General features: G+C 28.6%; 6 protein-coding genes across 7 annotated transcripts in view; 3 read left to right on the top strand and 3 right to left on the bottom strand.

Moving 5' to 3' along the window:
* LOC106777014 (probable glycosyltransferase At3g07620) overlaps positions 1-3,219 on the top strand; it is a 3,258-nt gene extending 39 nt beyond the window's left edge. Inside the window, exons 1-4 of the mRNA XM_014664551.2 lie at positions 1-979; positions 1,068-1,198; positions 1,498-1,831; positions 2,340-3,219. The exon at positions 1-979 is cut by the window's left edge and continues 39 nt beyond it. Of these exons, the coding sequence (XP_014520037.1) occupies positions 296-979; positions 1,068-1,198; positions 1,498-1,831; positions 2,340-3,008 (1,818 nt within the window). The 5' untranslated portion in view covers positions 1-295 and the 3' untranslated portion in view covers positions 3,009-3,219. The remainder of the gene's footprint in view (positions 980-1,067; positions 1,199-1,497; positions 1,832-2,339) is intronic.
* An 8,114-nt stretch (positions 3,220-11,333) lies between these two features.
* LOC106767392 (ethylene-responsive transcription factor TINY) lies at positions 11,334-12,695 on the top strand. Its single transcript, XM_014652275.2, has one exon. The coding sequence runs from the start codon at positions 11,708-11,710 to the stop codon at positions 12,377-12,379; it is 672 nt and encodes a 223-aa protein (XP_014507761.1). The 5' UTR covers positions 11,334-11,707; the 3' UTR covers positions 12,380-12,695.
* A 25,776-nt stretch (positions 12,696-38,471) lies between these two features.
* LOC106771672 lies at positions 38,472-43,881 on the top strand. Of its 2 annotated transcripts, none has more exons than XM_014657676.2 (5): positions 38,472-39,170; positions 40,598-41,464; positions 41,648-42,103; positions 42,215-42,404; positions 42,493-43,881. In XM_014657676.2, exons 1-5 carry the CDS (start codon positions 38,760-38,762, stop codon positions 43,422-43,424), a joined length of 2,856 nt encoding a protein of 951 aa, XP_014513162.1. In that variant the 5' UTR covers positions 38,472-38,759; the 3' UTR covers positions 43,425-43,881. The 2 variants fall into 2 exon arrangements, with proteins under 2 accessions (XP_014513162.1, XP_022638509.1); XM_022782788.1 differs by having other exon boundaries at positions 39,057-39,170; positions 40,579-41,464.
* Positions 43,882-44,242: 361 nt separating this feature from the next.
* Positions 44,243-53,335, bottom strand: LOC106772853 (dolichyl-diphosphooligosaccharide--protein glycosyltransferase subunit STT3A). Its single transcript, XM_014659469.2, has 23 exons — positions 53,085-53,335; positions 52,308-52,370; positions 52,061-52,116; positions 51,870-51,941; positions 51,616-51,721; positions 51,484-51,534; positions 51,095-51,190; positions 50,812-50,871; positions 50,613-50,726; positions 50,104-50,190; positions 49,143-49,246; positions 48,957-49,052; positions 48,599-48,719; positions 48,430-48,510; positions 48,222-48,347; positions 47,888-48,115; positions 47,073-47,216; positions 46,158-46,344; positions 45,988-46,085; positions 45,770-45,849; positions 45,595-45,682; positions 44,615-44,704; positions 44,243-44,515 (listed from the first exon to the last, which is right to left on the bottom strand). Exons 1-23 carry the CDS (start codon positions 53,202-53,204, stop codon positions 44,459-44,461), a joined length of 2,325 nt encoding a protein of 774 aa, XP_014514955.1. The 5' UTR covers positions 53,205-53,335; the 3' UTR covers positions 44,243-44,458.
* Positions 53,336-58,952: 5,617 nt separating this feature from the next.
* Positions 58,953-59,597, bottom strand: LOC106768489 (lachrymatory-factor synthase). The gene has a single exon (XM_014653671.2). The coding sequence runs from the start codon at positions 59,517-59,519 to the stop codon at positions 58,995-58,997; it is 525 nt and encodes a 174-aa protein (XP_014509157.1). The 5' UTR covers positions 59,520-59,597; the 3' UTR covers positions 58,953-58,994.
* Positions 59,598-70,327: 10,730 nt separating this feature from the next.
* Positions 70,328-72,089, bottom strand: part of LOC106774590 — a 2,181-nt gene continuing 419 nt past the window's right edge. Inside the window, exons 1-3 of the mRNA XM_014661665.2 lie at positions 71,867-72,089; positions 70,815-71,699; positions 70,328-70,729 (exon numbers count right to left, since the gene is read on the bottom strand). The exon at positions 71,867-72,089 is cut by the window's right edge and continues 419 nt beyond it. Coding sequence (XP_014517151.1) covers positions 71,553-71,699; positions 71,867-72,089 — 370 coding nt within the window. The 3' untranslated portion in view covers positions 70,328-70,729; positions 70,815-71,552. The remainder of the gene's footprint in view (positions 70,730-70,814; positions 71,700-71,866) is intronic.

Here is a 72,089-nt window from a genome sequence, read left to right as displayed (position 1 = left end):
TGTTCTTTTCTTCTAAAAATCAACTCTTGTTTTCAAGACAAAAGGTTTTCTATATTTTCGGCAATGACAAAACGACGTCATTCTTTCGTTTGGACACTGAAATGGTATGCTAGATTTTCCTTTTTCCAGTGTTTTATGTTTAAAGGGTGTTTGGTTAAGTTTGCAAAGTTGAAGTCTTTGTAACTAGTACGGAAGATTTCTTCGAAATATGTTGCTGCTGTGCTTGCATTTGATTCAGTTTCTAGGGAAGTTACCCTCTTGAGTTTTCCATGAAGTGGGTTTCTCTGTTGTAGCTATGAAGTTGCGTCTTGCGACAATTAGAAGGTTGTTAATTGTTGGGGTGTTCGTTGTTGCGATAGTTGTTTTCCAATGTTGTTGGACAACGTATAAATCTCTGTTGGATGCTGATGGGAGCTCAGTGGCATTCCCAGTTGCAGTTTCCATTTCTGAGAATTCAGAAAACGAGGGTGTGTATAGATCCACAGCAAACAATGTCATGGTCAATCTCACTTTTGCCTCTCGTTCAGAAGAATATGCTTCTGAGAAAGAAGCTGATTTGGGCCATGAATTGGAATCTAATAGGGGGAAAAATTCAAGAGAGGGACACCTCCCCAATAAGGGTTTCAAAGTGGGAAGTCATGAGGATGCAATTGAAGGTTTCACTCAAAAAAGACCTAAGTATGCACTTGTGGATAACAACCACAATATTCAACATAATGTGCAGTTTGCATCACAAGAGATTCCTTCTGAGGACATTAAAATTCAAGATGCTGGTTTTGACATGTCTGATGAGTTTCTTGTAGGAAAAGAACATTCCAATGCCAGTAGAATAGAGAGTGTGGAAATGGAACCACAGCTGTTGAAATCTCCTTTATCCATGTGGAAGATGGATGCCTCATCAAACAGGAGTAAGTTGGTGTGGCCAACTTCAATGAAAGATATGAGCTCATTGCTTCAGAGTTTTAATTCTGCTTCTATGGTATGGATTTCAGCTTTTTGGTTCCAATTTGAGCCACCGTGGAATCTTTATGGATCCTAATTTTCATGTGTTATGTTATTGATGACAGAGGCCAAGGTGGTCTTCTAGACCGGACAGGGAACTGTTTTCTGCAAAACTAGAGATTGAAAATGCCCGTGTCATATCAAATTCTTCAGAACTATATGCACCTGTTTTCCTAAATGTTTCCAAGTTTTCAAGGTATCCTTGCAATTCTTTTATGTTAAATGTTGAGCATTGTGTTGTCTTTTACTTTTGTTCTTGTGTTCTAATTTCACCCTCTCGCTCTTTTTTTCTCTGTTATTGGTAGAATTTTAAGTCTGAGTCTAACTCCTATATTAAGTAGAAAAGAGAAAGGAAAATATCATGTAAAGTTGAAGATCTATTAACTTATTATCTTAAGATTTTGGATAAAAAGAGGTATCAATCTCCCTTATGTGATTGGATTCAAATCTCATTGATGTTGTATATTGAACCACATTTATGAATTTGTTGTTCAGGAGTTACACTTTGATGGAGCGCAAGCTCAAAGTTTTTGTCTATAGGGAGGGAGCAAAACCTATATTTCATCAACCTAAGATGAGAGGAATTTATGCCTCAGAGGGTTGGTTTATGAAATTGATGGAAGGAAATAAAAGGTTCAGTGTGAAGGATCCCCGAAAAGCTCATTTGTTTTACCTACCATTCAGTTCACAAATACTAAGAGCTACTCTTCCTAACCAGAAGCAGATGGAGCAATACCTTGAGAAATATGTGGAGTTAATTGCAGGAAAATATCGTTTCTGGAATAGAACTGATGGAGCTGACCATTTTCTTGTTGCTTGTCATGATTGGGTGAGCTTTTAATGCATCACTTTTATCAGTATCATTGTAACATTTTTACACCATAGTGCTGGTACAATTCTCTTTTAAGATTGACATCCTTTTAGAAAAATTCTTAAGCAAACGATAATATAAAGTGAGGTTTTTTTGAAGTCATTGAGGAGATTTGATACCAATGAGTCGTGTTCTGAACTCTGATACCACAGTAAGGTTTTGTGAAGGATAGCATCTTAAACCTTATGGCAATAGGATAATGCTAATGCACATGGTTGTTGAATACTTGTTCTGCTAAGTCATGGAAGAACTTTCTCATGCTAGAAAACCTATAACATAGTATATTGCACCACATGTTTTACACAATAAATTTTGTTGTTTGAAAATGATCTACAAAGGGCTTATGTATCTAGTGAAAAGAGACAATGTCCCCATGTTATTATATTTCTTCATGTTGCTGAACTTGGATATATGATGCAGCTTGAATTTTCTGCAATGTTAACATACTGTGATGAACACAATGCAGGCCTCCCAAATCACAAGGCAACCAATGAAAGGTTGTATAAGGTCTCTCTGTAATTCCAATGCTGCTAAAGGCTTCCAAATAGGGAAGGACACTACTCTACCTGTCACCTACATACACTCTGTGATGAATCCACTAAGAGAATTTGTGGGAAAAGCTCCTTCAGAAAGGTCTATTCTGGCATTTTTTGCAGGAAACATGCATGGTTATCTCCGTCCAATCCTGCTAAAACACTGGAAGAATAAAGAACCTGACATGAAAATTTTTGGTCCAATGCCACGTGATTTGGAAGGTAAAAAATTGTATATGGAATACATGAATAGCAGCAAGTACTGCATATGTGCTAGAGGTCATGAGGTTCACACACCAAGAATCATTGAGGCTATTTTTTCTGAGTGTGTGCCTGTCATCATATCAGATAACTATGTGCCTCCTTTCTTTGAGGTATTGAATTGGGAAGCTTTTTCTGTGTTTGTTCTTGAGAGGGATATTCCTAGTCTCAGAAACATGCTTCTCTCAATCTCAGAAGAGAAGTACCTTGCACTGCATTTGGGAGTGAAGAAGGTTAGGCAGCATTTTCTGTGGCACAAAGTTCCTGTTAAGTATGACTTGTTTCACATGATTCTTCACGCAGTATGGAACAATAGGCTTTCTCAGATCAGACCCAGGTGATGATATCATTGATGTGAACAAGTTGTAGAAATCAGCTTGAAAAACTGTAGAAATCAGCTTGAAAAACTATAGAAATCAGCTTGAAAAACTGTAGAAATGATGGACTGAATAGAGTAATTGCAGAAAGGTATTTCTGATGTTTTCATTATGTCATTAAGACTTGCTGCACTATGCATTGAAAAGTTAATAATATTAAAATATCTGTATAATATTAACATACAAATATTTGTAACAAGGTATTATTATCAAATTTTTAATAATTTCTCGAATCTTATTTCAAACACATAAAATATGTAGGAAATTGATTATACATCATAATAAAAAATAAAGTTAAATAATATTATATTGTATTTTTTTTTTTAAATAATGTAGAATGACCTTTTATTCTCAAGATTATTTAACCTCAAATAGGTGGTGCAACGTGGGAAGAGGGCAATTGCGTTATTAAATTGAAATAATGTCTGATTCAGTAAAATTAAGAAAATTCGTGATAAAATAAAAAGAAAATATTATAACAAAATAGTTTTTCTGTGCGTAAGGATCTTGTTAACAGTCATGTGCATCACTGGGCTGGGCCTTCAATTGAATTTTGCATGGGCTTTTTATTTATCACCCATATTATTACTAACTGCATTTTATATTAGTAGAAAAAAAAAACTTAAATACTCTACTCACTGCAGCACATAGTGCTTCTTGAAATTACGGGGTGCAGGAAGAAAAAGGCTTTTCTTGACATGCAGAAAGTCCAACACAAGGCTTTTTTGTGACCAGAGCAAACATTGATGGCAAAAATAAATAGATTATACAGCCTGGTTGGTTCAGATACCTAAAATTATATTTTGTCGTTTCAATTTGATTTTTGAAAAATATTGAAATGATATAAATATATTTTTATATAAAAAGAAAATAGGGTTCGAAATAATGTGTGGGTTGTACTATAGTACGTACAGTGTACATTCTAAGGAATTGTATTTGACAAGACTAATTCCATAAATGCCCTGTTTGCATTAATTACTAACTGTACTACATGTTTTTTTGGCCCATAGAACCCTCACATTTTAAAATATAAAATTAAATTTTTATCATTAAAAATATCTTAATAAAATTTATTGTTTATTGATCCATCGTATTATTTATCATCAGACTCTTTATTAATATTTAATCTTATATTTAAGATCTATATATCTTATACAGAAGAATATGTATTAAAGATCACGTATTTATTAAAATAAGACAAATTTATGAAATATAAACCTCATTTTATACATTGACTTTTTAAAAATAGTTTTAAAATTTATTTATTAACGTAGCAAAGTCAAATAATAATAAATAAAAAATAAGAAAGTAAAAAACAAGAGTAAATTTTTTAATTATTTAGAAGACTAAAAAAGAGTGAAAAATAAAAATTATTCAAATAATATTACCCTTTCAACATCAAAAAAGACATAAATATTTGAGGAAGAATGAAGGATGTGTATTTAATGCAAAAAAAGGGAACAGGTTCATTAACATTTATAAATGTACAATATTCAATTCGATTCACCAGTTCATATGTATGCAGTTATTGAACTTCAGAATTTAGTTTATAGAGTTTCATCATCTAGAAAAAATAAAATAAAAAAAAAATCCTCATTTTGATTCAAATGAAAAGAGAAAAATCATGAATAATCTGTAAAGAGATGGAAAATGGCTTATAATTGAATGAGTGTGAAGAAATTCGTCTAAATGAGGAAAAAATAAGTTCTTTTTTTGGACTCCTATTGACTGAATTTTTATTTTATTATTTTTTAACAATTGTTTTGACAATTTTTTTATAACTATTTATATGATATAAATGGTTCTTTTTAAATAAACAAATCAATAAAACAATGACATCTAATTTATTGTTATAAAATTATTTTTTATTTTTGTGTTTATAATTATGTTATTTTATTTTTGTTCATTTCTTTTATTTTCTCTCTGTCAAATAAATAATTAGTTTTGGAAGGTTGACAACCTTGTTTTTCTTCTGACGCTGGATAGATGCCAATGACTTATCTATATAAATATTTAAAAAATTGAATAACATAATTAGATAGTTTTTTTTTTACATAAATTATTCATTAAAAAAATTATAAACATTTTATCTATGCCTGTATATAAAAATATATTTTTACAAATATTTTGTATAATTTTAAACGAGAATACTTTATTATTTATAAAGTCAAAATAGTTTTGTCATCGGATCAAGATTAATGATCATTCTACTTCGGATTTAGAACTTTTACTGAGATTTTAATATTATCAATAATGTATCTGATTTTAATATATTATAAAAGTAATATAATTTAAAATGTCAATTTTGAATTTATATTACAAGCCAACACAAAAAAAAAAAATCCAACCTAATAAAGAAACCAAATTCATCGTCATTCTACTTAAAAGTAACGTATAACCTTATTTCAAAAAACATATTTTTCTCGCAATATTAAATCTTTATATTTAATTTGTCGATCCAAAAGAAACTTTATATTATTTTAACTTAATAATTTATTTTGTATATTTAGTAACATAATTCATTTTATTTTTATAATGTTTTTTATTCAATTAAGTGTAATATGTTTTAAATCGAATTGATTTGATATACTACGTTAAATTGATATTAACATTATCTATTATCGGAAAGGTATTATATATCAAAATATAGACTATTTTTTATATTAAGACCTATCTTATTCAATATATTATACTTTCCAAATTTTTAAACATCATTTTTTAAATAGTTTGACAATGGACAACTTTCAAACATCATTAAATTTAACATGTATAAATAGATTTAATTTAGACCATACGGTTAAATTGACATCAATCGCATTTAAAAGATGGTACGTGTCAAAATCTAAATCATCTTTTAGTTTAGGATTCACTTAGTTTGATACACTATTTTTTATAGATTTTGACACGTAATATTTTTTAAATATTTTTAATGTCAATTTAATAAAAATGATAAAATTGATTTTATTTATAGAAACAAAATTATTAACTAAATCTATTATCTTTGAAGTTGTTGTTACTATTAAGAAACACATATACCTAAAGGGATGATTCACATTGTTTTAATGTTTTAAGAATTGATTGTTTAATAAAAGAGGGTATTAATTAGAGTGAAGAAAGTTTCCATTTTTGTAAAAGTTGAAAGAAGATGATAGAAGAAATGGCATGACTATAAGTAGAATGTAGTTGTACTAAGAGGAAGCATTGTAGATGAAGTTGCATGTGAATGGCAATGGCATCTATACAAAATCAAATTAAGAGGAAAAGGAAAGCCAATAACCAAATGGCTCCACTCATTTATGAGATTAAATTTTTGGGTCCTTCTTAGTACATTTCCTTTCTCTTTCTTCCATCTCACTTTCAAACCACTAATTATTTTCAACATTTAAATAATATTAATTTTAAATCAAATTTCTTAATATATAAATAAATATAAAATATAATACATATATTTTTGAAAAATAAATTTACTATGTACATATATGTATATACTAAATTAAAGCACATTTCCTTAATCCTCTTTAATAAAGTGTGTATTTGATTACAATTTTAAATATTTAATATATTGTTAGTATATGTTTTGAACTCCGTTCAAGTTAATTATATCCGTTTCTTTCATATTATATTAAATATTTAAAAATATATTTTAATTTTGTATTTTATCAAAATATTAATTTAAAATTCAATCTTATAATTTTTTTGTAAGCTATTTAGAATATCATGATTGCATGAACTACGTGTTGAGACATAACATTAAGATAGTTTTATGAAACCATCGTATTGTATACGATGATACAGAATAAAATAACAAGACATATTGATTCAGGAATTTACATGTTTAAATTACAAGAAAAATAATAAAGAAATATATCACTTTATTTGTGACAGATTTTACAAAGAATTATTCTATAACTTAATTAAAATTATACTTGAACTATTGTTTGTTTTTTTGAATACGTGCTTAGAAATCTTGAAATAATTAATTATATTATAACATAGTTTATTATACAATAAATATGTGAAAACTAGGTTTGTTGATATTAATTGATTAAATGTGTATCTTTAAAAAGCATTTTTTGAATAAAGATAATTGATTATTCTTATTACAATCTATGATTTCATAACAATATTTAAAAAGTACTAAATTTAGCTTCATAATTTATTCATGAAACAATATTTCAACTGAAAATCATTATAAAGGAATTCAAATATTACAATTTTGTACTACTATGTGAAGAAACTTTACGAATGTTACAAGAACATAATAAACAAAATGCACATGCCTTTCGGCTTTTAACTTTTTGTTTTGCAAACAAAAGTAACACAGTTTCAACTTTTTAAATTTATTGCTTGAACAATAATAAAAAAAACTCTAATTTTCTTTTATCACATTGAATTATTATAAATAACATAATTCATAAGTACACAGTATATTTATATTTATTTACAAGAAATTATATATATATATATATATATCCACATCATTACCATCACCATCACCATTGGAACATCGTTATTTCTTTCTTTTTCATATCAAATATCCACACATAAAATAAAATAGTAACCTAATGGTTACATGAAACCTAACATTCAACATTACAACAAAAATCATCAATTATTCACTATATTCCAACATTTAAAGTCAAATCTCATATAATCAACATTATGAAATCTATTTATAATTAAATTATTTAAAAATAAAATAATTCAATGTCATTAAATATTACTTTCAAACTATTTTATACATTTTTACATAATCAAACGTCAAATATTATAATTTTTTAAAACCGATAAAACATACCATTATTTCAAATATGTTAAATCTATAATTTAGGTCACTTTTTTCGAAAATGTCACGGACGGGAAAAGGAAATAATTGGCTTCATAAACTAAAAGTAAATATTAAATAATTTAATATAAAGGAATTTCTGTAATAAGTTTTGCATAAATTAATCTCCACTTACGTGTCAAGAAATTTATCTAAATATAATGTAATTAATCACTCAATTAGAAAATGATAATAAGACAAATATAACAAAACTTTTCTGTAATAGTCACTCAATTATTGATCTAAATGTACTTAAAAGGTAAAACCTACGTATTTAGGAAACTGAACTATAATAATAAAATATATACTAAAATAATATGTTAGAAAAAACTATATTGTAATAAGAGCATGCATTAATAGGTTTTCAACTACAAAAGTACTACAGTAGATATTCCATCATTAAGGCTTACTCCATTAGAGATTCGTTAAATTTGGAAACATATATAAAATTTCCAATCATATATACATTGCAATAATAAGGTTAGTTAATATATATAAAAGAGGGATTTATATATTTAATAGAAGAGACAGGTTCAATTTAGGGGTGTTGTAATATATTACATGTTTTAATCATGTTGTTATATATATTTTCTTAAAATAACCAATCTTATGTAATTTTAAATTAACTACACTTATTAATTTTTTTATTAAAAAAATCATCAAAGTTTATTTTGAATTAATTTTAACTAATTAATTTATTTTTTCTTAATTTTAATCATAAGGAAAAATATATAATTTTATCACTTATTATTTTTTTTACTTCTTGTATCTATTAAAATTATTCACAAAATTTTATAAATGTTATCTTCAAATATTGCATTTCATTTTTCAAATTCCTTAAAAGAACAACATTCTGTTACTATTTTACCTCATCAATATATATTTCTTATAAAACAAAAACAACATTGTTATTATTCTTGCAAAAGTTGAAATACCATAAAGTTTTGGAGATAAAAAAATATAGATTAAACAGCCAGAAAGTAAAGTAAAGCAACAATCATATTTAGGTAAACCAATTAAAATTGTGTTTATTTTTGCTATATCCACCAAGTAAAAAATAGAATTGAGAGAGAGTAATACAATAGTTCACAATTCAAGTAATATCACCAAATCAAATCAATATATTAGAAAGTCAAGTGAGAAATCACGATCCAAGAATTACAAAATGTGATAAATGCATTGAAATAAAACTAATCTAAATTATTACCACTTGACCTTAATTAAATTATTAAAAAGAAATTATATAAATTAGACTTTATATTATAGGTCAATTCGGCCAATCAGTCAATTAATCACTTTTATGTTATATTATTTAAAAAAATACACATATACAATAATATTATATTCACAATTTAAATTTAAATTATTAATTATGATAAAATAATTTAAGAAGTAAAAATAATAATTATTGTAATTTATTAGTTAAGCATATTAAATAATTAAAAATTTATATATACAGATTTTAAGAATACAATATAAAAAAGTTAAACTGAAAAGCAACAAGTTGGAAGAATGAAGGTTGAATTGGAGGATGAAGGGGCACTTCTTTCTGCACCCCACATTCTTCCCCTACACCTCCAAACTTTCTTCTATTCCAAAAGGTACCCCTATCACCTTTCAGACTTTTATTTTGATTAGGGTTTATAACCTGCACTTCTTTTATCTCATTTGTGTCTCGTATTTGCACCTCCTTCTTCCTCTTCTCATTTTCCTTCATCCAAGATCAACAACAAAATTTAGAATCAAATTTCGAAATTTCAAAAAAAGATTTCTAAATTCAGATTTCGAAAATTTCAGATACAGATTTCAAAATTCAGAATTGAATTTCTAAATTCGAAAAATTACAAAATCCTATATACATATTTAACTCAAGGAAAATTTTAACATAAAAAATTAATCCATATTTTTATTATAACTAAAGTATTATTTTTTTTAATCGTTGCAATACAAATTTATGTGTGCCAAATTAGTACACGTCTCTTTTTCTCTGTAAAAATCTCTTGTTTGAGGAGACTTCTACTTTATTCATTTCTTTAAAAATAATGACATATAATATAATACATCTCTTCTTTCCTATACAATTATATTAGGGTTAAATATGTTTTTCGTCCCCAACTATTGGTCATTTTTTTGTTTAGTCCCTTTTCTAAAGAATGGTACAATTTAGTCCTTCAACTTTAGAAAACTCTGGTATTAGTGTTTTTTACCAAATTTTTTTAACTTTATTTGCTGTTTCAAACGCGTTTCTCAGTTAACATTGAAGCAAAAATGTGTCAAAATGTATAAACAATCCAAATGCTATAATGTAACATGTTTGAAACAGCAAATAAAGTTAAAAAAATTTGGTAAAAAAAAAGACTAAAACCATAGTTTTCTAAAGTTGAAGGACTAAATTGTATCATACTTTGAAAGAGGGACTAAACATAAAAACGACAAATAGTTGAGAGACGAAAAACATATTTAACCCATTATATTATTATATTGCATTTTGGCTAATATAAAATTCAATTGAGGTACGACTATTATTGCTGGGTCATATATACATAGATACAAAAACACAATGCATATATATATATATATATATATATATATATATATATATATATATATATATATATATATATATATATATATATATATATATATATATCCATACACTGTCAGTTTTATTATAAATAAAGCTACCTTTAATGGACAAAAGTATATTTTTATGCACATAATTATCCTTTCTGCTAAATCATGCTTCTGGTTTCCGTCGTTAACTTTCGTTCAATTGGAAAAACTTCAAAACAAGAAGTAAAATTGGTAAAATTTTATAAAATCTAAGTTTAATTTTGTCTATAATATTATAACATGTATTCAGCACAAAAAAAATTAATCTAGCAAAGAATTCAAATTCAGAATTTCCATTCACATGAACAAAATACAGGAACAAAATCAAACTCCAAATTTACTTTCATTTTGTTCATCTTCTACGTATCGGTTCTATAACACTCCATAACAGTTCCTTATAGTTCTTAAAATCTCTCTCCATCCCCACCCTTATATATATATATATATATATATATATATATATATATATATAATCAACAGTAACGTCACCGACATACTTTACATTATATTACTTTAATAACATGACATAATCCTAACTAATTCTGCAATTTAATCTAATTCCACCACCACACTAACAATTGCTAGGGGACAAAAGAAGTGGCTACATAGGATCGTCTTCGTGTATAACAATAATAATGTGTAACGTGTCAATAACAGTAGTAAAAGAAAGAAAGAAAAAAACATAGAATGGGACAAGAACAGTATATATCCCTATACCACGAAAGGGAAACGCAAAAAACAAAACAAGATAAGTAATATTTAACGTTAATTTTTGTTTGAGTGAATTTTACTGTCCCAAGATATATAGAGACAAGAGAAAAAAGAGATTATAGATATAAATATGAGGCATGGGATGGAAAAAGTGCCAGGCTGTGTGGTGAGCTTCCTCCATCCTTCGGGAGCTGCAAAGAAATTAAGTATAAAAATGTAAGGAGTAAGCATAGTTATGGAAGTAGGATGTTTATGTTTGATGATGGGGTTTTGAAAGCAGAGCCATTCGTGTGGGTCTCTGGAGGGACCTTGCTTACGTACATAACACCCCCACGTTTTCTTTTCTCTTCCCAATTAATTTTCCTTCTACTAAAACCCCTCCTTTCTCTCAAACTCTCTTCATCACTCTTTCATCACACTGTGTCACTGTCACAGGGACATTGTTACACATCAACCAAACAACAACAACAACCAACGAAGAACCAAGAACCAAGAACGTTCTATTCCTTAAACAATGGTCGACCCGGCACCATCCTCAGAATCAGAGACAAGAAACGCCGTCAGTTCTGCTTCTTCGCCGTCGTCGTCGTCGTCGACTTCTAAGAAACGAGGAAGACCCAACGACAGCAATGGTAGTAGTAGTAGTAGTAACGACAGCAAGCATTCGGTGTACAGAGGAGTCAGAATGCGGACGTGGGGGAAATGGGTGTCGGAAATCCGCGAGCCGCGAAAAAAGAACCGAATCTGGCTCGGCACCTTCGCCACCGCCGAGATGGCGGCGCGTGCGCACGACGTGGCGGCGCTTACCATAAAGGGCTCCTCGGCCATCCTTAACTTCCCCGAACTCGCCGCCTCGCTGCCGCGCCCCGCTTCCAACTCCCCCCGCGACGTGCAGGCTGCGGCGGCCAAGGCCGCCTCCATGGAGGCGCCGCCTCCTCGGACCCCTCCCTCCCCGACCGCAGCGCCGGAGGACGACCTCGGCGAGATTGTGGAGCTGCCGCCTCTGGGGTCCATCTTCGACTCGCCCGACCCGAATACGGAGTTCGTGTTCCTCGACCCGGATGAAGGGTGGCCCTATCCTCAACCGTGGTTTCACGGCATTTATGACGGTGGGTACTTCATCGGTGACATGAACATGGTTTCAATGCAAGAGTCAGAAAGCATGGTTCTTTCCTTGTGGCCTTGAACTCCGGCGAACAAATTATTACACTAATGCTACCCATTGAAGTATGGTTTTTTTTTTCTTCATATTTTTGTGTGTGGTATTTAGTTCATGATCGTGTTTTTTTCTCTTAAGTATTATTTGGTAAAAAAAATTCGATTTTTCAGGCTCATGTATATTGAATAGAAAAATAATATCTATTGACCTGCCAAAATCGATACAATATATCGAGAAATTATACCATAATTCTCGATTAGGAACTTTAGGTTCAACAATTTTCATTATTTTTGTATTTTTTTTTTCCTGAATTGCATAGTACTTATATGGGCCCTTCGGCAAATTTTTCCTTTCAAGGGTCATAATATATGAATTTTTTTTTTTGGTTGTAATTGCTTTGTTTATTCTTTCTTCTTCTTTTGGTTTGGTACGAGCTTCATACACGATACAATGGTGGTAGGTGATTGGTGTTGTGGTTTTTCATTATGACGATGATGATAATGACGATGGAAATGCAGCGAAAGATACGTGTAGAAAGTTGTTCTAAGCTTACATTATATAGTTCTGCTTTTAGAGGACAAGAATAAAGGTTAAAGGGAGATTCTCCATTGGATTTTTATTTCTATTTTTTTACAGCTCATTCTTCCTCTTTTCATCGTTTTCTCGGTTTCTCTGTTTCCAGAAAATGACCCTCTTGACGGTAACAAAATTACAAGTCTACATCGTATGTGTGATTGAATAAAACAACCATAATAATGATTAATGTACTGCATGCATTTTTTATTTAATATTTAATATACTTTTACAAAGAGTATGAAGCTTCGAACACAAATTCAGCTCATTGAGTCATGGTACACAAACATACAGCTAGCAACGGTTCGACATACGCAACCTTAAATTTCATGTTTTTCATTTTCCTTATTGCTGGGATATTTTGTGTTATTTAATGTGATGGGATGATTTGGAAGAAAGACTTATTTATATATTTATACATTATAAATATGTTGATAGCAGGTAGGAGGAATTTAATTAATACTTAATGGTATCACTGTTTGACTAAAAGTATTATTATTGCATTATTATTATATGGAACTGTTTGAACTAACGTATATTCCATTTTAATTGCTACTTTAGCCTTAACACTGTGGTGGCTAGTTACTTCTAGATGCAATAATTTAGGGGCATGATACATGTGATTTTCTGATTATATAATAATAAGAAGTATTATTTATTTTATATTTTGTGATAAATAAAAAAGGAAATCTAAAGAAAAAATTGAAAAGAAAAGTAAAAACAGTACTTTTTCCCCTTTTCTACATCATTTATATATGCACCTGACTTTAGTGGCTTTGTGGGGTTGTAATAGCTCTTTCTAGTGACAGTTTATTTTGATAGCATTGTTGTGACGCGTGTGGACGTATGCTTATCATGTCTACACTTTACAATATGGTCAAACACACACAAATTCCAGCTTCAATCATAAACTAACACCGATAGCTGCAATCAAAAGTTTTATTACATACACATAAATAAATAATATATATATATATATAGACAATGTATTTTTGACAATATTTAAATATCATCTACGTGTTATTCTATGATTGATCTATAGTGATATTTATGATTATTAGTATTAAATGTACAATAATATAGAACTGATAACAGAATGACACATAAATAAATGATGTTCATGTCAAATTATGTTAGTATCATTGTCTATATAATAATAATAATAATAATAATAATAATAATAATAATAATAATAATAATAATAATAATATCGGTGGTGGATCACCACCTTTTATTTTTTTTATTTTTTCTTTTCCATGGTTGCATGTATGGTTCTCAATGAGCCAGAGTAATGTCTGATCAAGTGTCAGTGTGACTGATGTTTCTTGTAAAGTCATAAAAATGAGAAGAATAATTCTTTAACATGATATATTTTCTATAATTGTTGGAATTTGTTAAAACCTATAAGTTAAATATCAGTACAACTTGTTAAAATTAAAGTGATTATTGTATTTTTTTTAATAAATTTCTATGGCGGTTGAAAATATGAAATTACATGATCATATATAGAGTATAATGTGTTAATTTTTTTTATCACATTTTATTAAAAAATGTCCCATATTTTAATAATACTAAGTTATATTATATAAATATGTATAAATCTAATTTTATAAATAAATTTTATAAGATTGAATTAAATTTAAAATTTTAAGATGATATTAAAATTATTTACAATTTATTTATTTAATATATATATATATATATATATATATATATATATATTTGATCTATAAGTTAATTTTAATGTTTATCTTTAAAATTATTGTTATCATTATTATTTTTCTTTTTATGATGATAGTTTTTTTTTTTACTATCAACTATTAAAGTCTTTTCCTTCTCTTCAATCTCTTAGTTGGAACAAAAATCTATACACATATTCATTATGCAAGTATACAGAAAATTTTATGATCTCTGGTTGAATCTGAAAAATTAGGTTTGGTTATCTAAGGCATATAGCAAACGGTAAACATCATATATTTTGTAGTACACTTTGGTCGTGAATTTAAATTTAGATAGTTATTGTCAAAGGATACGAGTTTATAGTTAGGAATTATAAGTATTCCAACCTAAATCACAGAAGACCACTGCACAAGTACAAGTACATTTGATTCCATAATATAATCCTTGTTCTTTCCATTTCAAATATGTAATTATCATAAATTTAATATTTTTTATTTTAAAGTGTTAAACTTTATTATGATTTAGTCTTGTTTCAAAACATAAAACAAAAAAAAAACTTATTTAAATAGTATGAGATCAACACGAGACAGGCTTTTCGGTGTTCTTTGTCTTTACTCACACACTTTTCGAAAAAACTTTCCGGAAGGTCACTCATCCCATATTACTCTAGACTAAGCACGTTTAACCATTGAGTTCTTATGAGTTAGGCTACCGAAAAGCAAATGCATTTGTTGATATAAGTAGTCAAATCAATTCTTTAAGCTATCCTTCAATTATATAGTTCCATACCTATACAATCTCCAGATCTCTCTTATTTCGGTGTATGTTCGATTCGTCCATGTACCTCTTCCACTCGAAGCCTGTCAGGAGTCGCTCTTTGTCCGTGTCCCCTGCACCATACTTCTTGTACCGGCGATCACTCCCCGTCCTCGTCAGTGTCCGGATGTCACATATAGTATAATCGTCTATTCAGTCATAAGATATATTTTTACCAATTAGACCATAATTAGATCAAATATTAATTAGAAATTCATTTAATATCAATAAATATAGACTTTTAGAACTATGATAGATTGATTTTACATTCATTACATATTTATTGTTAAAATTGTTCGACTTCATCATAATATATTCTACAAGTGACATCCTAGTTTAATCCAACGGTGACAAAAACGAAGTAGAGAAAAAACCTATACTTGAAGTTTAGAGTACCTTGTTTTTTCCAGCCTAACGTGTGAAGAGAGGCATTCCCTTAATTTTTGCAAATTTTTTAATGCTGAAAATGTTGTGTTCAGACCACTCGGTCTTAGACTAACATGTGTGCATGTTACTTCTGGGATAAGAACACGATGATCTTACGTTCAAATGTTACACGAAACTGTGATTTTTTTCATGAGTATAAAAAAAAAAAAACTTTATTAAGAATAATAACAAATTCCCAGATCTTAAAATAAAGAATTATCCTTGGTTTGAATTATGAAAAGAAAATAAAATTAAGTATATTTGAGTACATACAGTTGGTGGCAAAAAAGTTAGTAGCAATTATCACTTGTTTTGGTAAGACTTTGATAATTTTCATCTACTATTTACTACAATAAATAGAAATGCAATTTATGATGTGGTGGTCTACTGGTAGAATCTTTGTGCTCATGAATATTGTGAATACAGTAAGTTTTGGGAACCCTGAAAATTTAAAACTATGCTATGAATTGATCAAAACTATTTTGCTTTACAGAGCCACATTTATTATGTAACGCCCTGTTTTGGGTGTTATTTATTTCTTCAATAAATTTTGTAAATTTTAAAAATATTTATTGTAAATTTCATTTCACCATCCACGAATAATCCGAACAAATTTTCTTATTTATTTACTTAAATAGTTAAAAAGTAAAATAAAAAATATTATCCAAAATATTAGATCAAAATATATGATTTTGAAATAAATTTTATTTTAATTAATTTCAAATAAATAAATAAATATTATTTTTCAAACCAAACTAAAAACTTCTTACTTTTGTACATCACATTCACATCTTCAACAAAATTCACTCTTTATATATATATATATATATATATATATATATATATATATATAAAGAAGATCATGATGTTAACTCCATCCACGGTTAACAACTATATTTACAATTTATTTCTTTACAAAAAATCATAAAAAATAAATGTCATGATCAATGTGTACAAACTATAAACATAACAAAAACAAAATCAATTAGTCACTTGAAAATTCAAAACATAATTACTTTAGTTTTACTATTCATATAATTAAACTATAAACTTCGTGATTTATCGTGATTTTATTCATATTTTAAATAGATACAATCTTATATACAAACTCATTCATATCTCAAATAGATACAATCTTATATACAAACTTATTCATATCTCAAATAATCTTAAACACAATCATAGTCACAAATTTATTCATATTTCTAATAATTATAGTCACAACTATAAACACAAACTCATTCATGTACTAATTAATCATAGACATAACTTTTGTAAAATTGGTGTATAAACTAGTACCAAGAAATCATGCATCTACCCTTTATAAATTTGTTTTGCACACATAAGTCATAAAAAATATATACAGAATGCATGTGATCCACATTTCAATTACTTCTCCACAGTCATAACCAATATATATATATAGATTGCATCTGATTCACATTAAATGGTAGGGAAATTCAAATCCCTCTGAGAATGGTTGTTACCCCTTGTTTATAGTCGATATAAAACCTCTAATACATTATGCTTAGGCCAAGTTCTATACATTACTCTGCTATCAACAAATCTTATTAGGATAAACTTTAATTCATAACTTTGAAACCATGTTAAAAAGTTAATTTTAAGCTTAATTCAGTGTTACGAAAATGAATTTTAAGATGAGATTTACATCCCTTTATATATTTTAAACTTGTTTTATCTTCAGTCAATATAAAACCTCTAACAATCATGTTATTATAATCAATTATCGCATTCGAAGCATTATCCATTTTAAAATTTGAAACTATCACAATTTTTATAATTACAAGACATCTCAAGATTCAAGAAGAAAATACATTTAAATTATTCTTAATCTTAACTCATAAGCACAGTCTAATAAAGAAAAACACACAAAAAAACATAAGGAAGAGAAAAAAATCAACAATTATATGTGTGGAAACCGTATTTGATTATGATTTTTTTAGCACATCATTAAACATAGCTGCCAAAAGTGGTTTAAAACAACTTTTGGTGATGCTGCTCTTACCTCTAACACAGCATTATTGGAAGAAAACGAAGGGTAGGCGCACTCAATTACAAATAGTGACTTTTTCTTCAATAATTGAGTTGTAGCCTTGCACCATTTCTTACACATGTTTGAACATTGCAAGATTGTTTTCCCCACCAACGAAGGAACTCATTTCAAAAATGGTGTATGTTCATGACCCCATCAAATAGCTGTAAGATATCAACCAAAAAGGACCCATTCTCTTGCTTACCACCCTTGGCTTCTAGCTATAGTACCAAAAACTTTCAATTCCTTTCTTATGGCAAATCTACTTTAGTTAACCTAATTAACGTAAACCATGATTGATTTCCATTAAACTATTGCTTAATTAACCTCTAATCGAGATAATTAGTAGCATTAGTGTACTAGTACGTAAAAAGCTTGTGGGTGGTGGATATTCTTTTCCTGACTATTTTATTCTCTTCTTCCTGCCTTTTTTTTAGCGTAGCTAAGAATAATTAATCATCCAATTAATTCTTGCATTATGGAACTTTGTTTTACGGGTCATTCATGTGCATATCTTGTGCTTACATTTTTTTAAGTGCTGTGGGAAAATCTTGTTGCACTACATGTCAAACAGCAATAGTCGATCCATTTTGACCTAATTGGGTTTATAAAATCACATATTTTTATCGAGATGATGCTGCTGCTTTCCGTTCACACGTGCTCTTTCATCCAAAAGTTGACTCAAGATAAAGAAGAATTAAAACTAAGTTTATTTTTTTCTAAATAATGTTAGGTGGTGATTATTGGGAGACAGAATAAATTAATAGATTTTTATCTTTACGTAGTATTTTACTTTATCATTTTTATTTTATTAAAAAGTGAATTTAAGTTTAACACGACTACATAAAACGAGATTGTAAGATGAGGTTTGATCTACTTATATATTTTAAATTAATCTTATCTGCAGTAGATGTGGAAACTTCTAACACATTCTCCTCACGATATCAGACTTCAAATATTCAATGTGAAATTTAGACTCATACTTAAATTTTAAATACAGAAAACGTCTCAAAATTAATGTTTTCTTATTCTGTATTTAACCTATTTTAAATATGATGTTCCAACATATATAGCGTCTTATCATTTGATCTTAGTTTTCTTTGTATGATAAGATGTGAAAGGGTATCTCTATTTTTCCATGTACCTTTATCAGATTCTATGTAATTGTTGCTTCAAGTTTGTTTTCTGATGACGTGATTAATACACTGAAATTCTCTAATCTTTGCTTAAGACTAGCTAGTCAAAGCATATTCAATAACTCATCTAATCATTGTTTAACATAAATTAAATTGCACAGCATGTGCTGATTTAGATTTGAGACCACTGTTTAATTTGTTTTTCAAGGAAAAGACTTGTTAAGCAATGAGTCATTTGGATTCCATTGTCACATGCCTTTGCATATCGTTGCAAGTGCTTCAAACGACTAAGTCAAAGGTTTGCTTCAATTACCAACAAAACAACCATAAATCATTATTAGATGCATCAGAGAAAAACAGTGTCTGTAATTATCAGAAACTTATATAATAGTTAAAAAGTGGTTGATAAATCGTATCTCAGCATAAAATCTGATGAAAGAGTTTGACTCAAAACCCAAATAAAAAAATAAATAATAATAATAAAATAATCCCCTTTTACACTGGCTAATTTTTTATGTTTACTACTCTAATTATAATAATGAAGCATCAATCAATATAATGCTTTCATGAAAATAAAAAATTATGAATAACATCAACTGTCTTTATTTTCAATAATAAGATAAAAAAATCGACATAAAAATACAAGACAAAAACTCCAAAACTATAAAAAAAAATGCGACAATATAATCAAATGATAAAAAAAACATAATATAAATTCTTTAACAATAATAATAAATGACTCATTTATGTCTTTTGACATCAAACATCAAAACTTTATTATAAAAATATAAAAAAGTCAAATATAAATTTAAAATATTTTTATCAGAATATTTGAACATTTATTTTATTATATAACTACTATACTTACTTCATTATTTATTTTAAATGATAAAGATATAATATTTTTTAATGTGTAAAATTTTCATCAACCCGATATCCTTAACCTAATAAGTACAAGCGAGCAGCAATGGAAATAAAGTATAACAAATACAATAGGACAAATAAATAAGATATTTTAATGAGATACTATTTTGAACTTTCTACATGAATCGTAGAACCAACAACATTAAAAATCTATGTAACATGTATATTAGTTAAAAGGAGAATTGTCATAAAACCATCAAAAGTTGGTGTAATATACTTCACTTTCTATATTAGTTAAAAGTATAACTAACCCTAATAATGGCATAGTATTTATATGTATAAAATACAATGAATTTTAAGCATGTCTTTTAGTTGAAATTTCAATGAATCCACTACCATTACCAACAATTAAAAATTAAGTTTGTAGTAAATAAAATTTACAGACATAATTTAACAACGACAAACAATTACATTATTCTTAAACACTTGATAGATAATTCTAAATAAAATAATGATAGATTGATATACTTCAATAATTTACATAAATCTCCACTAATAATAAGATATTATCTGTTTTGTGTCAAATATTCACGAATTCGTTTTTAGTATTATTTTAAAGGTTTAAACATTTTTTTGGTTCCTAAGTTATAAGCGGATGTTCAGTTTAGTCCCCATTTTTAAAAATGTAAATCTTTGGTCCCTATGTTATAAAAAAATATATCAAACGGGTCCTTTTTTAACATGAAATACTGTTTTTGGTTGTTTTTTAACAACTGTTACATCTTTAAATTGTTCTGATTTGTTTCCTAATAATAACAGCATTTTAGATTGCTCTTTGTACTTTGATAATCAACATCAAAAAAGGAATCATTTGATACATTTTTTATAACTTAGGAATTAAAGGTTTATATTTTTAAAAAGAGAGACTAAACTGAACATCCGCTGATAACTTAGGGACCAAAAAGAGGTTTAAACTTATTTTAAAAGACTTTTATCAATAGAGGTATTTTATATATATATATATAGACTTTTATTTTATCTGATGTGAATGTTTTGATATCTTAAAATAAAATTAAAAATTTTATATATATGAAAGTATTATTATTGTTGTAAAAATAAATGGAAAATTGTTATGAATAATAATAATAATAATAGATGTGAGAGTGTGTATTTTATAGCATTGTGAGTCCCTCAAGGTGGTTGAGATGATTTGATGGCAATGGGATGGGATAGGGTAGATAGAGGGCCTGAAGCCATCTCTCTCTAAAAAATTTGTCTCTTAAGGGTATGCTATCTTATTCCCATAGGACAACCCTTGTACCCCAACGGACGAATCCGATTTGGGACCTCATATCACAATAGGACAATCAGACAACAGTGATATGTGATAACTCTAGATTTCCTTCGAAATTTCTATTGTTTTTCAGTGTCAGATCATGATAATTGTATTGTATGAATCTGGAGATTCTCATGTGGCCTCATTTCCACTTTACAATAATATTACTATTCTTTATTTTTTAAATTTGGAAGTAAATTATAGATTGGATATTCAACTATCAATAACATACACAAACAAATTATTAGTAAATGTCATTGTTGGGTCATTATTAGATTTAAAAATTTAAAAATGAAAATATTTAATTTTTTGAAACAGTGTTAGATAAATTTGTGCAGCAGCTGACACCTGGGAACTTGATTTGTTTGAGAAATAAATGGGACATAGTATTAGTTGAAATTAATTAATGGGTAATCACAAAAATGGAAGTATCAAATTAATGCAAGAGTGTTGATAGATCCTAGTTCCCCAACGCCATTCTTTAATTTTTCAGCTGCTTCTTTTGCTTCAAAACCAGTAATATTAACAGGAAAAAAGTATCTGTTTTCTTCTTCTTCTTCTGTGTTTCAATGTGGTCCAAAATATACATCCTTTCCACCTCTTCAAATAGGGCACATTCAAAGCCCTTGTCTCATCCACCACCAACATAACTAGTCAATTCAATAAATTAAATACCCTTCTTCATTTTAAATAATAATTTCAATGGAATAATCTTATTCCTACTCTCTATTTCAAAGTGTAAAAAATATCCTATATAAGCTATTTTCTTGTTTGTTTATTAGAAATGGACTTTAAATTTAATTCAATCTTATAAAATCAGTTTGTAAGGTGAAGTTTGCAGTTTGCATTTACTTATATATTATGATTTGATAGGAAATGAAACAATATGTCCAACAAACAACAAATATCGCTAAAATAAACTTTAACGATGATTCTGATATAATGTTAGAAGTAAACTTTAAACCTAACTAAATTTCACAAAATCGACTTGTAAAATAAAATTTACACGTACTTATATACTATGAATTGACTTTATCTCTAATCGAATATCATAATTGCAATCGGTAAGATGTAATTATTACAAAATAACCTTGCTTCAAAGCTTGAAAGAAAGTGGAAGATATTTTCTGTATTTTGCTTCCTCTTTCTATTGTAGCTAAACGGTATAAAATTAGAGGCTTTTCTACAAATAAGGCAAGTTGGGCATGGTGAAGGCAATAATTTGAGATATATAATGGAAGGGTAATTAATGAATGGGGTGCATTTCCTACAGGAAGTTGTTGGGTACTAATCAAATGGGGACACACAAAACCATTGCCTTCTGTAATATGTGCCCACCTATATTCAATTTTTTTTCTTTTTTTTTTTTTCAAACATTATTAATATTGATTATGACCCACTTTTTAAAAATTAATATTTAATAAAAATATCATATATTCCAAATAACTTAATAAATGTTAGGAAGTGACAGTTTAATTTATTTTCTTTTGGCTTAAGAATGAGAGGTGACATTATCTAAAACTAACACATAATTAGATGTTATTAATGAGAGGTGAATGCATGTTAGCAAACACTGCTATATGAAGGAATCGATGGTTAAAAGGAGAACAACAATAACGTTTGTTTGCAACCTTCATTTGAAAAACAGTGAATACTGTTTTAAGAAGGGAATGCTTACTAGCACAAACTCAGGTGTACCTCTTTCCATGTATGCTAATAACAATTATGAATCTTGTTTTCTTTCAATCATGCTATATTTTCGAACACATAACGGTTAAGGAGAAAAAAAATTATATAATAAATATTTTGATGAAAATTATTTCGAAAATAAAATTGAAGTCAATATTCAATATCTAGATAAGAGATCAAAGGATCTAAACATTATTCTTTACTTTAAATCTTTTGTATCTGTTTATCTAATACCAAGAGTTCATGCAAAAGATGTTCTGATATTAAAGTCAATTCCATATTTAACAGTTTAGATATTAAATGTCGTAATAAATTCAATTCTTTGTCTTTTTACTTTAAATTAATATTTGTAGATTTTTAAGTAAATATTTGATTAACAACGGTCTAATTATGATTCAACTGGTAATGATTATAGTTTATTTTAACTTAATCAGCGTTAGAATTAATTTTCATGCAGTTGATAGTTTATTTTAACTTAATCAGCGTTAGAATTAATTTTCATGCAGTTGATAATCTGATTTGTCATAAATAGTTTGTGAAAAAATCCAATTAACATATAATTGTTCGATGTGTGATTATTTACTCATACAGTCATACAATACATCATGATTATCAAGTTCTTGAGTTAACTCTTAAACTCTTACGAGTTTACGTTCCCAGACATAGCTCCGAGTTAACTCGAAAGTAGACTCGTTTTCTGCGTAAACTTAGTAGAATTGACTGTGAAATCAGTAAAATCATATAGAATCGCGAGTTTGGAGCGATTCTGCAAGCTTGAAAAGGCGAAAATTAAGAAAAACGAAATCGTTTGGTTTTTTTTATTATATATTTAACGAAATGCATCAAAATTAATTACAGTAATCCAAATATTTATATTTTGCAATATTTATTTTTATGAATAATATATCTATAAATTTTATTTATTAAAATTATATAATTTTAATGACTTATTTAAATTAAATATTATTTTTATAATCTTTTTCATTTAAAATAAACTCGTAACATTACGGTTTACGAGTCTAATTTACTCAATTCTCACTAATTTACTTACATTTCTGAATTTGATAACCTTGTAATACATAAATTATTATTTTTCTTAATCTTGTGACTCTCAGACATAATATGACGATGAAATTTATGTTTTTGAAAAGCTTCAATAAGACATATTATTTTTTAGAGAAGTTTTTTATTTTTATTTTTGACAAACTCTATTTTGTGTTAATTTTTGATTAATTATCTTTCTGTTCGTTTTTTCTCTTCCTGTTTTAAACACGACAACCGTGATTGTGTTGGAATATGATTGTAATTTTGTCTGAAAGTGTTTGCAAGGGAGAAAGGGCAATGGTGGTTTGATAAAGCAGGAAATCTTGTCACTGTGTGCTGGGTCTAGTTACAGGGATAAAGCATAAAATCTGTGTGATTGAAAATGACCAAACAATTGCATTTCTATTGGCATATTTTTGGAATATGAATTCTTTTTGGTGGAACAAATTCCTTAGTTAATATAAAGTGTTTAGTTAAAATGAATTCAATGCATAGTTTAATTATATTAAATTTAATCTAGTTCAACAAAAATAATTTTACTTCTGTTTACTTCAAAAGAAAGAAAACAAATTTATAAAATATTCAGAAAGAAATCTTTTCTTAAAAAAAATCTTAAACTAAATAAAAATATACTATTTTTTTTATTTTCTATATATTTTCTTTTCGGAAAATGGGCATATTTAATTAAATAGACAAATAATAGAATTCAAGAGGAAGTGAAAAAATAAAATGTAAAAGACAAATTATTACATTTTTAATTTTAAGGACCTTATTTATTTTTTATTAAATCAAGCAAATGATTAGATTTTTATATTGATATAAAGTGCAATTTTATAGATGAAGTAAGTCTTATTCGAACGAAAATGAAACCCAAGATTTACAAACTTTTTTTAGCTTCCATATAAATTGTAATAATAATTTGTTATTTTAATAATTATTATCATATTTAATTTTTTAATTCTACTTTTTATTATTATAAAAAACAAGTAGATGGCCAAATGGATAGGCTTATGTGTTTCGAGTAACCTTATAACATATTTAATATTTGCATTTGTCAAAAAGTGTTGTTTGGTTTTTATACAATTTTTTAAAAAATTATTAACTTAATAAATTACAACTTTGTCATTCGACAACAACATAATAAATCTATATATTTTTCACCTTGGTGTGCACATTTTTCAAAATTTTAGAGGAAAATATTTAGTGCCTCAAACTTTATATATTTCACATATAGATATTTTAAGTTTTACCTTTATTTTAATTGATTTTAAAGTTTTATCTCATTTGTTAATAGATAGCATATGAGCTTTAATTGTGTTAGAGTTGATTATTAAGCTTTGCTATTTTTATAAATAAATACAAATTGAATTATAATTGTATTGTCAAGTTACCCCAAAATTATTTGTTCTAAATATATATTAATCATATCTTGATATGTTGTTTGTTATAATTTATCATTTTTAAATTAAAATATAATAAAATTATGAATTTATAAAAAAGAAAAACACAATATAAAAGTATTTATTTGATATTTTTAATTTTCAATTCATTATATTTTAATGTTCGTAAAGGTAAATAATAAAGGCAAAACTACTAAATTAGTACGATGATTGAGATTTTCTTTTTATACTTAATTTAACACTAAATTTGATATAAGTCATTATTTATAAACACACGTAAATTTGAAGAATTAGTTGAGATTAAGGTGCCTACTTGTAAATTTTAAGAATTAATTAATAAATTTTTCTATGTGTTCTCTCTCTTTTTAGCTATTACACTCTACGTTTTGTTATATTTTTTATCTTACTCTTATCTTTTTGTTTATTAATATATATATATATATATATATATATATATATATATATATATATATATATATATATATATATATATATATAGTTTTATATGGCTGTCATGATATCTTCTATATTCTTAATTAATGTTGATATTTCGTCGAGTTTTACTTTTAATAATTTCATCTAAAGTTAATATTATCAAATCAAACTAAAATTTAGTGAGATAACATATAACTCTATATTTACGAATATAGTAATTTAAATATCACAGTTTAATTATAATTAAGGTAATTGTATAATGAGAAAATTGATACAAACAATAGCAAATATATACATGATATTCCTAGCATTAAGTTAGTCATATGTAGAAGTAAGAAAATAAAAAGTAGTAATAGATTTTATTGAAATAGTTGACAAAAATAATTAAAAACAAAATTATTTATTTGTATTTGTTTTAATTATGTTTTGAATCCTAAACTTTAATGTAATTGTGATTTTAATCTCTCAAATTACTTTTAAAAAGGAGTTTTATTAAAACCAAAAATATAATACTAACTTTTAAATACTAAATTTAAAAGTTACAAACAATTTAAAATCTTGAACCTTAAATATTAAACTTAAAATCTTAAAAAACTTATGTGTATTACACTGAGAAAATTAATATTATTAACGTTTAATATCCGTTAATAATAAAAAAATTATTAATTCGTGGATAAATCTAAATATATTTATTATCATAATCTATCATTAAAACAAATTGAATTAATTAGATAAATTTTTATCTTAGACTAAATTTCATTAATAAATCATGTATTTTTAGTTGTGTTAATGTTTAAGGATTAAAAATTATATTTTTTTAATAACGAAATCGATTTGTTCTTAATCAAGACTAAAAACTCGTCATTTTTTATTTGGTTTGGATATACATGTATTTAAAAATAATCGTTATGGTTTCTCTTTGTTTACTAAAGATGATGATAAAAGTTACCCTTGAAGAATTAAAAATATATTAAAGCATTTAGGTTTATATTTTGAATGAATGAATGGAGAATGTTGAGTTGTTATTGAGTGAAGGGGACCCATTTTCTTTTATTATTACTTTGGTGAAGGAAACTTGGAGGAGCAACATATAGCTGCCAAAGTTGTTTTATCTTATATGTCAAACCATTTCAGTGGTGGCTATGTTATAGAGTTCATACAAAGTCAGCGCAAATCCTTCTAATGCTTAATGCAAGACACAAACCATCTTCATCTTCTTCTTAAGAGACACTTTAACAAGTAGAATTCATAATTATCTCTACGAAAATGATATTTTAACACCAATTTTTTATACTATTTTGACACTGCACACGTGTCAAAATATGGTTGGACGATTTTAAATTAAAAAAGCTGAGACAAGGGTATATTTGAAAGAAAAAAACTAAAGTTTTTTTTTTTAATTTGAAATCGTCCAACCACATTTTGATACGTATACAGTATCAAAAAATTGGTGTTAAAATATCATTTTCCTTATCTCTAACTTACTTGGAATCTTATGATCACAACGTGGTAGATTTTTCACATATTTCCCATGAAAAAACACATGGATTACAACAAAGCATTACGATATATATAATTAGATTATGGATTTTGTTTTCGCCATTAGATGTTGTATATATAGTGCTTTGTCCTTTCTCAAAGTGGGCCAAAGAGTAAAGTGGATCTTACTCAGTTCTTCTGCATTCATAAGATTTAAAGTGAGCAAGTCTAAAAGGGTTTCGTCTTATTATTTTCACTTTTCTTAACTTTTTATACTTTTTTATCTTCACATAAAGTTTTCCATAGAATAAAAATAACGATAAAATTATTTATATGATATATAATCGAGTGAAAGTAATGAAGTAGAGTTTATAACAATCAAGTTTGTTATTTATTGTTATTTTACTCATGAAGCATGTTAAAAAATAAATCAAATTCCTTGGACTCATACAAAAAAGCTTTTCAAAGTAGCACAATCTAGTTTAAAAATTTTATCCAATTGAGCATGTCTAGCATAATTTGTTTACAATAGTAGATCATTATAACTTATTTCATCAAGCTCACCACAACAGAACTCAACGGTTACACTTACTTATTCGATGTTATATTTCGATTCTACTCTTTGAAAAGGAACATCGACTCTAACAATTTCATCTTCACCAACTAAAATAACGGGAAATGTTTCAAAAGAAAGTAAGTCTATGACGTAAAAAAAAAAAAAAAAAAACTCATATCCTTCTTTATTTCAAAAAATGAGACGTCTTAACCATCCTATCTCTATCTATTAGATTTCAGAATAAAAGAATATACAAAAGTCTCACATCAACTAAAAATAATATTAATTTATATTATACAATTAAATAAATTTGTTAAAAATTTCCCATAAATTAAAAACAATATCAATCTATATTATATAATTGAATACAAATATGATGCTATTAGTAATTTTTTTTTTAAATTAACTTAAAGTTTATTTCTTAAATATTACGGTTACAATTAATATCATTTGATGTATGTTTTTGTATGATCTTTTGGATTTTTGAACTTAATACTAATATCAGCGGAGCTAATAATTTTACGTGGAGCATGTGCATGCAATGCAAAATCACAAGAGAAATGGCCACGCCGTCGCCGATGGAACCGTCTACGTTCATATTTACTTCTTTTTAATATAAATAAATAATTTCACTTTAAGTTTAATTAATTATCGTGAGTGCGTAGGTTTCTGTGTTACCGTCAAAATAAATAAAATAAAAATGGGTGAGGTGAACAGTGATAATGAGAGGCTACGGTGAGAAAATTTTTGAGAATGGTGAGTGTGACCAATCAACAGTGACTGTCGGCATTGAAAGCGTCACAGCACGTGCAATGTCACCCTCAATGGCTTATTAGGTCGCGTGATAACCCACCACTTTTATAGTAAAACTTTTCAAAATATTAATTAATTTATTAGAGGAATATGTTAAATAATAAAATCAGCACATTTTTTTTCTTATTTTTCAATTAAAAATAGTTTGCCGACGTCAACATTGTAAAAACGAATCATATTTTTTTATAAGACTGAAAAAACATTTTTAAGATTAATATTTAAAATAAATTAAATCGGTCAAAAATTTATATATTTACGTTTAGAAGTTTTTTTAAAGTAATAATCAATTTATTTTATGCTAGTCTTCAAGAAGTAGACACCTATTATGTACTTTACGCACTTTTAAAATGTGACTTGCTAAAAGAAAAAATTATTGGATTTTTTTAGAAAAAATTATATAACATATTATTCGTATAAATATTATAAGACCGTACTTATGATTCAATGTATCGTGTGTTACAGTAACTCTGTAATGATAATTCTTATGAATATCTGTCATAAAAAATAAAAAATAAAAAGAAGAAGAAGAAGAAGAAGAAGTCGCACTTGGCATACCCTTTCAATGACAAACTAAAAAAATATGTTTCTCAATTTCCTCAAATTGCTTTCCTTTTATATTTATATATACACGTTTTGCTTTGTTTAACTGTTTCTCTGTTTTTAATATTAAAAATAAAATTTTATGATAAAAAATATAAGTATTATGATTTTTTTTTTGTTGCGTGTTCTATAAAATTACAATTTTAATAATAAATCTATTTCGCTTCAAATTATCTAATACACGGTTTCATATTATTAATGGCGTTATTTTACATTTCAAAGACTTTATTCTATCAATTCCAAAATGAAAAAAAGAAAAAAGAAAAACTCCCGAGAGTATAAGATGACAAATAATATTTAGCAGAAATATTATCTAAATCTATTTTGATTTTAAAAAAATTATATTGACTAAATACGAGTATAGAAATAAAAATAACTAATATTTAATATTTTAAATTAGATTATAAAAATAAAGATCAGTATTTCTGTATCATTTTATCTTCAATTTCAATACTCGTCTTTCTTTTAAATTATTATAATATTCATAATTTATCACATAAAGTACAAAATTTATATTCACTGTTTTATTTGATCGTTAATTTTGTATTCCTTTTCTTCTTTGTTTAATTTCGTTTATATTTTTAATTGTAACTTGTTCAAAATTTATAACTACACGTTGAATTAGATCATCTCTACCCTTTTTATTATTTTTATTTATTTTTCTTTTACATGATAATATTTAGTATTCAGTGTAAACTTTTAATTTACTATGTAACATTAACTTATGTTTTTTGTTCTATTTAACTTCTAATTTATTTTTATTCAAAAAAATTACATTCATGCAAAATCCATCAAGTTTATTGGAATTTTCAAGATATTTTTCTTTCATTACAACATTTTGTCTAGTTTTGTTTAAATGGAATATTGCATACGGAGTTCTAGATTTTATTATCAACACATTTGATTATTATTTTAATTCTATTAATTGATATCTCACTTGATTTATATAGTCATAATTTATTCTTTATTATATAACAATAAAAAAATAAAATATATATTCTTTTGACATAAAATCTTAATAATATCACGTTTTATGTATTTTTATATTTTTTTTGTAAAAAAATGTTCAATAAATATTTAAAATATATAGTAAAAAGGAATGTAGCAAATACAGATTATTTCGTACATAAATACTAAGTTTCTGAAATAAGGCAATTGTCTTATAAAATGCTGGATATGAAAATGAGCTTTTTTAAAGAGTCATTACAACTAATATAAAAAATGTATTCTTCTTTTTAGGAAAAAGTAAAAATTGACTTATCAATTAGCATGTTGTTTGACTTTTTTTTTATTATTATTAATAATTAACTTGCTATTAATAACATTTTGTGAACAAAAAAAAATCTCGTAAATAATTATAAATTGCTCTCTCTTTTTTTAAGCTTTTCGCATATAGTTTTATTTAAAACTTTCTATTTAAATTCTATAATCAGACATTCTCAAGAATTCAAATTGTCATTGACTATATTGTAAGAAAAAATGTATGCTTTCACTCTTATTGCATACTAATTATGTCAAAAATGAGTTTAAATATACTTTTAACTCGATTTAAAATTTCAATTAAAATACTTATACGGTATTATTAGTATACTCAACACCTTTTTAAATATATGTTTTGATTTGAAATATGTCCAAAAATGTTTTTGGAATCAATTATCTGATTTGGAGTGTAAAATTCTATTAAGCTTTTATCTTTAAAAAACATATCAAATGATAAAAAAGAAAAAAAAAATATTTAAATTGGACATTGGTTCGACAACAAATGAAACAAAATGTCTACATAGATCTTGTTAGGATAAATTTAAACCATAGCTCTGATATTATATCAAGAAGTCGACTTTAAACCTAATCAATCCCACAATTTGGCTTGTAAGGTGAGTTTTGCATCCCACTTTTATATATATATATATATATATATATATATATATATATATATATATATATATATTATAAATTAATCTTATATTTAATCGATATAATACTTATAACTATTTGAATTTTTTCAAAAGGTTTGATTTATTTATGGAGAATCCTTTGTTTTTTTGTGTGATATGAATTTCAATTCTTAGGTTTTTTAAGGTAGGGAAATAGGAGTTTTATTGAAGCAGAGAGGAGATGTAAAATGATTGGAAGAACGAAGAAGGGGAAAAAGATAGTGATAAAGTGGGGTAGCGTATTATAGGGTTAATGATATTGTTCATGGAATGCAAAAGTCAGAAAATAATTGCATGAATGAGAACAAAAGTGCAAGAACGGCAAATTAGACCAAATCCATCTTCCAAAGATTAATGTGCAACGACAAAAAATGGTGGAAAGTGGGTGGTGCCACCCATATCAACCATATCATTTTCTAAACTCCAAAAATAATCTACAAGATAACAAATTCATCACATTATATTATGCAATTCTCATATAAATAACGAAATTAAGATAGCATTCAATACGTTTGTATCTTTTAAAATTTGAATTTCAGATTAGAATTCATTTGTATAGTAAATTCTAATTTTTTTTTCAAAATTTAAGTTTAATTAATATAATCTTGTTAGTTAAGTGTTAAATAACATTTTAGAGTGATATTTAAGTTTAAACGTGTCAAATAACTATAAACAGATCAAACTTCAGCTGAAAACATAATTTAAAACAATTTAATGATAAATTAAATATGTTTTTGGTCTCTTAATTTCTTAACTAAAAATTGAATCAATGTAATCTTGTTAATTACATGTTAAATAATATTTTAGAATGATATATGAATTTAAAAGTGTCAAATGATTTAAACGAATCACATTTTAGCATGGAATACAATTTAAAATAATTTAATGAATTTAAATATGTTTTTTTCTTTTAATTGAAAAGTAAAATTAGTCTTTTTTGAAAACTTTAGAGTAATTTAATCTCTCAACTTAAAAAATGTATAAATTTAATCATTTTAATTAAATTTTGTTAAATTTATTTAAAGTTTTAAACATATCTCATGATAGTATTTGAATTATTTATCCTGTTTATCATTTTGTTTCAAAATTAGTTGAGAAATGTTTTGAAATTTTAAATTAACTTAAAAAAATTGTTAAAAAAAATTAAATTTATGAAAAGAGATTATTTTCAATTTTCACTAAAAATTAAATGATCAAAAATATATTTAACTCTTTAATAATTTGGTTAAAAGTATTATATTTATTATTTTTTAAGTTTCAACGTCTAATTGTATTAAAACTTGGTTTTAAGAACAAATTAACAATTTCAAACAAAAATCATGATGTTTAACCGATTAACACATGCGTCATTTCACCAACCAAAGTCGAAAAACCTTTTCGGAAAATAAGAGCAAATTACGGCTTAAAAAGCTAAGTTTTACAAACTCTGTTTTTTTTTTTTCTTTCTGAATCGTCCTCAGGAATTGTAGATTGCTTCATCTCTATATATCTTATTGGATCTTGATTTTCCTTTTTGTCATTTGGGTTGTGAGAACTTTAATGTTACGTCTTGTTGTGTGGCTCTATTATTTTAATGTTCTTGACCAAGTCTTAGTCATAGTGTAAAGTTTTTCCAATTTGAGAATGACAATGATGGCAAAAAACCACTTTCAAAACAATTTCAATCACATCGACCACTCACTTTATTAATCTTCTTTCTCTTCTTTCTCCAAGTACTACTAAATTAATAAAATTAATGATATCACCAAAAGTATAAGAATAAAATAATTATAAAAATATAAATTTTAGTATTTTTTTAGAAAAAAAAATATAATATAAAATAAATATAAAAAATTTAGTTCAAAAAATCATTTTTTTCATCGTTAACCATTAATATGGCTATGCACACCAACTGTTTGCAAAAAAACCTTCGTGTCATTTTTTCACGTCAATATTCAGCAGTAAAAAAGTTGCCCTATATTATGTTACTTCATAGAGCCAAACCTATCTATCCCACAACACCATATAGACCAAGATCACATCCAAGGTTTCCTTTAAAAATAAATAGGAAATAAGGACAACTCATATATAATATATCACCAAAATTAAAAATAGGTTAATGACAAAGTATAATAATTGATGCTTCAAAATTAATCTTTGATATATATGCAAAAGCATTGAAATTAATACAATATCAATGAATTACTTACTTTTTTATCATTGAATATTATAATTTTTTTTTCTTATAAGAAGAATGAAAGAAAATAAAACCTATATAATTGACAAAGTAAACTTTGTTGATTCTAGAAATTGACTAAATTAGAAAAAAAAAAAGAAATAGTAAAACATTTAGTGACATTATGTACTTTTTACTCTCTTTTTTTTCTCCATGAAGCATTCTTATTTAATGGAGAAGTTATTATAAAATTAATTTATAAATAAAAAACATTGTTTTAATATGTATTCTACACACGCAAAAGAAATATTTTATTTTACGTACATAAAGGAAGTTATTTATATAAATAATTGTCTTCAATTTGAAAACAGTTTTTTTTTAATTTTTAAAAATTAATATATGTGGAACCTATATTGAATAATTAAAATTTATATAATAATTTTTTTATTGGAAATACTCTAAATACTAAAATATTTTGTTAAAGTGGAGAAATAAAAACTAGGGTTAGAATATAAATAATTGAGGCCGACAAAAGAGCAAAACGTACAGAAACCGGTGGCCTCTCAATGTCAAGTGTGTCGTGTTCACAATACTAGTTTTCTACAGTTCTCAAACAAATGTTTTTAATTTTTTTAAAAATCAACTTAACCAAATAGTTTCGTTTTTATTAATAAATTAATTAATAAAACAGTTTGAATTGAAGTGGGATTATCTTTCTAAAGTGATTTCATTTTGTTTTTTTCAGTTTAAATTTTGTTCAATCTATTCTACATTCATATATAGTTTTTACATACGTTTGAATAAGTATTAAAAAGTGAGTTCTAGGTCTAACTCAATCTCACAAAACCGGCTTTGTAAGATGAGGTTTGCTCTTTATTTATATATTACAATTTGACCTTATTTCTAGTCAATGTGAGACTTCCAATAATAAGTTTCCAAGATTGCACTTTTTTGTTTTAGTTTTGTATTGCAGATATAAATACGGAAAAAACAATTCAACCCAATTGAAGCACGTTCAATAAATATATATATATATATATATATATATATATATATATATATATATATATATGAAATATATTTAAGTATGTGTAAACATTTTATTGATTTAATTTTTTAGATAATGATTCTAAGTGAATAAATTTAAAGTATTGTATTTATATATATTAAACTAATAAATTATAATAGTAATTGAAAATTGTATTGTAAACATGATGATTTAAATTACAATGTTTTTTTCATATATTTACATTTTTTTATATAATGTGAAACAAAAAATTATAATCTTTGAATTATCATTTTTCATTTTAATGAGTTAATTTAATATCTTACACATGTAATTTTAAAAATAAATATAAAAATATATATAGAAAAAAAGTTGACATACCAACTTCTAACTCGCTCTATTTTATTTATATCCCAACAAATTCAAGATTTAAATATGACATTTTGTCTCGCCAATTTAGTAAGCAGTGGACAAAAGAAATCCATTTATATATTAAATTCAAGTGAAATATTCAATAATTTTTCATTATATTTATAAGTATTATTATTCATTGACAGTGGACATTTATTTATTATGGTATCATACAATTTATACATACATTAAAAAGTTAAAATTAAAATTATATTCTATTAAGTTAAATTTAATAAAAAATTAATTTAATTTCTATTTTATTAGATTAAAATTATTTAAATTTAAATTTAAATTTATATTATTGTTTAAATTATTTTTATAATTTTATTAATATTTTTTAAAATATCTACAAATATGTATAAATACATACAAATTTTAAAATATTAAAAAATAATTTTTGAACAAATATCCAATTAATAAAGTAGATAAAAAATAAATATTTTTATTCTATCTTACTGGACCGACCCGAATGCATGACCCGTTTTAATGTATGTTGAGAGAGTGATTAGGACTTGTACCAAAAAAATAAGATTTGGAACAGATGGCAGCAAATAATGGGTTGGTGTCGGTGGAAGAACTAAACTCTATTCTTTTTCATTTGTTTTCAAGCTTTAATATATCTATCCACGTGCCCAAATTCATCTCATCTTTTTCTTTTTCTTTCTTTCTTAATTGAATTTATAATAATAAGGTTGTTATTGTCATTGTCTCAACTTTATTTATTTATAAAATATAACTATTTATACATAGTTTCGCATGCATTCCATTACATTACAAGTTTTTATACTTTTTTTTTTTTAAATTCAATTTATTTTGTCAACTCGCCTTTGATTTATAAAGTTACGGGAATAAACACTTGGAATTATTATTAAGAAAATATATATATATATATATATATATATATATATATATATATCGAGATAATTATTATAATGCTTATAGTTGAAAAATGTTTTGGGATGAGTCGAGTCACTTTCAATGGCTATATAATTTCTTTTAAGATGTCGTTAGTAACCATTTTTATTGTCTCTCTTTGTTTTGCCATTCAGAAGTGTACTTGTCAAAAATTATCTGATGTTTAAGTCCGTAAGCTGTCTTCATTTCATCATCTAGAAGTGTACTTGTCAAAAGTTATCCGATGCTTAAATCCATGAGTTGTTCATACGGGAGTTCAAAATAACAGTATTAAATGCATAGTAAATATGACTACCTACCTCTTATTTTTGAAATGTATATATAGTTTTTGGCATGGGCTTCAGATTAGTGAAACCTTAATCATGGGTCAATCTTGGTCCAACTAATTATCATTTATCTTAATCTTTACAACCAAACCTATTTTTTGATTATGACCGGACGTTTCTACCACTAGCGGACTGGTCTTGCCTGTTGGTTCTACTACATTCAATAACTATTAAGCTATTTTCTTCTTTATAGGAGTGTCCCGCCGGCTTGACGTAATACGGTAAAAAAAATATTTTTAATATTATATATATATATATATATATATATATATATATATATATATATAATGGATATTGATATTATCATATAATAATACTTTTTGTTGGCAATTAAATTGTGTATTAATATTAGACTAAAACTGTTTCATTTAAAAAAAAATGGAAAACTAAATGTTTAGTCAAATTTTTATAAAGACTAAAATTAAATATTCGTAAAATCGTAGGATCTAAATTAGATTAAAATATAATATTTGAAATTACATGATCATGCTAAATTGTCCAAAAGAGTAAAATAGACACAACATTTGGTAGTAGTTGTTTGTGATGTGGACGATGAGATGATGAATTATATCTTCAATATTTTTTAAAAAAATTATGAAAAATAAATAAGAGAAACAAATTAACCTTTTAAAGATCCTAGTTTTATTTTAGAACTCTCTTTTTTTATTTTAGATATCTAATAATGATGTCAATAGCTTCTATTTATTGGTACAGCAGGAAAAGAACAAAACCACAAAAAGGGATTCTAATGGGCCTTAGTGGCCCAATAAATTTTAGGAATGTAACTCAAACAGGGTTGTTCGTTCATTCTTTCTGCATCTCCTTTGCTTATTTCTGCACTGCCATAAAATTCATAAATCCCAAATTATCCCTCGTTAAACATGAATTAACCTAGTGTAGACTAATTAAACATGAATTAGACATTCAATGAGATAAATTATTCTTTTGATTTAGTGAATTAGGATATATTTGGAACTAAGTTCTTCATTTTAATATTTTTTAGGAGAGAAAAATTTAAAAAAAATGAAATAGGCTACGGAAGCTGTGGCGGATGGAGTGTATAAGAGCATTTTTTACTTTTATGCTATATAGGAGTACAGTCAGTAATAATAAGGGTGCAAGAAGAAAATACTTAATTTGGACTACACTCTCAAATTAGAGGCCCTAGAACAATTGTGTTTCCTAATTGAGCTAATGGACTTGTCCGTTCCTGCATGTCACATTTAATGTAAAAAGAAAAACCTATAAAATCGTATATTTTTTCTAATGTGGTTCAACGCTATAAAGTAAAACATAAAAAGTTATATTAATAATAATTATAAATATGAATATGAATCAATTACGAAATAATACATAAATAATATTAAAATATTATAAAAAATGTTATTAAAATATCGTTATCTTTTCTAATTTCAATGTTGGATCAAGTATGAACTTTAACAAAGATTTGCATTACTGTGTGATTACAAATATATAAAGTATTCATTGACTTGAAAATGAATAAAATTGTTTAAAAAAACTACAGATTTCTTCTATACTCATAAAATTAGTTTTTTTATTCAGAAAAAAAGAACTATGTTTACAATTTTCAACTACTATATTAGAAATATAGTTTAAATTATAAGAAATTTTAATCCCAAAAACAATTAAAATCTTTAAAATTGATCTTTATAAAACATACTTTTAATATACTTAATAGTTACTCTGTTTATACATATTAGTTTTAAGTAAAATGATATTTTGACACCAATTTTTGACATTATTTTGACACTGTACACGTGTTAAAACGTGGTTGGACAATTTCAAATTAAAAAAAAGTGACACAAGAGCATATTTGGAAGAAAAAAACCAAAATTCTTTTTTTATTTGAAATCGTCCAACCACATTTTGACACGTGTGCAGTATCAAAATAGTGTCCAAAATTTGGTGTCAAAAATATCATTTTCCTAGTTTTAATATCCATTTTTATACCTCGAGTGGTTAAATACTTATGCTCACATTTATTACTTATATTTTAAACCTATCAAATATCCTTAGAGAAAATAACATTAAATCAAATTGACGTTTTCACACAGACGACAAACATAACTAAATTAAACGATAATCGAATAAGATAAAAAAGAATCGAAACGAGTGTCAGAAATATAGTATACAAGATTCACTTTAACAGTACCATACATCATTATTACAATACAACAAAAGAATTAGTAATGTAATGACCATTATTTTACCAAAAAAAGTGATTATTTTACTAAAAAGATGAATTACGTATTAAAATATGAGAATCAGTGTAAGAAAAAGTTGTTAATATCCAGGAAATAAATAATTAAGAAAAGAATTATGAATAACATGAATGATCTTATCATATCCAGCAAGCAAAGCATTAAAAAACTGGTATAAGGAAATGTGTCTCAATCCAAAAGATGCAATTTTGTTTTCTTCTTTATTCTTTCATCATCTTTTTGTGTGTCCCCACTGCACTCTGCAACCACCGTTCTTCAATTTCAAAGTTCAAACACACTCATTTTTTCACAAAATTTTTCTCTCTTTCTTTAATTCTCTGACTGGCCCACGCAGCTATCGTCAAAGTCAAGAAAGAATAACAAACACAAAGGGCCAAAGGAACCAAACTTCCCCACAGCACTTTCTCTGACACCCAAGCAGAGAAATCACGGTCCCACTTCACGCGCCTCAAAAAGTTTCGAACTTGCGCCACCACATATCAAGATCCTTTCAATTTCTTATCTGGGTCACCGGCAAATGTCCGGAAAGAGACACCACCAGAGCGCCATGCCGGTGCACCCAATTCAGGAACTTCCCGGAGCTCCGTTTGGCGACCCGGCTCCGTATTTTTCAGAATCGGAGCTCCGGGAGACGGCGTACGAGATCCTAGTCGCGGCGTGCCGGAGTTCGGGGCCGAAGCCGCTGACGTTCATATCGCAGTCGGAGAGGGGGGATCGCGATAGGGCGGCGCCGGCGCCGTCGTTGCATCGGTCGCTGACTTCGACGGCGGCGAGCAAGGTGAAGAGGGCTCTGGGGCTGAAAACGTCGTCGTCGAAGGGGAGCAAGCGCGCGGGGACGACGGGGGAGTTGGTGAGAGTGCAGATGAAGATTTCTGAGCAGAGTGATACCAGAATTAGAAGAGCACTTCTCAGAATTGCTGCAGGCCAGGTTTTGAACTTAGTTTTGAGTTTAATTTTCTATCAACTTTAAATTATCAATCAATCTGAAATCATGTTTGGAATGAGTTTTAATATGGTTTTTGTCATCCGATTACTTGTAATCGAATGACAATCTTTCTGCTCTAAAATTTAAGAAGCTATTAATAGTCATGGAATTTTTGTTTTATTATGAGGGAGAAGTGGGTGATTTCAAATTTTAAGGTTTGATTAAAGGGTTTAATTTGGACTTATAAATTGAGTTTTGCTTAAGTTGTGCTTGCCTTGCAGTGGAAGTTTTGTTCATCTTTACCTTATTCAGGTTTTCCTAATGAGTGAATGGCACTTAGTTTGACTTGATTTGACTACTGGAGTGTGTAGAGATTAGATGGAATGTTATACTTAAATTTCAAGCAAGGACATAAGTAATTATTGTTTTCTTTTCACAGTTTTGTAACTTGTGCTATACCTGATGACCAAGATGCAGAATTCATCGTTTGTCGTTGCCCATGATGCACAAATATGATACGACAATTTGATTATTCTAAAAGTACATGTGATGTGTACGTGTAAGATACCGTATCTGATACAATTGTCCTAAAAATATATACAATGCCATGTTATAATATACTTATCTAAATGAGTATAAAAATTCATAAAACATAATAAATATGAAATTTCAATTTTGTAATCTAAATTAAGATCATACTTATTGAACATTACTAAAACAAGAGAAATTATAGATGATTGTCATCATAAATACAGTCGGCAAATATGAATCATACCAATCTAATTTCTTTCTAGAAATCATTTGTAAAGAGTTTTCATTGGTTCATTAAAAACAGTGCTTGCTTCTATGTTATGTACTATGAAGTTTTATCGAGTGTTTGTAACATCATTTAAAGGCTTCGATACTTCCTTAATATGTATTTTTGAAATATCTGAGACTATTAGAAACAAATTGAAGTATTGGTGATTCGTAGGTTGTTGCTCATGATGGTGGCAACGATGCTTGACACATTCTATCTTCAATATTTAATGTAACAGGTGACACAATAGACTCAACAAAACCTCAGTCCAAAGTTATTGAACGGGCCTAATGTCATTTAGCTGACCTGATTTTCAAGTTGCTGACCACTGAGCTTTTTCTTCAAAAGAACACAATTATAATTTGAAACTATATGAAGACAGACAAGAAGCTAATAAACATCAGTTATCATTGATTGCATAATATAACTTCTGTTTATTGTTTGTTTGGTGACCATTAAGTGGGAAATGTTTACTACTGTTACAAAAGGGTCAATTTCAGTTCATTTCTTTCTCTATAGTTGGATGGAAACACGTGGATCAAAATTTATAGTTTGAATATGTGCATTATGGTTCTTTGTATCTGTTTAATTACAGTAATAGCTTACTACTAGGTGTTTGTTCATGAAATAGCTTGGAAGACGCATGGAGACAGTTGTTCTTCCTTTGGAGTTAATCCAGCTGTTTAGGAGTTCTGATATTCCCAGTCAACAAGAGTATGAGGTTTGGCTGAGGAGACATTTGAAGGTTCTTGAGGTGGGACTTCTCTTGCATCCGTATCTTCCCTTAGATAAATCAGATCCCTCTGCACAGACCCTCCGGAACATAATCCATGGAGCACTTGAGAAATCCATGGATATTGGAAAGAACGGTGAATCAATACAAACCTTTCGGACTGCTGTATTGTCTCTTGCTTGCAGATCACCTAGTGGATCTATTTCTGAGACATGCCACTGGGCTGATGGTTCTCCACTGAACCTTTGGATCTACCAAACTCTTTTGGAAGCATGTTTTGATCTTCATGCAGAATCTTCTGTGATAGAAGAGGTTGATGAGGTCTTAGAACTCGTTAAGAAGACCTGGGTTATGCTTGGAATTAATGAGACGCTGCATAACATTTGTTTCTCATGGGTCTTGTTTCATAGGTATGTTGTCACTGGCCAAGTGGAGAATGATCTTCTGTTTGCATCTAGTAATTTATTGGAAGAAGTTGGGAAAGATAGTGGATGCTCAAAAGATCCTCTTTGTTCAAAAATTTTGAGAAACACATTGAGTTTGATATTAAGTTGGGCAGAGAAAAGGCTCCTTGCATACCATGATACTTTCGATGATGGTAATATTGAATCAATGGAAAGTGTAGTTTCACTTGCAGTATTATCAGCAAAGATATTAGAAGATTTCTCTCATGACTACAATCGGAAGAAGAAGAAAGAAGATGATGTAGAATACACTAGAGTTGATAATTATATTAGATCATCTTTGCATGCTGTTTTCATTCAGGCAAGTTCTGTGATTCTTTCCACCTCCCTTAAATATGAATACTTTCTTTACATATGACAAGTTATGACATGTTTGTATGTATTGTTTACTTTTGATACCACTGACTGGATAAAATCAGCTTTTTGATTTTTCCTAATGTGGTGCTCAGTACGACCTAACTCTTTTTTATCTTCTTTAAGGCAGAAATTGGAGAAACTGGACCCTAACAAGAATCCATCAAGAAAACAGAATAAAGTCTTTCCCATTCTTTCTATCCTTGCTCGAGATATTACCGAACTGGCTTATAATGAGAAAGCAATATTTAGCCCCAAACTAAAGAGATGGCATCCTCACGCTGCTGGTGTTGCCATTGCAACCCTTCATGTGTGTTATGGAAATGAGTTGAAGAAGTATGTTAAGGGTATTAGCGAGTTGACACCTGATGCAATAGAAGTGCTGATGGCTGCCGACAAATTGGAGAAAGATCTGGTGCAGATAGCAGTGGCCGATTCTGTTGACAGTGAAGATGGTGGAAAATCCATTATAAGGGAAATGCAACCTTATGAAGCTGAAGCTGTAATTGCTACTCTGGTAAAGTCATGGATAAAGATCAGAGTAGATAGATTGGGGGAATGGGTTGACAGAAATCTCCGACAAGAGGTTGTTGCTCTTAATCTCGTAATCTCCTTCCATTGAATTTTTTAGAGGTTATTTGAAGATGTTGGCAAGTTTAAAAGATGTAATTTTTAACTTCACCTTTGCTTCCCATAGGTATGGAATCCACAGGCAAATAAAGAGGGTTTTGCACCTTCTGCTGTTGAAGTTCTACGAATAATAGATGATACTCTGGAGGCTTTCTTTCTGTTGCCTATACCCATGCATGCTGATCTGCTTCCTGATTTGATGTCTGGTCTTGACAAGTCCCTCCAACAGTATATTTTGGAAGCCAAATCTGGCTGCGGTATATATGTATTGCATGACGTTTTTTTTACCAAGGGAACTTCTTGAATCACTGTTTGACCAGGATTTCCCTTTTCTTTGATCTGCAGGGAGCCCTAGTAGCTTCATTCCAACATTGCCTGAACTGACTAGGTGTTCAACAAAATCAAAATTCAATGGTGTATTCAGGAAGAAAGAAAGGTCACAAGTGGCTCAGAGGAGGAAAGCACATGTTGGAACCACTAATGGAAACAGCTCAATTGATATAGCCCAGATGTCTGTTCGCATCAATACCATGCAGCGCATTCGAATGGAGTTAGGGGTTTTGGAGAAGAGGATAGTTGCCAATCTCAGCAGTTCTAAATCTGCTACAGACGATATAGCAAATGGGGCGAGCTTGAAGTTCAAGCTTTCTGCATCTGCTGCTGTGGAAGGCATTCATCAACTCTGCGAATGTATAGCATACAAAATCGTTTTCCATGATCTGAGTCACGTTCTCTGGGATGGGCTATATGTTGGACAAGTTGCATCCGCCAGGATTGAGCTTTATCTTCAGGAGCTTGAGCAATACCTGGAGATCATATCATCTACAGTGCATGATAAAGTTAGAACTCGTGTAATTGTTGAAGTAATGCGGGCTTCTTTTGATGGGTTCTTATTGGTTTTGTTAGCTGGAGGTCCATCGCGCGCATTCTCTCTGCAAGATTCTGCCATTATAGAGGAAGATTTCAAGTTTCTTACTGGCTTGTTCTGGTCTAATGGAGACGGATTGCCAACAGATTTGATAGAAAAACATTCTACCACTGTGAGAGGTGTGCTTCCCTTGTTTTCTGCAGATACTGAGCATATAATTCAGCAATTCAGTCAGCTTACGATGGAAATGTATGGTTCTAGAGCCAAGTCCAGGCTTCCATTGCCTCCAACAGCTGAGCAATGGAGCCCCACAGAACCAAACACTCTTTTGCGAGTATTGTGTAACAGGAATGATGAAGCAGCTGCTAAGTTCCTTAAGAAGAATTACAACTTGCCCACGAAGGTTTGATTTGAGTCTAACAATTGACAAGTAACCACTCTGATATTCCACGCCTTCCACCCATTATAGATTTTTAGATCCATTTTTGTGTTGTGAAACACTGTTTGGTTTTTTTGAGGATACGATTTGAAGTAAAGGTGGGTGCAACTGTGCGTTATACTCTTTTACTGATCAAACTCTAGGAAATATGGTGCCGTATCGTCAATAATGCTCAGAAGTATACGTTGTACAGGTGTGATTCTTGGATTTGCTAATTTGTTGGCTTATTTTCAGTTCTTGTCCGAAGAAATTACTGGCGGCATTGTAATACAGAGAAGTATTTATAGTTACTTACAGTTTGTTTTATTATTTTGAATTGAATGGTTCATTTATTTGTGCAACGATGTAATCTCCTCCCCTTGGCTCCTCCCAACAAACTATGAGCTTGTTCTTCGTAAATTAAACAAATTATTTATTTGTGTGACTTTATTAATCTTCGAGGCATTTATTGAATAAGTTAGACTAAATTTATGCTATTAATGTGAAAATTTGAATTCCGTACTCTGGATTGATGACGCATTGATCAAATACCTAAAATGTCTGCTTTAAATTACAATATTTGTGTTGCAAATCAGGCAACACGAAAGGTAAGAAACTGTTAAAACAAGAGAATCAGTAATTGACATCAAACTATTTTAAACGGCAAAATGCTTGTCTTTTTTAAACTTTGTACAGGGCAGTAGCAATTAACTTATTTCTAATCATTTAGCAAAACGTTGTCCTTTTTTTTTTTTATTTTAAACAGATTTAAATAAATACCCTGGCCAGAAAATTAACATGAAATCATATTGGTGATAGGAATTTCAATCCTAAAAATGAGATCTTACAAAATTGGGTCAAAATATGGAGTTCCAAAATTTTCATTTGATCATTCGATACTCGAGAGTAACCAACCAACCATGCCGGCAAAATCTCTTTCATGGCAATTGCATTAGTTGTATACATGTATACATGAAACGCACACTAATAAGCTTAACCCTACCCAAGGAAATGAAAAAACTAAACTAAAAGGGATTCTTCTTTAGTCCTTTTCTTTTCGAGGCAGTTTTGGAGCTTGTTTTCTGCGGAATATGGAAGAGATCAGTCATGGCTAGGATAAAGTGATCTCCAACTACAAATATTAAGGAATTAAGGCACATGGAAAACAATCATATACTCACCGATTTCGACTTTTTAGTCTTTCCTCTTATCCTGTTCTTTGGTGGTTTCAACTTGTATATCCGAACCATCCAATGGTGAGTTGTGAAGACCTAAATGCATTAAAAACCGTGTCATCAGTAAGACTAAGACCATAGAAGGTACTGAAATTATTAATTCTCATCAGAATAACTAGAAGAAAATTGTTAACAAACGAATTTTTAGAGTACTAATTAAGGAATCAAAAGTAGAAATTTACAGCCCCCACTGAAACCCCATTGGAGATCTTCCTACAACATTTTCATATTATTAAATGTATTTACTTATCCAAATAATTCTTAAGAGGATTCAGAGCCTATTATAGAAGAATACTATACTACTGCTATTAATAATATCCAAAATATTGTACAAAAAACCCAAATATACGACTTTTAAGTTTTACTAGTCCAATAAACGCCAAGTAAACCGGAAAAAAAATATAGAATGGCTAATACTTTAAAGAACTCTATATTCCAAACCTAAAAATTTGAGTATTTTACTCTTTTCAAGTAGAACTTGAGAGAGACCAAACCATCAGTTGGAGTTATGGGGTACTAAAGAGGGTGTAAAAAGCATAGAATGTTAAAAAAAAAAAAATACAGCGCGAGCTAATAGAATAGTATAAAAATGACAACTACAGGTAAAATAAAATATATACTATCCAAAATTTCAAACGGTAAAGCTTATTACCACTATAGTAGACTATCGAGGAACGATGCAATATAACTATCCAAACACAAATAGAGACACTGTAACATTTAACACATCTGGAACATTATAAATGAATTAGTGAAGACATTGCACCACACTGGTTTTCCGTATATTGTAGAACATATTTCATGGTTATTCAGTATGTAATTCATCATGAATGCACTGAAATAATTTCAGGATCATAATAGATGAAGCTCACAACAACATAAAGTTTCAAATATAATATTTTAACACATCAACAAAACAAGCTGACCTCCTCAAAATGCGTAAGTTTGAAATGTTTCTTTCCAATTTCTGTCCGCCTCACTCTGTCGAAAGCTTTACCATCTGTCTCCACAAACCTGGAGAAAAAAGCAGAGCAAGGGGAGTTAGGCCCCATACCAGCTGGAAACGTTAAATTTGAAAACCAATTTTAGACAAAAGCTGACCTGTAATATGAAAGTTTATACATGAGGCAGTTTAGCATTGTTGGTGTGGCCATGGAATCAATCCGATATTGACCATCCCTCTTGAAATTTGAAAAAAAAAAAAGTTAACACTCCTCAAAAGTAATATCACAAGTGAAGCTATAGTGTCATCTATTCTAGAAAACAAAATATCAAGGCCAGGATAAAACATTGAGCAATGCAGGACTAATTTAACTTACTAAATAATCTGGTTCCTTTATGTGAGGGAATACACCCCCTCCAATACGAACCATCCACAGGAATTTATTGATATCATCACTGGGATAGCCAACCAGTCCTGTTAATGATTATAGCATCTAATCAGAACAAGGTGACTTAGGATAACCCAAATATAGAGAAAGATGCTGACCTCCGAAGACAACAAGGACATATTTGACATCCAGTGACTGGAAAATTTCCCAAGCTGCCTTCTCTGGAGAAGACATAGCAGTACCAACAGTAGCAATATGTGTGTTATTCCAGGTGTTATTGTCCACAATGACTGTTCGGTTAGCCATCGCAGTTGTTTGGTACCCATAGTCCCACCAAGATGCCACCTACAACAATTTTTATCAGCGTCAATATTTGAACATTTTTTACTGTTTTAACAAGCATGTTTTTTCTTCATTTGGAGTAAGAATAATCTTAGGGAGCAAACAGTTTAAGAACTTCAGCCACAAAATTTGTAATTTAGAAGCACTACCCAATTACTTAAAACAATATTTGCTTAAAGCTTTAACCAAAATTCGAATATCATTAACCAATTTTCACATAATCCCTTTTGAAATTATGAAGCATATTAATAAAGAATAAGTAACTTCTCAACAAAATTCCACTGTTCACAAGTGGAAAAGGAACCAACATTGTCGGGGAACAATAATTTGTAAAAGGAATGTTGTATGCCCAAGGTAATATATAACATCAGTTAAATCACCTCAGTCTCAATTGACTTTCACCTTTTACATAATATCAAACTATTGAATGGACAATTTAGTTCACCAACGGAAACATCATCTGTCAAATTTGGTTCATTTAAATTTAAGTACCAGAAGATTCTTTAATTTCAAAACATAATCTAAATTTCATAAATTTGCACAAAACTCAGGAAGCCATGGAAGCTAACCAATAACGCAGTCTATTTCAGAAAAAACATCAGTAATTACCCTGTGTTCTGAACTTGTAAGAGAAAAAATTGAGTTCATAAGTTAACCAACATGGGCAAAAAAAATGGCACACATGACACATGTATTTCAGCCAAAAAATAACAAAATCCCATAGAACTTACTTTATCATCTACTTCTGTATTATGACTCAGCCAAGCATATGCCTCTCTAAAATCATCAAAAACATGAAGCCCATCGTGTGAATGTGATGTTAAAACAATAGAAGGGGCTGAATAAGCTTCTGCTGCTGCCCACACACTGTGAACCTGCATTTGAGATCAAGATAGAGAGGAACTTTTTTATAACATACAGTCTAGTTCAGAAAGAAATTAAAAAAAATCAACACAAGATATTATACTTCAACTTGAGTATTAAATAGCACAATCCTACACTTTTTAGCTAGGCTTTTGTCTCAAGGTATAATAAAGGATTCTTAGGAAAGTAAGCTTCAGAATGTTACGTATTATTAACGTTAGGTTCACTTTTTGGAATAACATTCCCAATTCCCATCGGAATGGAAGTGACTATTATAATAACTAACTCTCACCCACTTCATTATTTCATCACATTTATTTTTCCACTTTTATTCTTTTAATTTTTGATTAAAAATATTCTTTTCTATAATTGCTAAATGTCAATCAAACATGTTGAAGGGAAACAATATTCCTTGACATGATATTTTGGGAATGTAATATGATACCATGAATCAAGGAGTTCATTTAAGAAGGAAGGTAAATTTTGAAAGGCTAATAAAATATATTAATTAAATAAAAAAAAAATCATTATCAAATAAATCATCCACCTACTAGGACTTCGTACTCCTAGTGGAGAAAAAGCAAAAAAAAAAAATATATATATATATATATATATATATATATGAAATAAATAATCCACCTTAGGAAACTTCAACTGAACAATATCATGTTTAGGAAATTACCACATAGAAGGCACCTAGCAACACAAGTAAGATAATAGCAATGACGGATGTTTCCAGAGGTAAAACCGAAAGCCTTTTCTTAATTTGTGACTTGCTAAGAGGCTTTTCCACAGGTTCCTTTTCCTTCTTTTTGCTCCTCTTAGAGGTCCGTTCCTTTGATGTGTCCTCAGTTTTATCTGCCTTAACCGAATCATTTGGCACAACATTTTCAGAACTGCCCTCCCCTGCCTTGATAATAAAAAACACAATTTGAACAAAGCAAACTAATAAAACGAGCAGAAGAACATATGAAGTCAAAACTGGTGACCGTTAAAAAAATAAAGCTCACGTCAACCTGAGAATGATCTGATAAGTGAGGCAACTGAAACTTGATAGATCTTGTAAAAACATCAAAAGCCTGAGAAAGGGCAATCCCAGACAATATACATGCTGCTGGAGCAAGTACAAGCATCAAGCGAACCTGATATTCATCAAGATTATGTCTTCAATAAAATAATAAAAAGGCAATTGAATGAGAAACCACCTCCACTATTATTGCTTACCATGACTCCAGAAAAGTATACTGATGTAACAATATAAAGTACCACAAAGGAGCTTGCATCAGATAGGGGAGAGAAACATGCCTGCAATAAGAAAGCACCATCACGATTTAGTTTATATTGAGTATGGAAAACAAAGATAAGACAATTTTTTTTATAGAAAATAACTTACAATAATTCCAGCTGGAACCAGGAATGCCAAGACATTGATGTCCATGAAGTATGAAGGCCAAGTAGGTGGCTGATGCTCACTAACACTAGCAATGATTGGAATATACTTGCTTGCATAAGTACTGTCACAAAACAAATACATTAAGTATTGTAGCCAAATCATTGAAAGGAAATATTTCGCAGAATGACAAAGAGAAAGGTGATATTCAAAATTCACTACTTTGGGCTATAGTACATAAGTAAATTACACGGCTATTATGAAATTGAATAACCAACAATCACCTTAATCATACAATATCAGTTTAGGTGAAGTAAAAAAATGAATAGAATGGTAATGAAGATTGTGAAACAGCTCTTACGGATCTAGCAGACTTAAACTTCTTCCACTCCATCCCTTTGTTGGGCTTGAAGCTACCAATGCTATAAGTACTGCCACCATTGCACAGCAGACAGCCCTACAAAATATACAAGAATAGCAGGTACTAGTTTAATATCTTCCAGCAATGTTTTGAATAGTCAAAAAAACCAGTAGAAGGGACACCCACAGGCCAACAGAAACAACTAGTGCCACAGCTACTTTGAACATTTTTGGGGAAAGAATTCCTTTAATATAGTACACAAGGGCCACTACATGGATGATAATGAAAACCTGCCCAAGAAAAAATAGGTAGGTAAAAATACAGCTAATAAGGCGGATATAAAGAGACGGAAAGAGGAAAAATACTATAAAAAAATTATTGAATATGCTACAAAATAAAATGTATGTGTCTATGATCAGTGCTAAATAACGATTGTCACTACACTTGAAAAATAAATAGCACTTACTTCATAACTAGATAAGAAGATTAGATTTAGAAGCTAGCATGAGATTTGCAGAAACTGGGTACTATGTTAAATAAGGATTTAGTTAAATTAAAAACTAAAATAACAAGGCTAACCAGACAGAGTAGTAGTACCAATTGGTGACAATATGATAGTTTAGTCACCCACGAAGTTGATCATGTGGCCTTTCTTAACTTTTAGTTAACAGAGCACTGTAACATTGTTTGATCTATACAGGTAGGAAACAAGTTTGTGTTGTTGTATTAAAAGGACTCACATGTTAACCATGATATAGTACTTTTATTTAATTAACAAAGTGTTTTACAATGCACATTGATCTTTCATAAAAAATATTTGTATTGAGTTATCTCAACAAAGTTATCAACTTCCAAGTTCATAAGCCTGTTTATAAGAATACTGACACTGACTAGCTAGAGGGTTATTTAAACTCTTTCTGATATATTGGCACATAACTTTTCCCTCCACAGAAACAAAAGGAAGAAAACAATATTCAGTTAGCTATTTTATTATTACCATTATAACTTTGTGATAACAATCCCATTAAAAATAAAACAGTCACAAAAAAAATGTACGCAATAATAGTGTTAGGCTCAAACATGCTATTGGTCACATCTTTATTGTAAGTTCGACATAATCTAAAGACTGGGATGGAACTGAACTCACCAGAAACGATGCAAAATGCTCTGATGTCATTACAGCATTAAACCCAACCACTGGCACCAAGGAAGCCAACAGTGTGCCCAATACAACCTGCATTAAGAAAAATGTAATGTGAATAGTGAGCAAGATAGACTGATTTGAGATAGGTTCAAAATATACAAACCAAATTCAGACCAGAAATACCTCTGGCTTGTAATTGTAAAAAAAAACACGGTAAATTCACAAAATATAGTAAATATGTGACTATAGGAACTACAAATTCTCATAGAAAAATACAGATTCTATGCATAATCAAATTCTTCGTTCATGTATTGGAAAAAGCAAGTTGAACCTCATTGTCAAGCATTTTATCAAGTTAAACCTAGACAAAACTCTCACATGTATTATCCAAATTACAGCTTACCACATTAAGCACAAGTAATATACAATGTACATTTCAACTACCAATTGAAAAGGGCAAATGCATCTATTTAAACTCTAAAAATAACTGTATGACTGAAAGGGCTACTTACAAGAGGTGCATATGCAATGTAGAGTCGAGAAGAATAGCGACCAGTTACAATGCACAAGAGTACATGCATAGGAATAAGGTTAATGATAAAAGTGTACCCTCCCCATGAGCAAACCTGAAAGACAAGAAATGAATTTAGCATGAACAAGAGGGGTCAGGGGCAACAACAACCAAGATAAACAGTACTGTAAAAAGCTTACCATGTAAAAGTATGCTATGGAATTCAATGTGGCATAAAAAAGGGATCCTGTGTTGAGCGTCTGCATGATGTGTAAATCAAGTCAGAAACTTAAATAGAAAACAATACAAAGCTTAGTGATTTCTAACTGGAGGCCACCGAACTGACTGTTCATACAGAATATTCAAATTACACATTATTGGACAATGATAATAGAGCACAGTAATAATCTGGTGGAAATTTTAGAAATAAGAGTCATTATACAAATCAATGCAAGGAAAAAGTTCCTTGCTTTAGCAGATCACCTTAATATAGAGATAGAAAGTGAAGATCAAAGCAAATATAGCAACAGCTTCATTGTCATAGCTGCCAGCCACTGATCGAGATATATATGATGGGACCTGCATTCACAAGATGAATCAAGATCAATCACATGTAAGAGGGACGTCAGAGCCCAGCAATCAAAAAGACCCAGATGTATTAGAATATAGCAACTGTTACTAACAGGCATCATTAATTTACAAGTACAAATCAAGACACGGTTACTAACCAGCACCCAACAATTTTACTAAACATTGATCATCTAATCATACAAAAAGAACGTTCAATGGTTGAGCCAATAATCATGACCATAACAATCATAAATAAAATTTTAACAATCTCGTCAAGTCACAAAGCTTATTGAGAAATTCACCATAGCCAGAAGAACTGCTGCTGTCAGGCCAGCCCCCGCACCCTTAACCTCCTGCAAAAGGAAGCAGCTCAAATTAGAAAGTACACAAACAACAGAAAAAAATATCAATGTGAAATTCCGGCATCAACAAACCTTTGTCAGAAGATAAGTTGCCCATGAAGCAAAGGCTGAGAATATAGGTGCAGTAAACACACAGACAGTTTCGACAGAGAGAGGTATGTTCAGGGAATTCAGTATCCTGAAACCAGAAGGGAATGTTAAAAATATACCAACCAGCTTGCATACGCTTCAAAACCACTGCTTGAATGGATGTTTAATATTAGTATATAACAAATAGAAAAATCACAGCATGCACAACCAACATTTACAGTGTTTCAAATGCCTACCACCATAAGGTACCGGCTGTCAAGGTCAACCCAGGATAAACAGTCCCACCAATTACACGACCAAGTGGATACCTTGAAAGTGACAGAAAACAAAGACATTATATTATATCCAGAAAGATTTAACAATGAGCTGTTTAAACTGTGCACGTATAGAGGAAAAATTGCTTCAAAACTAAAAACCATCAGCTTACCAAGTTCGGTCATCAAACCAATTCCAGAAATCATATATCCCGTTCTTTGTCAAAAACTGAAAACAATAAATACACCTCATCTTCTCTGAAATTTTATGGCATTGAGATTAACAAAATAGAATTAAACAAACGTTATTGCCATGAAGAAATTCCAATTTCCATTATCCGGTATGAAAGATCCTTAGTTGTCCCACTAGAACATAGTAATATTAGCAAAATAGTTCCATTCAAAATAGTGATTGCTCACCTGAGTGACTCTGTAGTTGAAATAAGGATCAAACTCGTGAATAACACTCTCATACTTAATAACCTGTACACAATGCATAAAAAGGTGAGCGGGGGAGTACAAGAAAAACTCTGCCAAACTAATGGAAATAGATAACTTACTCCGATGCCGCAGAAAAAAAAAAAGGCTAATACAAATAGAAAATTGAGTAAGCACTTAGTATTCAGTTCATAGAAATGGCCACACCATATCACCATTTCCGTACAATTATTTCAACAAAACATGACTGCTCGCTCCAGGCATTCGTGCTTTTGGAACCATAACCAAAGAAAAAGAAACTAACGAAAAACATATGCACTGATTAAAATTTCAACCAATTCTTCAATCTAGAATCTAATCTAATATTTTAAATACTATAATCGGAAATTCCCTTCAAGTGCACGTACATTTGAAATAGCATAACATCTTCTCAAACATTTCAGTCTAAGCATTACTCTTACACCACTAGTGTAAGCGTTTTTTTTTTTTAATCGTTGACTTATCTCGCCAATAAACGAACACAGCTCGGTTAAGTCGCAAAAAAACAAAATCTAAACACTAAACCGCCACGGCTAAGTCATTAAGATATGTTCGATGAATGTTATAGACACGAACAAAAACACGACAGCTAAATAGAGCTGTAATCCTGGCTACTGAATTTAGAAGCAGACAATCACGTTGAAAAAGGAAAACGCGAAATCGCAACGTGTTTCAGGTAACCAGATCTGCGGAAGAAGGATGAATGAGGAAAATGCTTACCGAGAATAGACGGATCGAGAAGGCGAGAACGCCGATCAGGAGAAGGATAAAGAACGCGAGGACGTTGCCGAAGGCGTGCCTGACAGAGGACACGCCGTTCTGAGCATCGGAGGCCGCCATTGACGGCCAAATTGAGCTCCGAAGAGAGAGAAGGGAAGCGAAGAAGAAAAAAGAGAGAGAGAGTTTCAGTGTGACTCACTGGGGTTTATATCTGTGGAAGTCGTTGCGGAGCCGATGGGGAAGACTAAGCTACGTTGGCGAGCAGAGATTCAAAAGACCGTATTGGGTTTGGTTTTATAAACAATGACTGAAATATCCTTTAGGTTCTGACGTGGCGCAGTTTTGTTGGGCTTCTTACAAATTTTTGCCACTCTGGATCATGTGATTGGACGTAGACTCTCTCCTCTTTAGTCTTCGCTTCAGACATGGCTGATTTTTCATTCTTCCTTTAAGTATATACTGTTAAGCTTTTTCTTTCTCCATCTCCAATTTTTTTTTCCCGCATTCATAATTTCTTGGCGTATCTCTTACCAATATTTAAAATGATAATTTTACATATTTTATAAGATATTCTCTAAAAATATTTGTTTTAAAAAAATTAAAAGTTTTCTGAAATTTTTGGACTGTATTAATATTTTTATAAAAGAATCTTTGGAAATAGGATTTTATAAACATATAATATGCATTATACAACAATTATGTGGTGCGACAAAAAAGACATTTTAGTCTTTTTCTCTATTAATATGACAGTACAGTTGATAATTAGGAGGGTACAAAAAGCAAAACCTATTATTACTACTTTAAAGACAATGTTAATTGGAATTGGGTATTACTCCCTGCACTTCTCCATATGCTCCCTCCACCTCCCCTTCCCTTATTTACCGTTCATTCTAATTTTTTTATTCTTATTTTATCTTTTTAATAAAAGTTTGTTTTATATTAAATTTTATAATTTTTACCTACTCGATTTTATAACCTATAATCTATTATTGATTCTCTCTAAATCTTTTACGTGTTTTGATTCTTATTCTTCAGTGGTAGAATTCTTTTTTCTTGTGAAAGTGTGGTGGAAAGAATTATTGTCCAATACAATAGTTCAATCATATCTACAATTCAAAGTAGAAGAATAAACCTTAGTCCTAAGCGTGGATAGGGTCGAAACCACTCTTAAACGGATATGAGCATCCGTAGACGGATGTCAACATCCGTTTCAGGACCAAGGACGTCTTGCTTCTCATACGCACACACAGAAACCAAACCAAACACGGCAGCAGCAACATGAAAAAATCTAGAGTTATTTAATTACCAACCATCACTTTCCTACCCACACTCACACTGCACATATATTCATAGAGAGGAAGAATCAATCAATACCACACTAATCAATAAATGACATTAAAAAATGGAATCAGAAAAGGGGAGGGAAAAGCGTTTTCGTCCTCGGCACCGGCGGGGGTGTCGCTGGGGACGTTTAGCATTTGAAAATAAAACCCTCGAAGGGTGAGGAGTGAGAGTGGCGCTGGTGGCGCCGGCGAGAAGCGAACTTCGGTGAGGGCGGCGATGGCTATCTTCGTCGACGGTGGTTTCGATCGTGGTGGTGAAGGCTCATCTCAGTTCGAGCCACAACCTCTCTCTCGCGCGGGGATGGTTCCTGTTGATGATGGGCGTCGTCGGCGACGCCTTAGGTCGAATGGCGACTGCTCCGACGGCAAATCCCATCGTCGGCGCGACCCTGGTTCGTGGTCCGAGAAGCGGCGACTGAGGTACGGCGCGAGTGGAAGGCGAGTTCTCCTCTCGCACACGTGAAAGGAGGGAAGACGAGGTGGCGTTGCGGCCAACGATGACCCTGGTTGCGCTTGGGGTCGTCGACGACGTCATGGACCAGGCGAAGGGCACCCTTGCGGTGGTCGTTTTAGCAGAGGTGGGGGCAGCTGAAGTGTGAGTGCTTGAGCGAAGGAGGAGGGTGCTTATGGGTTTGATTTGATCGAAAAAGAGTTTAGGGTTTCGAGAAGAAGAGGAGGCTTGGGTCTCTGGGATAAGCAGTGTTGAAATGAAGATAGGATGAACATGTCCTGATTTCTGATAAGGTTAAAAAAGTAAAAAATAAAGTAAGAAAGTGTTGTTTTTGTAATTAAAAGAAAATAAAAATGAGGGGGTAGAGAGAGTAGATGGAGAGGTGGAGGGAACAACACCCATTGGAATTTGGGAAGCAAGGCCCATGGACCAAAACACTCACTAGCCCAATGCACAGACCGAGTTTTTTTATTAGGTACTATTATGTGACCTTATTTCATAAATCAGATATATACCTAAACAATCAAACAAATACACATAGATCAAAATTTCATGAAAATGTAAGACGAGACTAGATTTATCATATAGGTCTCAAGAAAGTAAAAGTTGTCTTATGTTTTGTCATTACATACAAACATAATCCTTGCTAGATGTTTTACTTAAAATAGATAGTCTATACAGATCAATCATGTACAACCGTATAAATTTAAAAAATTCCAGAAATTTTATTTAAAAACATTATGTAGTTTGGTTTTAACATATAATTGTTAACTTTTAAATAGTTAAGAATTTATTTTAGTTTTTCGACGAAATAGAAATTTGTTTATATTTAAAACTTTAATATATTATGTTTTTTAAACTTTAAAAATGAAGAAATATAACTATTTTAACTCAACAATTTAAAGAATATACGTGGTTAATTTATAGTATATCTCTGGTTGCAGACCTCACTTTACAAGCTGGTTTTGTGGGGTTGAATTAGGTATAAAACCGGCTTTTAACTTGGTATCAGAGTTATGGTTAGAGCCTATCCTAGCGATATTTGTTGGGCATATTGTTTCACCCGCTATTGGGCCGTTATCGGACCACCCATTAATATCTAATCTCACGCTCGAGATGTATATACCTCGGCGTGAGGAGGTGTGTTGGAAGTCCTACATCGACTAGAAATAAAGCCAATTTATAATATATATATATATATATATATATATATATATATATAAGTGGAGTGCAGACCTCATCTTACAAATCGATTTTGTGGAATTGAGTTAGGCCTAAAAAAAAATTTAAGGTTAACGTTAATTTTTTTTTATGTGTAAAATGTGTTCTATAATATATTAATAGATATTGAAAGAAAAACATGTGAATGTAAACATACAAAATATTAGTATGAAATATTGACATATAAAAAAATTAACATAATTAAATTAAAAAGATATTAATTTTTTCTTTTAAATTTGAGGATTAAAATATCAAGATTTTAAGTAAAGACAAATTCTAATTTCAATTTAAGTAACTCAATTTTAAACATTATTACAAATAATCCAAAAACATTAATATTGTTCTAGACGAACATACACGTCATAAATAATTATAAGAAAAAAAAAGGTTTAATAGGTTCAGAGGTCCCTATATTTGGAGGTTTGTTTCAATTGGATCCTCCAATTTTTGAAGTGATCAATTAGATCCTTAATTTTGTCAATTTGAATCAATAAAAGCCTTTTCATTAAATGGAGTTAACGCCGTGAAGTTTTTGAACATGTGGCACGCTGACGCTTCCAGGTGGCATCGTTTTAAGTGCATTATAAAAAGGTGAAATCCCTTTTAATTTAGGGATTTCACCTTCAAATACACCCTTTTAATTTAGGGATTTCATCCTTTTATAATCCACCCTATGCACTTGAAACGATGCCATCTGGAAGCGTCAGCGTGCCACGTGTTCAAAAACTTTTAACTGCATTTAACAGAAAGACTTTTATTGATTCAAATTGATAAAATTAGGGACCTAATTGATCACTTCAAAAATTGGAGGACCCAATTGAAACAAAGCTCCAAATATAGAGACCTCCGAACCTATTAAACCAAAAAAAACCAACTTCATTGAAATTGCAAAAGAAAAAAAATAATATAAAATTAAGAAAAAATCACTATTAAAAAATATCACGAAAGAAAAAAGAGATCATGTGAGAACAACAAGCCAACAAAAAGAATATAGTTGTACTTAATAAATGAGTTTATAAGAAAAAAACACAAAATCACATTCACAACAAGAAAAAAAGCAGGTCTTTTGTATTTGAGAGAAGAAAAAGGAATTTCATAAAATATTTTAAACATCTTCCTACCTCTATTATTCTAGTATAATATGTTATTTTCTACATCATACATTTATACTATATTTCTTTCTACATAAGTTATAAAATCGGTATGAAATATGTAAAATAATTAATATTAATAAACAAATAATTATTGCTAATAAGTAAAATAATTCTTTTTTATTTGTATTTTAGTCAAATAATTGTGTTCTAATTTTTGTTATTTATTTTTTGTTCTTATTTATATTTATAATCAGGACAATAATGGTAGTAACAGGCGTCAGTAATAGTGACCACATAAGTGACTGACAAGAAAAACAGAGGTTGATAATTCAAACTTGATAATCATGAGTTGAATTGGTGTTGTTAAACATAGCCAAGTCACCCAAACAAACAAACTCGTTTTATTTTTTATTTTTATTTTTAATTAAGAATCACGTGCTCTCTTGGAAAAATAAAAATTTGCAAATACAAATATTATGCTGACCACACATTATCAACTTTGGCAGGGCTAAAGTACTGCAGTTTTTCTAATTGGTCCCTTTTGTTGTTCTGTACTATTTCATGCAAAATTAATAAATAAAAAAAAAAGTTTTTATTCCAGCATTGCCTTAAAAACTTTATTTGAATAACTACTTAAATAAAAGTGCTATCTAGTTATTTTAAATTTAAAGCTTAAATATGTTTTTAATCTCTATACTTTGATATACGATTTTGGTTTTAATCCATTTTCAAACTATAATCTAGTTTTTTAATCTTAGAAAATTTTAGTTTTAGTGTTTGAAACAATAGATAAAGTTTAAAAAATTTGATAAAAATAATTAAAATCAGAATTTTCTAAAGTTAAAGGACTAAATTGTATCATAGTTTTAAAATAGACTAAAACCAAAATCTGTCTCAAAGTATAGAGAGTAAAAACATATTTAACCCTAAATTTAATTTCTCATAAATTCTCCCAAATTTATGATTTTTTTTATCAGTTCTAATAAACACTCATTCCCCATCTTTTTTATTTTCCAAACAAAAGTTAAATTACCAAAACCAACCTATAATACAGATCTAATTAGCTAGAAATAGTTGTGACGGGATAACAAATATATAAATAACAACGAGATATTAAAAGTTAATAAATGTCATTTTTAATCTTAAAAAAATTAAAACTTTTGAAACTCTAAATTTTTGCAATACAACACACAATACTGTAGAAACCAGTATAAATCTTTTTATTATAAAAAAAAATTGTTGTTAGACACAATTTCACCCTTATTTAAAGGTAAAGTTGTTATAAAAAAATTAATTTTTGTATTTATAAAGAAAAAAAACAATAAAAAAATAACATCAAATGAGAATAAAAAAAATTGAATATAAAAATATCATTATCTTTTTAAAACAAGTACTCAGTAACAACTTAGAAAGTCACTTCAAATCTAATTATTATTTCTTTACAAGATTAATTTACAAAAGTAAAGATTATGTATAAATATACTTATATATACTATAAATAAATCTTATTTTTTATCTCTAAATTGTAAATTATACTAAGAAATTTCCATAAATTCGCAAACAATCTATAAAAAAAATATTAAACTGAAAGAACTTATGTGAACACACACACACACGTGTGTGTGTATATATATATATATATATATATATATATATATATATATATATATATATATATATATATATATATGTATATATATAATAAAGATTATGAGTTCAACTTTTATACTGACAAAATATTAATCATTAATATTTATTGATAGAAAAAGAAAAACAAAACACAGCACAAACATAACATTATCTATGTTTGTCCTTTGTGGGACTTGAGTGCTTCTTCCATGTTCTTCAAACCTTGTTCCATGTTCTTAGCCATGGCATGCAAGCCTTTGTCTACGAAGGATTCAAGATATTCAAGTTTCCAGCCTTGAACCGGTTCGACTTCGTAGAGCCACTCAACTTCACACCCTTCAGCGGTTGGCCTAACTGTCCAGGTTGCAAGGTAGGAGTGAAAGCCAACGTTGCTGTCCACAATACAGTACGTAAAAGTCCATCGAGCAGGGTCGATGGATAACAGCTTCTGCTTGGTCCAGTTCATAGATTTTTTGGCATCATCGTCCACCGGCGTCTTGAAACCACCGCAGAAACGCACACAGCCTGGTATTCCAGAGATTCCTTCGACGGGAATGCACATCGGTGTGGGATACCACTTGCTCAGGCCGAAGAAATCCTCCAAAAGAGGCCAAACCTTTTCTGCTTTCACTCCTTTTACTTCTGCTATGGCCTTCCCCTTCCATTTTTCATGGCTTCCTTCCTCAGTAGACTCCATATTTAGTACCTGCAATGTCACACACAGAAGGAAGTATATGAAGTTCGTATCTTTGCTATGAAGGTGTAGCCTTGTATATATAAGAGAAACTGGTCCTAACTTAGAACATGCAAAATTTTACTGTATAAAAGTTTTGAAAAATTATACATACATAAATATTTAAGATGTACTGTGGGTGGGAAAGTGTTCCAACCAATCATAAGATTAATTTAGAATATATTAAATACGTAATTTATAGAAATAAGGTTTAAAATTTATTTTTTGATATTAAAGTAATCTATCTTCACAAATAGATTCTAATAGAATTATTTAAAATTATTATTGAATGTTTAGTAAACAAATTATGTGTTTTAATTAATTCTTTGAATATTGAAAATTGATTAAAATTTGGTTGTTATGCCTTGGTGCACTGCGTGGTCATTTGTCCCCACAACTCATTCAATGTAGGTTTAGAAGAAGTAGAAAATTTGACAGGTGTCTATTGTTGTTGTTGCTTTTGATTTTTCTGTTGTGGTTGTATGTTATTGTAGATGTTTGGAACATAAGCTTGAGGCTCATGAAAACTGCAATTGTTGTGGTTCCTGAATCGGTGGAGGCATACAAGGAGTCTGGAATGATGGTTCCTGATATTGATGTTGTAAAGTACATATCAGGAAAGAATTTGTCTAGAAACTTATGCTTCTGATATTCCCAACTGGTAACGGATCCTGGAGGAAGACAATAACACCAATCCTTCACTCTATGTGTAACGAGTGTCCAAAATATCTGTTATTGAAAAATTTGTGATTAGTTTGACAAATTATTTATTTGTTATTCGATTATCCATTAATATATATATATATATATATATATATATATATGTGTGTGTAAAAAATTATGATAGAAATCTCAAATTAATTAAAAATAATATTAATTTCTTTCTTAATCTCATTAGTTTTTTACTTCTTTTTTTCTTAAAAATACGAAAGTAATTTTGCTAATTGAAAATGTGTCACTTGCTTTATCTCTCCACTTGCATTTCATTTTGAAGTGTTGTATTTGTAATATTTTTTAGATAAGGATACGTCTAAGTCTAACAAAGAAAATTGGACACCTATCAATTACTTTATTTCCGAGGTTTTGCAGAGTACGATAAAGAATCATTGTACAAGAAAATAGGCATGAAAATCATACGCTACATCTCTAAACAATTCTACTATAACCACTCTTGAATTCAAAAATGTTAATAATTGAATTCAAATATGTTAGACAATTGTACTAACCACTCTTTAATTAAATAGCCATGAAAACCTTAAGTTATTAAGTAAATAATTGACTTTATTAGTTAAATGTAATCTTAGAGGAAGGGATTTCCTGAACGCAAACTCTCTAATTTGATTTCTTATATACTGTTATTTTTAAGAACTTTTCCAGTAAACATGTTATTTTATAATAATTTTATTCTTATATTATTATTCTTTTTAAATTCACTGCATTTTGAATTGGTCAAAAGTTGATAACTAGTGTTTCTAAGATATCAATCATTAAGGTTGTTAAAACTTTATATAAAGGGCGCCAAATTCTTAGGCACCACAAAACAAATTCATGTGAGAATCGCACCTTTAGGTTTGTATATCCATCACTCAATACTCAATTTTCTTTTTCTTTTATCAGCATTCATACTCTCTCTTATGCTAACTTAAAAAATTTATTAATTACTAATTTCACATTCGATAAAATGGAACACATTATAAAATACAGTACTTATAAATTTATTGTGTTAAAATTTTATATTAGAATTAATATATTATTTTATATAATTCAAATCTCGTTATTATTAAATTTTTACTATAAAATATTGAGAGATCTATAATATGATAGTCTATTATGTATCTTGATATCATAGTAAATTATGTATCTTAGTGATAGTTTCATATAAAAGTTGAACTTGTTGGAATTAATCAATCGCACAATATAATAATTTATTTATTTTATGAATTTAAAAAAATAAAATAAACAAAAGTTATGTTTATCAAATATATATGTGTTTACTTTATCAAGCCTTTTTTTTTCGTCATTTTTTATTTAATTTCTTTAGGTCAAAGAGAGCATCGTATTATTCAAAAATCAATGGTATCGATACCTAATAATTCGTATTCTCACCCTCACAATTAATCCTTCCAGTCTTTTCCACAAAATAGAGACAAAACAGAGAAGGAAAATAATTCCAACATGTTTTCATTAAGTAAAGATAATGAAAGGATAAGATAAATGAAAGAAAATTTTGTAAACGTGAATTAAAAGAAAAAGAGAGAGATAATATATAATTTTGGGTTAAATATGTTTTTAGTCTCTATACTTTAGAACGATTTTGGTTTTAGCCCCTCTTTCAAACTAAGGTACAATTTAGTCCTTCAACTTTAGAAAACTCTGGTTTTAGTCATTTTTACCAAATTTTTTTAACTTTATTTGTTGTTTCAAGCACGTTTCATTATAACATCTGGATTGTTTACACTAACACATCAACTGAGAAACGTGTTTGAAACAACAAATAAAATTAAAAAAATAAAAAAACTAATACCAGAGTTTTCTAAAGTTGAAGGACTAAATTGTACCTTAGTTTGAAAGAGAGATTAAAACCAAAATAGCCCCAAAATATAGGGACTAAAAACATATTTAACCCTATAATTTTTAATGTAATTAATAACCAATCCTTACACCTAAATCAAATAACAATACATATATAAACTATGATGATTTGCAACCATGATTAATTATCGTTAAACAAAATTGATTATGTCATATTTAATCATTTGTATTTAGTCAAGTAAGTAATGATTAAACTTACGTATGAAAAAATTGATAGATTTGGACCTATCATGTACATTGCATATTCAACTATATACGTGTCTATGATTCACACACACATTTCCTTGCATTTTTTTTCTCAAGAGTGCAAGCATCTTTCACAATGTATTCTCCGATATGCAAGCATAATAAATCTTTGGTTTAAATAGGTTTGTTATTATACTAAATTAAAATTGAATTTTTTTTCGGTTTCAAAATTTGATATATTTTTGTTTTTAAACTTTAAAATGAATAAATATAGACAGTTTAACTCAACAGCATTACTTTTTTTTATGTATTAAATAATGTTTTATATTCATATTTGAACCGGAAATAGTATTAATAATTCAAACGTTATCTTAAAACACTGTTTGAGATATTAAAAAAAATTAATATAATTAGATTAAGTAGGTTATAATTAATTATTTTTAAAATTTGAATATCAAACTGTATCAGAGTTAAATTCCAATTTTAATGAAATTTTATAAATTAAAATTAAATATTTTTTTTATCCAAATTGAATTAGTCCATCTTGACTCAATTTAGTTCCTCAAATTTAATAATGTGTAGATCTAGTTTCTTTAACAAAATTTTATTAAATTTATTCGATGTTTTTTCAAACATATTTTATGACAAATACAGTTAATACATTTTTTATTTGATATTAGTTGAAAATCGTGTTTAAAATATGAAATAAATTTATCTGATTAAAATAATTAGATTCGCACATTTTTAAAAATAAATGACTAATTTATATACAATTTTGAAAAAAAAAAAACTGATTCTAATTTTTACCAAAAACTTAGAAATAAAAATATATTTAATTTTATAAACTAATACCATAGCTAACCTATATATTTAGATTCAACTCAAACCTAATTACATTATTTGGAGGGAGGTGTTTTTTTTTTTTCTTTTTTTGTTAAATATGTTTTATGTATACAACCCTGGTCATTGCTATGGCCCAAAGTACAATGATTTTTTGTCCTTTGAGTTGGAACCCACCCCTTCAATAATGGTGGTATTATATTTATGTGGCAGACAATAAAATCTAATTATATATATGATTGGAATTATATAAACTAAAATCATATATAAACACATAAACACATAGTAGTGTTGCTTGATTATTTTTAGCTTCATGATATTATGAAATGAAATAAAGAAGTTTATAATCTCCAAATCCAACAATGTTGATAGATACTATAATTAAGTAGTGGGAGTGGGTGGGTGTAGCTTTCTATACAAAAGCACTTTTCATTCTCTCAAAACCTAAATCATCCAAATCCCACCACATTGTGGGTTTCAATACGAAAATGAAATTTATTTATTATATTTAATTATGTTTTAAATCTCTCTTATAAATTGTTATTTTTATCTGGTATATTAAAAGTCTCACATCGTATTATATGAGTAAAGTACGATCCTCATCTTACAAATTGATTTTACATGTTTAAATTACACTTTAAATCTCACTCCTAATATGGTATAAGCCCAATTTATCTTGTCATATTATTTATTTATTTTTACATTTTGAAAATTTTCGAAGTTTTGTAATTAATTAAAATAATATTAAAGTTCCTGTAAAATAACAAATATTTTTTATTACTCAATATAATTTTATATTAATCACACCAAATCATAATTTTTATCACAAAAACATACGTAAGAGATGACGGAACAGAATAAAAGTTGTCACTAAAAAAGTTTAAATTACAGATAATCAACCGAACAATATATAATTTTTAAGTATTAAAAAAAATCATATTTAATGAAAATTTAATTAAAAACGTCTATTAAAAAAAAGCTTGAAACTAAACTAAATTTTATCAATAAAAAATGATTTTTTTCACAATTATGTGAATAAATTCTACCCTTATTTCTTCATCATTTTGAATTTTCTTCTATTTTTCTGTAGTCCACTCATTCAAACCTAAGATATCAGGATAAAGGTAAAAATGACTTTTCAGTTAAGAATGGTTCGCCCATGGACATCACTTTTGTGTGTTTTCCTTTTCAGTACGAAATTTTATTAAAATGATTAACTTTTACAAAGAAATTTAAATATTTTATGATAAATTGTATAGTTGGAATAAAGAATTTTAAATTTCATTTAAATGGTTTGAGAATTTTTATATTCTGAAGTTTATTATTTTCTTTTTGTGTTCTTTGATTTTGTTTGGAAAGTCAACTAATAAATATTAAAATATTGCTGGGAAGATTATTTTTAGAATAAGTCTCAACTAGAGTAATTTTTCAATGTTATTTAACAAATAATTTCTATTTTAATTGTTATAATTATTTTTATTTTTACTATAAATTATTATTATTATTTGATATTAACTAGATTTTTTAATTAATTTTGACAGAAACTATTTTTTTATTAATTGACATTTATCCTAATTTCTTTATATTAGTGATATTTTTTTATCACGGATATTGTTTTTATTTTTTTATCAATAATTTGTAATAGTCACAGGAAAATTTAACATACATTAACTAAAAATTGTTGTTAATATAAATTAAAGAAAATTTTCAATAAATTTCAGTTAATTTTTTTTAATAACGTTGTAAATCCATTCATTTTGTGTAATTAATTCCATGAAAAATCAATCTAACTTTATCCTTCCCAAATAATTGAAATGTGAATGTGAACCAAACATTCTGAATAACAGATAAGATGTATTTCTTTTAGTTACAACGTTCTAAATGCGGTCGTTAACTAACACGTGCTAATACACACCATAAAGCCTAAAAGGAAAACATAATTATAGAAACTTAGAACAAATAAAAACAATTAAGTCAGTTAATTTTAATTAAAATGTTATGAATTTTAAATTTTAATCAAAGAATTATTAAATGATATTTTTCGTAATTCAAACAATTTAAAAAAAAAACGTAGAAGTAGCTTATATAGTTATAGTTTCATTTATGCATCTATTTTTAAGGAAAATTAGTAAACATTTCATTAATGTATTTTACGTAAATTAAGAATATAAAACAATCATCGATCTATGCATAAAAAGTGAGCTTAAACTTTTCAAAATTAATAATAATAAAAAAAATCATTATTTTAATATATAGGGTTGGACTGAAGGTAGGTTTATATTGGAAGAGAAACAAATAATAATAACTAATGAGATATATATGGAAAGTGGTATAATTTAAAATGTTAAATTTATGTTTGTACCACACTTAAATTTAAAACGTATCAATCGGGCTTGTAAAGCCCAGTATAAGCCCATTGGGCGGTGGCCTCATTCAGCACCCCCATTCAGCACCCGAAACAAGGAGGCAAGCAAGAACGAAAAAAAAAAAAAAAACTGAACAAACATTTCTTAAAGAATTTAATTAAACTCAAATGCATTTGCACTGTGAAAATTATAATAAAACAACCCATTTTCAAATCATATAATATTCTAAATATTATAATTAATGTAAAGAACCAATTTTTTTTTTCGAAAAGAGGATTTATATCACTTTTGTTTTCAATTTCGAAGGGGAAATTAATAACAAAATAGAAGGTGAATTATTGTTATATTTAGTTTGAATTTTTTATTATTCAAAAATACATAAATAAAAATCCCATAAAAAAAAAACTAAACTTTCATTAAAAAATCCATATACTTTTCTCATTACATTACAAATATCTATCCTTTATATACGCTAAATTTACATATTAATATTAACCGCCATTTAGATTCTTTACGAGTTTTTAGTATTGTTTTTATGATGAGTTTTTAAATTATACATAATACATTGAAGAGGAAATGTTACAATATTTTTAAGATAATAATATTTAGATAATATTTTTTGACAACATTTGAACGTGTCAATATGTAATTGGTCCTAAATTACTTCACAATCAATAATAATAATCATAAACACTATGATTGAGTAATTTAGGACCAATCACAGATTGACACGTAATCAATATTCAAATATTGTCAAAAAATGTTGTCTAAAATATCATCATCCATTTTTTAATACATGGGAAGAGGAAATGCATATTTCTAATATTATAATAAAAAAGATAAAAAAGTTACAGTCTTTTTATATACAAGTACCACTTTTTCTTGGCAGATGAATCTGAAGCCTAATGGCAAAAAACACGAATGACCCATAAATTGTAAACTGAGACCACATGAAAAACTTAAGTGTAAAGCATTCCAACGGTTCTATTCAAAAAAAAAAAAGTTCAAAAAGCAAATGCATTACAATTAAAAGACAAGAATTTACAATTATTACTGCTCAATGCATATCTTTTAGCTGGACCACTCGTGATTTAGGACAAAATATCTCATTAATTTACACGAGTAATCACGTGTGTTTGACATTTGTCAGGTTTAATTAGTCCATTAAACAAGAGATTTAAGCAATAATCTTTCACTAATTTTCTGTCTCTTTCTCTTTTTTCTTTTCATTCTTTTGTTCTTTCACTGATCGTTAATTCTCATCCATTCAATTATTGTTTTGAGTCTAGCAAGAAAACGGACTTTTTATAGAGATTTATATAGAAAAGTTAACCATAGGAAAATGCTAACTAGCATTAAAGAAACATTGGTTAGAAAATTAAAATTAAAAGTAAAGTTTATTTTAAAAAAATATTAACTCGTCTCATAATAAAAAAAGTATAATATTATTAACTGTTTAAAAATTAGTACTTCTTGTTGATGGATCTTTAAAGATATTAACAAGGAGAAATGCACAACCAATGTAATATCTATTGTTTTTTCTTAATGGATAATGATAATGTGTCATTCTATTATTGATTTATGGTGGTGTTTATAATTATTATTATTGATGATAGAATAATTTTGGATCAATCAAAAAGTGACATATAAATAATATTAAAATGTTGTAAAAAAATATGTTGTTTTATCAAATCACTAATATATGTATTACATCGATTTTTATAAACAATTGATATCTCTTTTTCAGTTTCAAAAATCTGCCAATATTAAATTGATCACGGTTTAACAATATCTTATTAGCTATCTTCATATCAATTCAACAATCAACAATTAATATTTCTTCTACTATTTAAAATTTTTGAAAATATTTATTAGAAAGATATAATAATAATAATATATATGAGTCTGACTAATTATATATATATATATATATATATATATATATATATATATTTATATATATTTATATTATTTTTAATTCAAAATATTAAAACTATGAATTTATAAATATCTTTCTTATATAATCGATGATGTTTGATTATTGAACGTGAAACCTACACTTCCACTTAGATAATCAACTCTTAAAATCTTCACAAAAACCAATTTGTAATAACGTCAAAGAAAAGAAATGAGGATTTGAGACAAATAATTAAGAGAAGCAAAGTACTTAATTACTTCATCATTATATGCATAATCATAATAATTAGGATGCATACTAGCCATTTTCAAGAATCATAGAAGTACTTGTATGCACAGAAGAAAAGGGATAGATACATGAATTGCCTTGGAAGTGTGTAACTTTTTCTGTCTTAAACGTGTGGAGTTCAACATTGGGACCAGAATGGTGATGGATCAAAAGGGTAGCCATTGAATGTGTACATAAATAATAAAACAGAACTTCCAATTTGAAAAAGAGAAAGAAAAAAAAATGTCCTGTGTTGGTGGTTGAGCATGGAAAGAAGAAAGTTTTATTTGACGTCTAGAGACAGGACTAAATTAAAATATATAAAATCGTATAAATATTATTTTATAAGTCGATTTTGTAATATTGAATTAGGTTTAAGAATATTTTTTTACAAATATTACAAACATTTTATACAAACATCTTTCGTTAGAAAATCTACCCAAAGAAGCAAAGAAATTTGGAGTTAGAAAGGAGAAATGGGTTGATTTTGACATGATATATTTACTAGCATGGTGCATGTGTTTCAACTCATTGTTCAAGCTTCTTGTGAACACAATGTAAGAAACATTAGTTCCACTTATATTGATATATTTTGAAAATGGTTGGAAATATATGGATATTAATTATATTATTACTTTAAAATAATTAATAAGTTAAGAAATGTAAATAAGTTACTTTACTACATAACATAACATTGTTATTTTTTATGAATAAAAAGAAAATTGTTTCGGTTTCAAGATTGAGTTACTCCTAATAACATTGTTTATTTTTTATGAACTCTTAATATCTTATATGTGATTCTTTTTATCATTGGCTTATCATGTTTGTTTGTTCTTGGTTTGATTGTTTTGTGTATTTGACTTGTTGGACAATGATAATCTTGTGGATCAGCAAAGAGTGATTATTTCTCTGTAGAGCAAGCTTTGAAGAAAAATACAACAAATGTTTAGTTTCTTTTAGCACAGATGTTTTGTATATAGTTTTGGTTTAGGAGTATGTATATAAAGTTTGGTTTTATAATTATGTTCAAATAACTATAATAAAACTTTATATTTCCTATTTGTTAACTGTTTTATCTTATTAAACTTGTGATATTTCTTGAATAATATTTTAAACTATTTAATTGAGATGTTACATGAAAACAAGAATGTTTAGAAAGGTGTGTCATCTTCTCTTTCTTTTTTCATGATATATAATACATTCATTTGTGACCTTTGAGATATGTGAATACTCAATAAATTTTACACTCATTTTGTATTTATTATTTTATTTTTTAATATATATTTTCTCTTTATATTTACAAAATTTCATTTTTTTAATAACTTAATTATTCTTATAAGTGGATTATCGAATAGTAGGGTACTTGATGTAAAAAAAAACATTTTAATTTAATTATCCAAAAATTGAAAAATAAAATCAAGAAAATCAGATTTTTGTTGACATTATATAATATGTTAATCTGATCTTATAAATTACAATTGAATTACACTTAAAAAATTATAGTACAATAAAAACTTCTTATAAAGAATACATAATCTTCATAACTACTTAAATCATTTTATGCACTATCATAATATCGATATAGCTATATTAAAATAATATATACATATTAAGATATTGAACTTAAAATGTAACTGCAATGATTTTTAGATATATATTTTCTGTTATATAATGTTTATATTACTAACTTATCTAATATACTTCAAATCACATTTAACTTTTTAATGTTATAAAATCTAATTTAGGTATAAAATTCTAGAAAACAATTGATTTTCAACATTAAAGAATTGAGGAAAAAAATTAAATTAATTATTAAAATTGAAAGATTTATTAGCTATATTAGTTTCAAAACTCTTGTTCCATATCAAATAAGAAACTACTTATATATAAATCAAAATTGGATATAAGTAGTTTCAAAATTGATTTATCAATATATTAAAAGTAATTTTCTAACAAAAAATCATAAAGAAAATAATTATATTTTTCCTCCTAATTTTTATTTATTTATTTAGTCACATTTAGGAACAAAAATAAAAAGTGTGTTCTTTTTATTAATTTGAGTAACTGAGAGTGAAGAAAAATGTAAAATTTATATTAATTATTTATTTATGGTGTTTTTGTTCTAACTAGATTTTCATTATTTAAAATAATGTATGAAAAAAAAGTGTTTAGACTTCTCATTATGAATTTTATAATGAGAGTCCATTTACGACCAAAAGAAAATTAAATTTGTTATATTATTTAATTAATTTGGTTTTTTTATTTGATTATCCTAAAGAAGTTTGTCTATCTTCACTTTCTAAATCAAACGAAAAGAATCATTATTCAAGAAAAAGCAATAGACAGCCAACTCAAGAAATCAATTTTCTTTGTTCGGTAAATGCAATTTCTTTGCATATTCTATAAACTGTATCTTTTCTTTGTATAGAGAAAAAAAAGAAGGTAAAACTAAGTCATCTAAAACTGAAAAAATATGAAAAAAAGGTAGCGAAAAATGTTGGAGAATAGCGTAGGCGGATCAACTCATCAAGTTCCCGATCAAATAGGATCGGCACAAGGAAAAGCACTTGCCATTCGTTGGTTATTGGGACATCCCGAAAACGTTCAGATCGAAATATGGCTTTCAAATTAAGTTCCGAATTATTGGATACAGCGAAAGGTAATGACGATGCCACTCGCAAAAAGTAAGAGACTCATAGAATGACAGAAGGAAATAGAATTTTTGCACATTTTCGTTAATCCATGAATCCATACATCTCGAAAAAAATCGAAATTGATGAATATATCTCCCGGGACTCTAATCCGAATCTGGCTCATTCTCATTCCAGATTTTTTCACAAAGCCTCCAAGCTACGCTTGTTTCTACTCTGGTCATCACATTCCTTTACCTTGGCAACTCTGGTCATCTTTTCCCATCTTCCTCCAAACACATTAACACAAGTTTTGGGTGTGGACTAACCAAGAGTTCACATAGTCCCTTAATGCAACCTTGATCAGCCAGGTACCTACAATTTATACTCAAATTATCATACAACCTTTTCATGTAAACCAAAACCTGACTATCAAATTATCATCAAGGAAAAACCATACCTAACATTCTCCTTAGTTCCTCTGCCAGACACATTGCCAATCACCCCCGCTGCTGACTTCTTCACCTCAAACTCGGCAATATAAAGAAGTTCAACCAGAAAAGGAACAACGTTGGCATCAACAACAGCCTCGAACAGAAATAATAACAACAATTTTTCAAAGGTCTCACTATCCCGTAAATTCTCATGAAGATTTGTCATATCTTATCTCCTAATCAAAATAATGGAAAAAGGGCTGGTTTTAGGACTTTACTACTAAATTATCAGTTAACCTTTCCTTACCTGTATTTGAGATCGAGTCCCACCAGTGATATTTGTGATTATCCAACAAATTTCTTCAAAGATTCTTTTTTGTATTCCTTCAAATGAAGTTGGTGAAGAGACGGAACGACGGAACGATCTCTTGAATAGGAGGATTGTCTTAATTAAGATAGGAGAGATTAAGAAGGTATGATTCAAGAAATATGAATTGAAATCGCACCAAATTCTAACATATTTCCTAAGCTGCCTATATTCAAAAATATCTTCCGACAACTAATCATAAAAAATAATAATAAAAATTTGAAAGGTGTTAATGAAAGGAACGAGAAATTAAAAGAAAATTATGAGTTGAAAGATATTTCTGAATATACACCTAAACTATGGTCTAGAACTCGGTATGATTTCAATTCATAAATCATACCTTCTTAATCTTGATCAAACAATTTTAATTAAGACAACCCACCTATACGAGAGATCGTTAAGACGACGGATGTTGACCCTCGCCTTGTGAAGTTCTTGTTAAGGGAAGATCATCCTCATCTGCAGGTTCTTGACTGCTCCCACTGTGCTCCCACTGTTCGTCAAGGTTCTTAGACCGTAGTTTGAGTGAAATATCTGCCACCAACTAATGATAAAAAGATGGAAATGGTGTTAATGGAAAACATAGGTGGAAACTATGCTGCCGACTCCAAATCTTTTTCAAATCTGTTTTCTTTTTTCGGATCGTGGTCCCGTGCTTTTGAATCCATAGGTTTTCCATGGAGAAGATTACATAAACACTACGATACATGCCTTAACATGGACAATCTTGAATCTGGTTGCAGCTGAATAATAAAGGCAAGAGAGCCCACGTTTGGCATTTGAGAGTGGAGTAAAGGGCCCTCGAGTGGAGAGGAAGAAAGTGACGCTAGGGGCACGGGTGAAGACAGCGGCTCCGGTGAGGCTGTGCGGCGGCAAGGCAGTATACTGAGGCCGCTGGAATGGCCAGGAGAAGCGAGCCCAATGCAAGTCGTGA

The sequence above is a fragment of the Vigna radiata genome, chromosome 1 (genome assembly GCF_000741045.1).
Source record: "Vigna radiata var. radiata cultivar VC1973A chromosome 1, Vradiata_ver6, whole genome shotgun sequence".
Lineage (NCBI taxonomy): Eukaryota > Viridiplantae > Streptophyta > Magnoliopsida > Fabales > Fabaceae > Vigna > Vigna radiata.
This window is presented reverse-complemented; position numbering and strand designations above follow the sequence as displayed.

What these genes read in the sequence shown, in the direction of transcription:
- LOC106767392 (XM_014652275.2), top strand. Translation starts at nt 11,708, where the DNA reads ATGGTCGACCCGGCACCATCCTCAGAATCAGAGACAAGAAACGCCGTC.
- LOC106772853 (XM_014659469.2), bottom strand. Translation starts at nt 53,204, where the DNA reads ATGGCGGCCTCCGATGCTCAGAACGGCGTGTCCTCTGTCAGGCACGCC. An exon ending in ACATTGCATATGCACCTCTT is followed by an intron (nt 50,191 to 50,612) that starts GTAAGTAGCCCT and finishes TTCTTAATGCAG; the next exon opens with GTTGTATTGGGCACACTGTT. An exon ending in AACTTACGCATTTTGAGGAG is followed by an intron (nt 44,705 to 45,594) that starts GTCAGCTTGTTT and finishes TAATGCATTTAG; the next exon opens with GTCTTCACAACTCACCATTG.
- LOC106768489 (XM_014653671.2), bottom strand. Translation starts at nt 59,519, where the DNA reads ATGGAGTCTACTGAGGAAGGAAGCCATGAAAAATGGAAGGGGAAGGCC.
- LOC106771672 (XM_014657676.2), top strand. Translation starts at nt 38,760, where the DNA reads ATGTCCGGAAAGAGACACCACCAGAGCGCCATGCCGGTGCACCCAATT. An exon ending in TGCATGCTGTTTTCATTCAG is followed by an intron (nt 41,465 to 41,647) that starts GCAAGTTCTGTG and finishes TCTTTAAGGCAG; the next exon opens with AAATTGGAGAAACTGGACCC. An exon ending in GGAAGCCAAATCTGGCTGCG is followed by an intron (nt 42,405 to 42,492) that starts GTATATATGTAT and finishes TTTGATCTGCAG; the next exon opens with GGAGCCCTAGTAGCTTCATT.